This window comes from Monodelphis domestica, chromosome 1 (genome assembly GCF_027887165.1).
Source record: "Monodelphis domestica isolate mMonDom1 chromosome 1, mMonDom1.pri, whole genome shotgun sequence".
NCBI classification, from domain to species: domain Eukaryota; kingdom Metazoa; phylum Chordata; class Mammalia; order Didelphimorphia; family Didelphidae; genus Monodelphis; species Monodelphis domestica.
Window position 1 is genome coordinate 41,827,914 of NC_077227.1, and position 72,089 is coordinate 41,900,002.

Sequence of the window (72,089 nt, forward strand, 5' to 3'; positions counted from 1 at the left end):
TGTCAGAAACATTTACTATAACATTTTTTCTCAGCTTGTTTTCTTTCTAAACCTAGTTGCAATGTTTTTATTTATTAAAAAACCTTTTAATTTGACATAATCAAAATTACCCATTTCATTTTTTATAATGTTTTCTATATCTTGTTTGATTGTAAATTCTTCTCTTATCCATAAGTCTGACAGGTAAACTTTTTCCATCTTCATTAATTTGTTTATGATGTCACCCTTCATGTCTAGATTCAGTATCCCTTTTGACTTTACTTTGGTATATGGTGTGAGATGTTGTTCTATGGCTAGATTCTGCCATATTGTTTTCCATTTTCCTAGAAGTTTTTGTCAAATAGTGAGTTCTTCCCACAATAGCTTAGATCTCTGGGTTTATCCAACACTAGATTGCTATGGTTATTAACTACAGTAGGATGATTTCTATATAATTAGAACTTGCTCCCCAGGACTCTAAATCCTAGGTTCCCATGTTTCTTTTCACATTACATGCTAACACATGGAGGATATAAGTTTTGTGTAGCTCTGCCCTCTTGCTCTCTTTTCCTGGGAACTGGTTTGTGGAGGAGTGGTGAGTGCCAGGCAGGAGAATTTCATATATGTGGCTTTTACTCAGGCTTTTACTTTTGTTCTTTTATTTCTTCTACTTCAAGTGATTATTAATGAACTTTATAAAGTACTTGGAGTTATTGGATATTAATTTTAATCTTACATTTTTGTTGAGCCACTAAGAGATAGAATCCTTAATTTTTTTAAGATAGCCTTTGAGTAAAGAGAGTGAGTAGCTTAAAACTGCATTTCTCTCCTGCCCTGGCTTTTCATCGTCCCCTTCCAGGGGACTCTTTCTGATGGTGGGGATCTGCCCCAAAGAGGAGCTGAGCTATTGCCCACACATTACTTCTCTTGAACACACTAGCTAGGGGTCCTGCACAGAAGGGAAAGTATATATTTCCCTTATATTACTAACATATGAGTGGCCAGCACTGGCTCCCTGCCTCTTATAGGCCCCAATCCCATAGCCTATGAGTTTAGCACCACTTTATTCCTGTTGGCTTGGAGCAGAAGAACAGCCCCATGCTGCCCACCCCATGCTGCCCACCCCACCCCCCTCCTAACTTCCAAGTTGATTTTTAAGCTGACCCAGGGGGCTTCCATGCTCTTGGCTGTGGGGCTTTACCCCTGGAGGGGGAAGAGATGGAACTCTTCTCCCAAACATTCCTTGTGAGGCTTTTACTCCTAAGCCAGTGCATACTAGGCTTGTCATTTTTAGCTTTTTGGCTATTAGCTATATGTTCTGTTATATTATCTTTATTTGTACCCTTCCCCTATGACTGGACTGGAGAAAATACCATTATAAACAACTTGGACAAACCCTTTTCCATGGCAAAACCATAGGTCCTTATGGATGTTGGGTTTGCCACCACATGTGGCAAATTGAGATCACATGTTGCCTTTACAGCCTTTTGTTCCTTTTTGCCTTTGTTAATTGTCACATAGATGATGATGAATGGATTCCATCAAACTGGTTACAACCTGTATACAACCTTTGGAGAATTTAATGAACTAAATATCTCAAATGATTTTAACAGGTCTTCAGAAATGATTTTCAGATATGTAGTAGCACCACTATTTCTGACTGATCATTTGCCTACCTTTGAGTTGTTTGTAACAAGAGGTAAGGGTCCATTTAGTAGTTGAAAAAGTGCACTACTGTATTTCCCAACTACACATTTATAAAAATGTAATGGATGAGACTTCAGAAGTAATTTTCACTATTGTATTTCTCGCCTCCACATTGTAATGGATGAGACATAGAAATACATGCCTTTTATGACTGTTACAGTCTCATCCAGAGAAGAGTTTCCCAAGGGGCTTTGTTGCCTTGTGATGGGTTATAATTTCATCTAGGAGGTAGGAGGATTTCCCAAGAGGCTCAGTTACCCCTAGACAGGTTTTTATTTATTTGTAACTCTTCAGTTTACTCTACCCTTCCACCAGAATTATCTAGATTCTTGGTGACATTTTAGACCCAAAAAGGGCTTCATCAATAGTACAGAGGTTTTTCTGAGCTCTCCTGCCAAATTTTGGAATGATGACAGTAATAGACTTTGTTAGAAATATTTCAGCCAAGGTTGAAAGATTGGCTAGAACTGGAGAACTTGTGACAAATATCCAAAAGCTTCTAAGGTTTTAAAATGTCACACAGTAAATGGGTAAAGAGACTCATGTGAATCCTAATGATAGTAGGTTTGTTTGCTATTGTCATTAAATGGGCTCTTGTGATTTGGGGGATTTTGGTACTTCTTTGAATGTGTATTAGCTGTTGTATTACTGTTTTAAAAAGCTGTTACTTGGTGGAAATCATGTGCACTCACACTGTGAATTATGGCCAAGTTAAAAAGGAAATGGATCTAATTTTTTTTTATAAACCCTTACCTTCCATCTTGGAATCAATATAGTGTATTGGTTCAAAGGCAGAAGAGTGGTAAGGGTTAGGAAATGGGGGCCAAGTGACTTGCTCAGGGTCACACAGCTGGGAAGTGTCTGAGGCCAGATTTGAACCTAGGACCTCCTGTCTCTAAGCCTGGATTTCCATCCACTGAGCTACCCAGCTGCCCCCTAGATCTCATTTTTGAGTGAGAAACCTTTGTATTGTGCCTCTCCTTGACTAACACAGTGTGTCACTGATTGTGAACTATATATTTTTTATTTTTAAAAATTTTTATTATTGTTTTTCCTTGTATGTGCAATAGAGTATTTGAGTTTTCTTTTTTCTCTCATTTTTTTGTACTTGAAGCACATTACCAGTATTAATAGTTTTTTTTTTATTTTGCACTAGGATAAGTTTAGAATGTCCATTAGCCCTAATGTCAATGTATACCCAAAAACTTTAGACTATGGAAACTTACCTTTGATTGCTAATTATTATGGGACTTTGATTAATCATTGTGTCTGACTCTAGGAGAAGGAATCACAAAAGAGCCATTGCACAGTGCCAAGGAGCACAAAGTTAACCTGCATAGTGCCTAGGAGCACAAGATCAAGGAGACCAACCAATCCTGGTGGGATTAATGAGATTCTGTGCCAAGAAAGGGGACTTGAACTTATTTGGGGGTTTGGTGAAGCAGCTGTTTGACAATGTCAGGCTTGGGATCCCCTTGTGCCAGATCCAAACTTCTACCAAGTACCTCAGTTTGGTTACTATTTTGGCTCCCCTATCCCTGAGAGCAAAGGTAAAATCAGACCAAGGAATCATATTTCCCTTTTACTTCAAAATCTAGTCTGTTTTCTCTCCATAGTATGACAGTTTTCTGTAGTCCTGGCTGCTGATTGGGTAAGTGTATAATTGCTACTACAGGATTGTGGGACATCAATCACTTTAATTGGGCCCTGATTCAAAGACTTGCTATGGGTTTATTCTTCCTTATTTTAGAATTTTTACACGAGATATTGATATTTTATGTTTCATCCAGAAGTTACTTTTTTCTCTTTTATTTGTTTTTTTTTAATTTTCTTTTGACAATTGATTCATATACCTCATAACACAGCCATGTAGTGGGGTGATCCATGTGTTGGTCAACATCCTCCTCAGGGGGGATTGTATTATTGTCATAGAATTCTAGATTTATAAAAAAAATTCTTATTTGAGAATAATTTTAAGATAAGAAACCTGCTGCCTTCCTGAATCAAGAAAGTGAACTATTTGGAGAAAGCACCACAAATAAGTCTGCAGAAACCACACACTACAACCAAAAGATCCAGAATGAACTTGGGGATGTAGCGAATTAAACTTCAGAGCATTGAACACATTTATTTTGAATGTACACTCTTATGCCAAAGGGGATTGCCCCCAATTGACTTTGTTGTCAATGTGCCTAGCAATCTTTGGTTTTGTTCTCTTTCTCTTTTATTTCCCTCTTATCCCCAAATTATTATAATTTTCCCTTAGAAAGTGCAATATTCTATGTACCTCTAGTTGAAGATCTTTAAATCTGGTGATTTCTACATGCTCATTTCCCAGTGGAATCATAGAGGGGATTGTATAATTAGAACTTGCTCCCCAGGACTCTAAATCCTAGCTTCCTATGTTCCTTCTCATGTTGGGAGGATATAAATTTTGTGTAACTCTGCCCTCTTGCTATCTTTTCCAGGGAACCAGTTTGTGGAGGGGGCGGTGAGTGCCAGGCAGGAGAATTTCACTCATGTGGCTTTTACTCAGGCTTTTACTTTTGTTCTTTTATTTCTTCTACTTCAAGTGATTATTAATAAACTTTATAAAATATAATATTGGTGTTATTGGATATTAATTTTAATCTTACTTTCCTAACCTATTCCATTGATTCATTTCTCTGTTTCTTAACCAATGCCAGATTGCTTTGATGATTACTAATTTATAGTATAGATTGAGATCTGATATGACGAGGCTTCCTTCCTTCATATTTTTTTCATTAATTCCCTCTATATACTTGACCTTTTATTCTTCTAGATTAATTTGTTCTTATTTTTTCCAGTTTTAGGAAATACTTTTTGAGTAGTTTGGTATGGCACTGAATAGGTAAATTAATAATAATAATAATAATAATAATATTGTCATTCTTAATCCAATGGCTTGACTGATCCAGAAGCAAGTAATAGTTTTCCAGTTGTTTAGGTCTGATTTTATTCATATGACAAGTATTTTGTTATTGTGTTCACATAGTTGCTGGGTTTGTTTTGGTAAATCTGCCCCAAGATATTTCATATTGTCTGCAGTTATTTTAAACAGAATTTCCTTTTCTATCTCTTTTTTAATCTCTTGCTGTTGAACTTTGTGTTAAATAAAAATACTGATGATTTATGTAGGTTCATTTTAGATCTGCAACTTTGCTAAAGTTGTTAGTTTTTTATTAGTTTTTTGGTTGATTTTCTGGGGTTTTCTATGTATACCATCTGTGAAGGGGAACACATTGAATTTGATGAGCTTCTGTGACACATAGAAATTTCTATCAGGCACTTGTAGCTGTGAGACTAGAGTTCAGGAGAGAAATCAGAGCTTGATAGATGTATAGATTTGGGACTCCTGGTGATAATTGAATCCATTGAGATCACCAGGGTCAAGAGTTTAGAGAAATGAAAGAAAAGGACCTAATATACACCTGTGGGGGAACACACACATTTAAAGGATGGGAGGAAGACTTCAAATCAGTGAAAGAGATTAAGGAGTAGTTAGACTTGTTAACAACAGGATCAGGAATTGCAGTCACTGAAACTAAGGGAAAAGAGAGTGTCCCAGGCAGGGGGTGTTTGGTAGGACCATTGCTGCTGAAGAATACAGGAGAATGACTAAGAAAATAATTTTTTTTAACATTTCAGAAGCCACTGATTTGAATAACTTTAGTGGGGCGATTGATAGTCGATAGTAGATTTAGTAGAGTGATAAGAGTTGTTTTAGAAGAGTGATTGAATCACAGGGTCATAGAACATAAATTTAGAGCTAGAGAGGCCTCACAGATTATTAAGTCCAAGCCTTCATTTTATAGATGAAGAAATTGGGCAAGATAGGTTAAGTGACTTACTTAAGGTCACACAAGCAGTAAATGACAGATACACGATTTGACATGTTTTAAGGTATTTATCCTAACTCACTATAATGAGTTGGGTCCCCAGAGTATGACTATAATATCCTATCAGGGCTCTAGGGATACCCCTATGGGGTTAGAGAAGTCTTTTTGTAATGCTAGGCATTTGAGTCCCTATTTTGGTGTGCTTTCCCCAGTTAACCTCAGAGCTGAGCATCCAGATTCATTTAACCAATTAGCATCAATAAGCTGTAGTGAAGGTGAATGAATTATGGGTAAGACCAGGGCTAAGAATTAGCAAGATGTGAGAGGAAGAAGAACAAGAATGAAAGGGATTCAAGGCTAGATAAATTAGTGCCATTTTCTGGACCAAGTGAGTTTGAGGAATTTAAAAATGAAGAAAAGGCTTTGATCAGTAATTCCTACCCACTTCATTTCCTTTAGTTGTTGGCATATGTAGGTATCTCTAAATGAGTATTTAGGTAAAAATCAAGTGTCTATACTAGGGAAAGAAAAAGAAAGCCCACACATGAGACTTATAAGTCCAAAAGAAATTTAATAAAGATTTTTCTTCATAGTTATCAATACATGGGAATGGGATGTTGGGATCTCCAAATCTGTACCCAGACAGAGGCTAGGGTATCCATTTTGGGAGTACTGTTACAGCTTCACAGTTCTTCCATTTACATAGAAAAAATAATAGCTAGAATGTGGTAGGCACTGGACTAAGAACTTTTCAAAGATTATCTCATTTGATTTTATAACAATTCCAGGAGGTAGGTGCTATTATTATCTCCATTTTATAGATGAGGCAAACAGAGTTTAAGTGACTTACTCAAGATCACACAACTGGTGTCAGAGTCTGGAATTCAACTTTAGGATGAGGGCTAGGTGTCCTGAATCCAGGCCCAGGATTCTCATCCACCATACTGCCTGGCTGCCAAAAAAGCCCTATTTCTGCCATGTTTTAGAGATGATTCCTTTTTTTCAAGGATTTCAGGATGGCAACTGATGAGAAGCAATGTGTTATCTTCTTCCTCCACTTCTTCATTTGTGCTTTAGGATTTCTGAATTCTTTAACTGGTTGAGGAAAAGTGCAAGGGACTGGAAAATTCCCTGGTTTCCCCAAAGTTAGCTAACAAGAAAGATATGGAGGGTCTTGATGCCAGGTGTGATGGAGCCTTCTGAAGCTTCCTGAAAATTTATCTATGGAGTTTTGTTGGGAAAAGAAGGGGAGACCTTTTTTGGCGGATGCTGGGGTAAAAAAGCAAGAAGCAATGAACACTTGCAGAATACAAGCCAACTGCTAAGGGGGTGAATCTTCCCAGAGACATCAGGGGAGTGCTAGGAGGATTGTCTTGGGATATTCTATCAAGTGAGAAATCAAAGGCCTCAGGGAGATGCATATAGCTTTCTCCCTTGGGGTTCTAAAATATAAATGCTAACTCAAATTACATAGGGGAGAGGGGATAAATTTCCAATGAACAGATTATAATAAAGAAAGGGTTTAGTATTGCTACATGTGAATACATGTTGATTTGTTTATATTCTGTGGCAAGCAGTATCAATTCATTTACATTATCAAGACTGAAGAAAGATCGCACTTATAGTTACAAAATTTAAAAAATCACATGTATCCTTATATACATTGTTTTAAAAAATGTCACCTTTGTCTCTAAGTTAGACATGGAAAACATTGGACTTGGAGCCAGGAAGACTTGAATTCAAATCCTTCCTCAGACATTTACACTTAAACTCTATCACCCTTAGTTTCCTCATCTGTAAAATGCAGATAAAATAGCACCTACCTATTGTTGGAATCAAATAAGATGACAGGTAAAGCACATTGTAAACCCTAAGGTGCATATAAATATAGGGTTTTTTTCATTGCTTATCACAGTGCCTGGCTAAATGCTGAATAAATGTTTATTTGACTAACTGTTGGTCTTGTTCTTAGTGATGGTGAACCTTTTAGAGACAGAGTACCCAAACTGCACCTTCATGCCACATGTGAGCTGCCCCCTTACCCTAGACAGGAGAGGGAGGAAACCTCCCATTGGGCTGTAGGGCAGAGGGGTGGGTGATATGAAAAATGTCCTCAGGCATGGTGGAGAGAGGGAAGGGAGCAGCCCATGTGTCTGTGCCCTGTGTATGGTCAATTTTTCATGGAAGTATTAAATGGGTGTCCCTTTCCTTCTCTGTGCCTTTCTAGAGGATTGCCCCATGAGTATGGTCTCAGCACCACCTTTCCTCCTCTGGTACAGCTTCTGCTGTCATTCCTCAGCCTTGAATGGGCCTTCCTGGTGTAGCATTTCCTCCCCAGGAGTTATATCCTAGTCTGACTTGGTAGTTAGTGGTGGTGATGCCTCACTAGGGGACAATGGCCTTGAGCTGACCCATAGGCAGTCATCCTTCCCAGTGAATTGTCCAGCCTGAGACACAATCATAAGTTGAGACTAAGACCCAACCCCTAGAGCATTTTTATTATTTTCATAAAACCCTTACCTTCCATCTTAGAATCAATACTGTGTATTGGTTCCAAGGCAGAAGAGTGGTAAGGGCTAGGCAATGGAGGTTAAGTGACTTGCCCAGGGTCACACAGCTGGAAGTGTCTTCGACCAAATTTGAACCCAGGACCTCCCATCTCTAGGCCTGGTTCTCAATTCACTGAACCACCCAGCTGCCCCTGGAACATAGATTTGAGAAACCTTGGGGTTGTCTACACTATCGTGTATTCTATGAGTGTCCTGCCCCATCCCTGTCCTCTCCAGGGTAGCAGTGGACCTAGGGCTTCTCTTCTCTATTTTTGTGCCTCAAAACTGTATTCTCCCACTGTAACATCCCTGCATCCCTCCCCCCACCCCCCCCCCCCGCCCCCGGGGATATTTGAGCCATATAAGCATTCTAGTAGGGGAAACAAGCTGCAGTGATATGGCTTCCTGCAGTCAGTGATCTATTTTCCCTGGATGCTCTTGTTTACCTAATCCCCACTTCCTCCCCAAATGAGCAGGGCGCCAATTTTCTGCTCTGCTTTGTATCTCTGGGGTTTGGGATAGAGAAGCAGCCCATGTGGTGAGAATGGCCAGACAGGGGCTCAGCCTTGGGGCTCCCTCCCAAGAGCCCCAGAGCTCCAGTAGGATGGGCCCAGGGAAAGGCAAGGCAACCCCAATTCAGGCAGGCCCAGGCCCAGTCTGCAGGCAAGACGCGGGCCTGTTTGGTGGCATTGTGCTGCCAGGATTGGTTTGCAAAGCCATTGGCTCAGGGGTGGATAATACTGGCTCACTTCTTTTGAAGGCACCGTGTGAGCCCCCCAAAGAAAGTGCTTTCCCAAAGTGGCTTTGAAGCCAAGAGCCCATTGAAGGGAAGAAAGGCCCAGAGAGGGGATTAGTTTGTTCAGCAGCTGTGAATTTCAGTGGGAGGTTGATGAACTCCGGAGCCTTTGTTTAAATTAAAGGGGGGGAGAAAAAACCCCTGCTGGCGGGAGAGCTCCACTCGGGCTGCCGCTGACACAAGGAGGAGTGCGAGCCGAGCCCCGGGGAGCTGGGTCCGCCCTGAGAGGCCGGTTCCCAAACGCCCTGGGGAAAGGTGTCGGGAGCCAGGGAGGGGGCAGCCGCGGATTAGCATGTGAAATGAAGCGGCCTGGCGGCTGGAAGACTGGGGGGGCTGGGGACTGAAGGAGGCTGGGGGGAGGCGGATTTAATAGCATCCTGAGCTCCTCCGGGAGATTGTTTTGCCGGGCCAGCCTTTCTTCCCCCGCCTCCTCTCCCCAGCGGAGGCTCGCCCCTCTGGGAGCCAACGTAAATATTGCTCCTTCAGGAATGCGGGTTAATTAAAAGGAAACCTAGGAGGGGAAGCGTCCAATCCGAGCCCACAATGGCCAAGTGTCCCAGCCCCCTCCCCGGCCCTCCAGCTGCAGGGCTTCTCTGTCTAGCCCTATTCTGGCCGGCCTGAACTGGGAAAGGTCCCAGGGAGGAAGGCCCCATCTCAAACTGGTCTTATTACCCTTCACCCCGAACCCCCAAGTCCTTGATGGGAGGCAGAGTTCCCTTTCCACTCTGCCTGAGGCCCGGGAAGCAGAAAGGAGGAGGGAGATGGCTGGGACCCTCGAAGAGCGCTAAGAGTTCGAAACCTGCCTAGGTCAGTGACTTCCCGTGGGACACTGAACATGTTACTTAATCTCTCTGGGGACGTCTCCTCATCTGTGAGACAGAGAGGTTGTACCCGATGGGCTCCAAGGTCCTTGGCCTTCTCTATAGTTATTATGCTCTGACCTGGCTTCAAGGGCTCAGGTTTCACATCTGTAAGAGGAGGGGGTTGGCATAAAAGCTGACAAATGATGTTATATTGGGAGCCAACTCCCAACAGATGTGAGGGAATACTAAGGTGCCATAAGTAGTGAGGAAAGGAATGGTTTCAGAGAAAACTGGGAAGGCTCCTGTGATTGGAGGGGTGGGGGGTGGGCAGAACCAAATCGGTTTACAAAATAACTAGAACGTTAAAAAAAAAACAACCCAACCCTTATCTTACAATTGATGTGGGTTTCAAGGCAGAAGAGTAGTAAGGGCTAGGCAATGGGGTTAAGGGACTTGACTAGGGTCACAAAGCTAGAAAATGTCTGAGGCCAAATTTGAACCTGGGACTTCCCATCTAGACCTAACTCTCTATCCACAGAGCCTCATAAATGTCCCTAAAAATAACTCATATTGTAATGACAAAAGCCTCTAAAAGTCAAGAACTCTGATCACATCAGTGACCAACTATGACTCCTGAGGATCCATGATGAAGAATTTGAGCCAGCTCCAGAGCGAGAAGTGATTGATTGTCTCAGGGTGAAGATTGAGACATAGATTTTTGGACATGGCTGATGCAGGAATTGGTTTTGTTTGTCTGCTATGCATATTTGTTATGAGTATTTGTCCTTCTCCCTCCCTCCACAACCTCTCTGAGATTCAAATAGATTATCACTTGCAAACAGTTTCTATCTACCTTAAACTAAGATTAAATCACAGCTCTATGATGTAACATAGATGCTACCTCTTTGGACTGTTGTGAGAAAAAGACCTTCTAAATAATAAAAGTGCTACAAAAATGTGAGCTACTAATGAGATCATATGAAATAATATATGTAAAGCACATTGCAAGCCTTAAAGTACCATATAAATGCTATTGTTATTATAGACTGAAAACTGGAAGAAACTAAAGAGGCTGACTAATCTGAGCTCTTCAATTTTACAGATGAGAAAATTAAGGCCCAAGGTATTAAATGGGTTCTCTTAGATCATATAGCTAGTGAATGTTGGAGGTGAGATTTGAACCCAGATCCCTGGGCTCTAGGGCCAAAGCTTCCCCCCCCCCCCAGCATGTTCTGCATCTTTAATATAATTTTATAATAACCATGGAGTCCATTGTAGATGTAGGGGACAATGGATGTGAAATACTGTATATTTTGTCAAACACAATTAATAATTTTGCTGAACTGTGACTTTTTTCCTTCTTTTGAAATCTTTGCTAGAAGAGATGGTTTGTTTAGGAGAGCTACTTTTGGAAATTAATGTACTGTGAAAACAAAAGATATTAATAAAAATAATATTAAAAATTTAAAAACTATAATGGGAGATCCACATTGGGTGAGATCCAAGGGGCCCAGACAGTTACTCATGACAAAAAGAGCAAAGAGAAGTGTCTTAGAAGGGCTGGAGGTGAAGAATTAGAGGTTCTATTTTAGAGATTGGGCAAAGATGGAGAGTGGGAGGCAGCCCTTTGTTGATAGAGTTAAGAAAGGTTCTTATTCTTAATGGAAAGGAATATTAACATCAGAACAGATGGGAAGAGGGAAGGAATATAAAAGCCAATGTAGCTCATGTGACCCCCTTGGCTGGAGTGACTCTACTACCTGGATAATCTTGGTCTCAACAAATGTGGGGACAGAGGGAATCTATTCCCACTGGCCTGAGTCTTCAAGTTGTTGAAGTGGTGAGTTCAGAACCTCTCCTTACTACTTTAAAAGTAATTTCTTTTCCACAACTGGGACAGGTTTGGGCATGGCTGTTATCCACAGGAACTTATTCCTCTCCAAGAACTGTTCCCTGACCCCTTGCATAGAAAGGTGGCCCATCTGCTCTGGTCAGGACAGTCTTAGGATCATCCTTTGCCCTCTTTGACCTAGATTTAACAAATTCCCACCTCTGCCACATGGACTGACATCAGAGAGCCAACGCTGTCATTGGAAAAGCTCTTGGTTACTATTTTATTACATTAGCTAGAGGATTACAAACAGCTGGCAGCTTCAACCACAGCCTGGCTAAGTGGGCAGGGGGCTGAAGTTTGGGAAGGACAACTAGCATCCAGACTGTTTGGCCTAAGCAGGAAGCCTGGAAACCACCATTCTCCAGTTCTGGAGAGGGGGAAAAAAAGGCACATTCTCCAAAAGAAGGTAGCAAACAATTAGGATTGTTATAGACACAGATTCTAGTAAATAAAGTTCAAAGTGCTCAACTTCCTATTGACCTCAGTCTTTCAGAGAGCCTCGGTTTCATTCCCTCTCATGTTTTTGTGTGCTCAGTTTTCCGTCAAATCAGTTCATGATCTCTCTGCACTTAAGCTGACAGTTGTTTTAAGCAGCTGCTATAATTGATGAGATCCATCATTTGGTGAGAAGTGTCTCCAAACCTAGTTCTGCCTGTCCTTGGACAAAAGACATCCTTGGTTTTGTATTCAAAGCCTTTCCATTTTGGTAGGATTGTCCACAGCTTTGTACCAGAAAATGTCTTTTTTTATAATGCAATTAAATAGCCCCACCACCACATGAAGCTACCTTTTAGGAATAAAGCTCCATTCTTCCTGCCTGTATCCAGGTCAGATCTCTAGAATCAGTGTGGGTTTAGAGCAGATAGTCCCAAGTGGAGTCTCACCTCAAGTGAAATTGGGGAAGTAGGGAAATGGGATCAGGAAATAAGGGATCATGCTAATCCATCCCCAGTACATCTCCAAAGCCACTGGAGTCAGGAATCATGCTCATGGCTTCTCTGGCTATTTGCAGGGTGCCACTTCTAGGTGCCAGTAGGTTATATGACTATCCCATGGGATTGGCACCCTTCTTCTTTTTTCTGTTGAATACAAGCAGGGCTCTCCTCATTCAGCTGTTTCATTCATCCAAACTTGACTTCCCCAAGTTCCTCCAATTAATCTCCAAAGTCAATCTCTCCCCAGGAATTGAAGAGCAGGGGATGCAGGGAAGATCCCTCCCACCTGGCACCTTTGTTGAGGAAGAAAGGAGTTACTAGGGAAAGGGAACTAGTAATTAGAGCTGCCAGGAAGCAGCAGCTAGTAAAATGTTAAGAAAAGAGTCTAAGGTGAGAAAAGACCTTATCTGGGTCCCATCAGTCTCAAAGTATGTGTGTGTGTTTTCTTCCAGCTTTAAAGGTCACACAGTTAGGGCTGCTGCACATAAGAAAGAGGGACACTTTTGGACAGAGCCCACTTAAATTAAGAAGGGTCAGTAATTATAGGACAAAAGAAGGTACTCTCCCATTTGTGTGCTACCCCTTCCCCCCTTCCCCCATCTCTACGTGATTGAGGGGAGGAGTCAGGCTAAGGATTCTGAGATGAATTAGGCCTGGGACCCTTAGCTCATTCCCAGGGGGCCAGAGGCTGTCAGAGAGCATGCGATGAGATGGGGGGGACCGACACTAGGTTGCTGTGCTCCCGCCTCCCCAGCGCCTGGATCAGCCAGGAGGGGGCTGGGCTGGGAGCTGGGGGTCGGAGGGCTCGCCTGGGGCGCTTCCGGAGCTCTGGGATGCTGAGGGCTGCGCCCTGCCGGGTCCAAGTGCCCCCACAGTCCTGAAGTCGGGGGGTGATGCCCTAGGGCCGCCTCCGGGGCCGCAGCCGCTCTCCAGTAGCACGGCTGCAGAAGTATTTGGTGACACGGCGGCGGCACTGTTCGCAGCGCACTGCGCAGCACCAGTGAAACTTGCAGTTACAGCTGGTTACGGTCTCTGCTCGCCGCTGTTCCACTGCCAGTCCGCAGTCCCCGCACAGGCGGCGGCAGCTGCGGCGCTCCCAACGACCCAGGGCGCGGCCGCGCCGCAGGCACTCGCGGCCCTCGGTGCCCGGCAGGCCGAGCGTCTTGTTCTCCAGGCAGTAATCGGGCGAGTCCTCCAAGTGCACGAGCTCGCGCGTGGAAATGGCGCGGAAGGTATCGGCGATGGCTCCGCGGCCCGCCGCGCTGTTGCCCGCTCCCTGCAGCAGCTCCACCTTGAGCGCCGCGTGGTACTTCTCCTTGAGGTGCGCTCCCACTTCTCGGAACTCGGGCAGCTGCAGCCAGCACGTCTGGGTGGTACAGCTGCCCGACACGCCGTGACATTTACACGTACGCTTCATGGTGGCCTTCACCGCCTGATCGGGGAGGGCGAGGTGAGCGCGCCGGCCTGGAGGAGGCCTCCTACGAGCCTGAGAACCTTTCCTCCCAGTCCTCCGCTCAGGACCCTGGACACCTCCAGGCTACTGTCTCCTCTCCCTGTCTCAGCTTCGGGAGGTGCTTCCCCACACCCCACCAACCTTAAATACATCTCTGGTCCTCCCTCTGGACTCTCCGATACCTGCGTACCGCCTCAGCTGCCACCAGGGACAACCCTCCCTCCACGGGCCCCGTCCTGACCCTAAGAGGGAAACCGCAAATAGACTGGGAGTCGAAGTCCCGGAATTTTACCCATAGGACCTCAAACCAACTCTACTGGCTTAGTGCCTCCATCTCCCCATCTGTTAGATGGTTGGAAGAGCTGCCAGAGGGGGATGGCAGACTAAGTAAAGAAAGGAGAGCCCACCACCACACACTGCCTGGGCAGTTGCAGAGTAGCTGGAGCCTGTCCCCTGCCCCTCCCCCCCTCAGTCTTGTCAGGGCTCACCTTGCGTCCAGCTTCATTGTTGTGTAAATTCATAGCAGCCCGTGCATCCTGCCCAGTTTCTAGGGCATCCACGAATTGCTTGGAGATGGCCTCTCCAAAGCCCACGTTGTCACTGCAGCCACCCCATAGCCAGCCCTGGCCCCCTGGGAAGGAGCAGAGATGGAGAAAAGGGCTCTGAAGCTCTTGCCTTAGTCCTGAGGAAGGAGACCCATCCAGCTCTCGAGCCCTGGAGGCATGGTGTGTGACCTGAGGCTAAGACCTTGTGCCCAGGAACTTGGGATGACCCCCTACTGCCTCTGGACCAGGGAGAAGAAGGAGCAAAGATAGCTAGGACTGAGGATTCAGATTTCCTTGGTCATGCAACTGGGGACTTTGTGGTGGGAGAGGGTAGATTCAACTCAATAAGATTAGAGATTAAGGGCCAAACAAGTTTTCTCTATCACTTAAAACAAAAACAAAAAAATCCTTATCTTCTGTCTTAGAATTAATACTGTGTTTTGGTCCCAAGGCAGAAGAGTGATTGGTATAAGCTAGACAAGTGACTTGCCCAGGGTCACACAGCTAGGAAGTGTCTGAGGCCAAGACTTCCCATTTCTAGGCTTGGCTCTCCCACTGAACTAGCTACTTGCCCCACCTGTATTGCTTTTGAAGATATATATATATATATGAAAACGGGGAGGGGGGAAATAAAAAACAACACTGAAATAATCCCTTCCCTCACTGATCTTTCAGTCTTCGGGAGTGGGAATACATTAACACAGAGAAGTAAATCCAAAATATCTAGAAAGCAAATACAAAATAATTTCTGGGGAGATGACACCAACCATAGGGGTTCAGATAGACCTTTTGTAAGAGGTAGCCCTTGAGCTAAGTCTTGAAGGAAGCTAGGGATGCTAGGAACATCTAGAAGGGTCAGTTTCAACTCTGAGCATTAATTAACTCTTCCCCAACTTCCTCTGACTGTTATCTTCCACCAACCCTCTTTGTGGATTTAAGAAATAATAAATGGTTGTTCAGCTATAATCTTTAGCAGATATCAGCTGCCACCCTTTCAGCTGATGTCTGAGAGCGTGCAGGAGGTATGGAGGACCTGCTTGTCCTTGAACATGTTGAGAGGTGGCTTGGTAGGTCCTGGGATAACATGCCATATTTCCTTTCCCTTCACAATCTCTCTGGTCCAGCCAAACGAGCTTTCTTGCCATTCCTTATCCCTGACACGTTTCCTGTCTCTGGGACTATGGTATTGACTGGCTGTATTCTATGCCTGGAATGCCCTTCCTTTCCACCTGTCTCTCAGAATCTTTAGCTTTCTTCAAAGCTAAATTCCCCTACCCACCACTGTTTACTTATGACTTTCTTTTGTATATTGAGCATATATACAGAGAGGCAATATAGGGTATTAGCTAGAGAGCTAAGATTCAGAGCCAAGGAGACAGCATTTCAGGTCCTGACTTTGACATGCTGGCCATGCAACCTTGGAAAAATCATTTCATCTAATAGTGCTTTAAACATGTTAGCAGATAAGACGCCAGTCTGCATTGGTAGAAAGAATTTTCTCTCCTGGGAATTCCCTATAGCAATGACATTACAGGTCCAGTTTCTACTAGCTTTATTTTTATATGTTAAACACACACACATATATGAATAGTCTGGCCAAGTGGATTGAAAACTCCTTGAAAGGAAGGACTTTTTTATTTTTGTCTTTGTAGCTCCAGAGACTGGCACCATGGCTGGCACATAGTGAGTACTTAATAACTGTTTTTGAATTTGTTGATTGGCTGGCTACAACTTGTAAGGATCTAGGTAGATTCCTTCAGTTTTGGGAGAATCTGTGTGGCTGGAGTTTCTGGACCTGAGTATCAAAGAGGATGGAGTATTGGAACTGGACTCAGAAAGATCTGAATTGAAGTCCAGCTTTGAACACTTTGGACAGCTGTGTGACCCTATGCAAGTCACTTGACCTTTGCTTTAGTTTCTTCATATATGAAAAGGGGATAATAATAGTGCCTATCTCCCAAGATTGCGGTGAGGATCAAATGAGATGATATTTGTAAAGTACTTTGCAAACCTTAAAGTACCATATACATGTTAGCTATTAGTATTATAGCCTTTAAATTCAAGAATTCTCATTGAAGTGAAGAACTACTCACATCCACTGACTTGTTGTGTTTCTGAGTCTGGGAGGTATGGGTTGAAAGAGGGGGCTAGATTTCACTTGTGTAGTTAGCAGAGCACGTCCCCAGACCAGTTGCCATTTTGGTTATACAAATGTCCAGGGCACAAAGAGTCATGAGATCTGAGGACTTTGGGGTGGAGGTAGATCAAACTTAGCAAGAAGATCAGAGGGGCAGTTGGGTGACTCAGTGGATTGAAAGCTAGGCCTAGAGGTGGGAGGTTGTAGGTACAAATTTGGCTTCAGACACTTTCTAGCTGTGTGACCCTGGACAAGTCACTTAACCCCATTGCCTAGCCCTTTCTGCCACAATATTGATTCTAAAACAGAAGGTAAGGATTTTAAAAAATAAAAAAATAAAAAATAAAAACAATAAAAACATAAAGATCAGTAATCAGGGCTACCCGGATGAGTCGAGTTCTCTAGACCCTTCTGATTCTCTTTAGTTCCCTGTATCATTTCTGAATTTATATTTTCCTTTCTGGTATGAATAAACCCTGATGGAGCACCCTTGTTGTCCAGAGTACATGACTAAGAAACCCAAAGTGGAGTAAGGCAAGATGAATAAAACCAGCTCCGCCCCCCCCCCGCCCCCCCCAGGGAATAGTTAGGAAACTTGCTCTGTTTTAGCTATGGATGAGATTTAGATTACAGTAAGAGGAATCAGATCTTCAAAGTATCATTCCCTTTGAAACTAAAATGCCTACTTAAGGCAGCTCTGTGCAGGGCAGGATGGGGTGGGGAAGAAGAAGGGAGAAAGATAGGAGAGAATGGAGGGTGGAACTTTGGGGACAGGGAATACAAGGGCCCAAGATGAGGGGAAAAGAGGAATTCAGGACCCAAGGAGTTAGGACTGATTGACTGGTAGAGAGGGACTTGAGAAGTACTGGATATCGCTTCAGAGGGATGAATGAGTGTGTGGCCTGAGGGAGGAGAGGGAACCTGGGGAACATATTCCTAGGAGAGGGAGTCACAGAAAAAGAATGAGGGGAACCAGGGGAAAGAAGGGGAGCTGGGCTCCAGAAAGAGAAAAGTAGAGGAAAGGACAGGAAAGAGAATGTTAAAGGGAGTATCAACAGACATAGCAAAAGAAATCACCTTTAGTCTCAGAAAAGACAGGAAAACTCATGTGATCCAAGGAGTTGCTTCCATTCTCTTTTCCTAATGAGAATAATTTGTGGGAAAATGTGTTCTAGACTAGTCTCAGTGCCATCCATGGTCTGAGCTCTCCCAGGTCTATCACTATAGGAAGGTCTGGGTTCAGCCTCATCCATCCCTTGAGAATGAGTTTCATTGGCTTCTCTCTTTTTCGTTTAGTGAAAGGGTCTTGCTCTCTGTAAAACCTCTGCCTGATGCCCACAGAGTTCTCTGCCCCCTTCATGTTTTTTACTTATTTCTGTCACTGACTCCCACCCCCACCCACCTTCCCCACTGGGTACTTACCAAGCTGCCCATTTCGGGAGTCATCACATCCACAGTTGTCAAAATCTCCAAGGCTGCAGTTTCGAGTCAATGTGTACATGACCCCAGCAGAGCTGATAGCATGCACAAAGGCTGTCTCTCGATTGGCTGTCAGGAATCAGAATGAGGACATCTAGAGGGGAATGTAGGCTGCTTCCCCTTTGATGTCCCTCATGGCAGCCTCAGAAGCCATGCAACTGAACCCACACAGGGAAGCAGGAATCCTCAATGGACAACTCCAACCTCAGAGAGGAAGCGCATCCCATTTTTAGACACCTCCAACTGAGATGAGCTCCCTGAAACTTCCCAGAGTGATACTAGTTCTTCCCTCTGGGGTCAAGCAAAATATATTGGATCCCTCTTGCCTATGATAATCAATCAATCAATAAACATTTATTGAGTGCCTACTATGTGCCAGGTTCTGTGCTAAGGGCTACAGAAACTTGAAGATAGCTATCACGTCCCTTCTAAGAATACTTGGGCTTGCTTGGAAGCCTGGTTACATGCTTGTATTTATTAAGCACCTACTATATTCTAGGCCCTGTTTTAACCTTCTGCAGGTTAAACATTTCAGGTTCATTAACAGATTCTTAGTATATGGATTATAGAATAGGATAGTACATCACACATGATATATAATAGAATACTATAGCATATCACTCCCCTGCTTTGATCTGCTCTATGCTCCATTCCCCAAGCTTTCTCACCTCCTTTCCTTTTGTTCCCTCTGGCCCTAGAACAGCTTGTCTGTTCTCTGCTTTCCTCTGACATTTTGCCAGTGGTGCCTTCTGGGAACCCAAGGAAAGATGCCTAGCTAAAGTGGGAACTGGGAATGGGTCTGGGAGGAGACAAAGCCTGGAGGCAATTGAAGAAGATGAGTGTGAGGAGCCTGCTGTGTGAGCCTGAGACAGGTTTGTTCCAGGATAGCTGTAGCCTGAGGGAAACAAAGCTCTGGCCTTCAAGAATGATCCATCTCACCTGGTCCTTCTAGCCTCTTACTGAACCTTTGAGCAAGTGCTATGGATGTGTCTATGTGTATACATGTGTGCTTGCATGCATAGGTTACTTGGAAGGATGATTCCTATTCAAGCTTGATGCCCATCACCAAGCAAACTAGATTCAATTAAAAAAACATTTATTAAGTGCTTATTTGAGCATGACACTGAGAATACAAACATTAACCCCACATCCATCGGCCATCTTCTCCCCTGATAATATAGGACATTGTGGGTGCAGAGAATGGGACAGAATAAGGATGAACCAGTCCTGGAAATCAAGGTCCACAGGGTTGTAGGAAGGCTGTAGGAAGAGTAGGGAACAACTTTTCTAGGTAGACGAGATCTCAAAGAAGGAGCTGAATGGAGGAAAGAGGCCAGGGCCAGTACAAAGGAGAATGTGGCTGTGTTCAGGGCTGGGCCAGGATATGGGGCTCTAACCTGTGGCCAAGGGGTCCCAGGAGCTGCGGCTGAGGCTTTCCTTACCACTGCGTAGCCCGCCATGACTGGACAGCTGGAGTGCTCTCTCAGGACAGTTCCATCGATCCCAGGCAAACTGGTATTTGCATTCTTCAATACCACTCTGAGCACCAGCGGCCACACTGCTAGAATAGATCAGATAGGCCTGCAGGAAAGATAGTGTTGGTGTGCACAATGACCTGGGTTAGTCAGTCAGTTACCTGGTATTTATTAAGCACCTACTATGTGCTAGGCACTGTTTTAATCACCAAGGAAACAGAGAAAGGCAAAGATAGTCCCTATTCTCAAGGAGTTCACAGTCAGGCAGGAGACAACATGTAAACAGCTATAATCAAACAAGAATATATACAGGTAAGACAGGGACAGGACTCTGAAGAGTCAGACTGTTCCCATGCCTGTCAAAAATAACTCTTTTCCCCACTCCACCAGCCTCTCCTAACACATGAACACAGGGCTGCTGCCTTCATCATTACTGGCTCATATTTCCCCTCACCATGTGTTAGCAGAGCAGGGAGATCAGGACAGCTGACCCTGGAGGACTGAGGAGGGGGAGGTAAAGGCAGCAGGAAAGGAAGAGGAAAGGGGTTAGTAGCCCTTGGATCTTGGAGCTGCCCATAACCTGCACATATCACCAAGAAGACGCAGAGCTCTTACTGTTGCTTTCCCAAACTAATAAGATTAGACTTATTTTGAAAATCTATATTATATTAAAGGAAGAAATTAGATTATGATAGGATTTCATCCCAACAGGGCAGCACCACAATGGATGAGCCATTTTCTGATCCCTCCAGTTTCTAATGCTTCCTTCTCTCCTTTACTTGCCTATTATTTTCCACTTATTGTTTATGCACATATGTGTACATGTCCTCCCCTATAGACTACTGTAAGCTCTTTGAGGGTGGAGAGTATTTAATTTTGAAATTTCTGTATCCTTAGTGCCTAGCCAAGGACCTGACCCAGAGATGCTTACTAGGTGTCTGTTGATTGACTAGTTCCTGATTATCTCTCTGTGTATGGATGTAGATCTTCCTCAGAGGAGTCACATGTGGGGCCCATTCCATCCAAGAATTGGTTGTGATAAATCTGTGTCGTGAGCCTAGTAACAACTATAACCTTGACAGAACTTTTTGGCCTTGGAGAGAGTTCTCTAGTGGGCTGCCCCAAAGATTGGTCCTCTTTCTTATTGTGTCAGGGTTAGGAGTTTTCAGGTTCCAATAATCTACAAACCCTACCCCTTCGTGGCATTGTGGGAAGAGCACTGAGTTGGAGTCTGATTAGGAATCCCAGTTCTGCTCTCTGTTGCCTATATGACTTTGGAAAAATGATTTAAATTCTCTGGGTCTTGGCTTCCTTATTTACCAAATGAGAGGGTTGGACTAGATGATCTCTAAGGATTCCTCTATCTCAAAATCTATTTGAGCATAAGAAGAAAGGGAGGAGTATCTTGTCCTGGAAGATAAAGTAACATGAGAGTCAGGACTCCATATGGATCTCCTAGCTTGCCATTCTGCCTTTAGTCAATCATTTTGTCTGTGTTTTAGTTTTTCTATCCAAAATGGACATTCCTGGTGGCTGCCCCATCCTTTAACACATGGCTAAGTATCATAGGTAATATTGTTCTAATTTGAATTATTATATCTCCCCATTCCAAACAACAAGTTTCCTGCCCCAGCATCAGCTTTGCTCCACCCCCTCCCCATCAACACTAAATCTATGTATAAATAGACCTCTGGGAGGAGCCATGACTCTCCAGAGATGTGGTCTGTGTGATGAACACTGCACAGGGCAAGGACGGGCCAACATCAATCTTCCTTGATTATCCTGCCATTAATAATGCTACCAATTATAGCAGTCAAGGACTGTGAACCAACACCTCTTTAATATAGTTGCTCTCTTTTATTTCAACATTGCAACAAGGATTTGCTGAGCATCTACTGTATGGGTAGAGTACCACTGTGGATGCTGAGAGAGAAAGACAAACAAATAAAACACAGAGTTAAATGATGGTTTGCAAGCTGGATCTATGATGTTCAGAGCTAAGCAACAGTTTATAGAAGCCTTATCAGAATGTTCTGGTGGGCTGAAAGTTTAATATGAGCCAATAGTGTGGTACGCTCTCCCCTTCCCCCAAAAGGGGTAATGATATCTCCAACAAAGGAGGGGACCATTTTGCCAGACTGTCTTGGTTTAGCTAGGAGAATGGAAGACTTAAGTTGTATGTGATAGCTTCTTCCTATGATATGGTAGAATATAAGTGGCTGAGGGGCAATCTCCTCTCTTGAAGGATCTTATGCCTGTGCAGGGACATTGATGTGGGGACAGATTATTAATATAAGAGAGTAGAATTTCATAGAAAAGGTTCAAACTAGATTCCTAAGAGAGGTATGAGGAAGAAAGAACCGTTCCCATTGGCTGGACTAGAGGTAGGGGGCAGAGGGTCAGAGAAGGCTTCCTGTGGAAAGGGGCATCTGAGTTGGTCCTGAAAGGAAAGGCAGGATTTGGAAATGGAGAAGTAGGGAAGACATTATAGGTAGAGGGATAGTGTGAACAAGGACAGGAGAGTTTGTCCCCACCCCCACCTCTGGGAAAAGGTGACAGCCAATGGAAAAATTGATGGGGTATCAAAAAGTGGCCAAAAATTAAAGGTAGAAGACTAAAGGGGATAATCAGAAGTTTCTCTTACCTTGGGACCAGTCATCAGGAAATTATTGACTGACCTAAAATAGACAGAGACCAGAATGTAAAAAGAGACACCAACTATCCCCTCCCCCAAGTAGCTGCTTCTTTCCTATCTACCATCTCACTACCCTCCTCTGATTTCCACATTCAGGTTCTGCTCCATCAAACACTTTGGATACCTGCTTGACACATTCCTCTCCCATGTCTCATCTCACTCAGCTGAACCCCCTGTCCAGGCCATCTAAGATCACTTTCTAACTCCCAATTGTTTTTCCAATTTGATTCTGCAGACCTTAGCCTGCAGAGCCCCATCTTGCTGTTCATCCAATAAGAAGTATTTATTAAGCTCCTACTATGTGCTGAGCACTGTGCTTGGTTCTGGGGATATAAAAATAAGGAATACAAAACCCCTCCACAAAAAAAGCACAAAATTCTCAGCAATCTCAAGATGTTCCCTGCCACAAAAGCCCATTAGAAGCATATACACACAATATGGCAGCAAACAATGAATGTTTTCCCTTAGAAGAATCAAAATTGTTGATGACCCAAAGGCTAATAAAAAAAAAAAAACACTATGGTGGATATTGTCCCCAGAATGCCTTGCTTGCTGGAAGTTGTGTAAAAGATATCATCTAGGCTAGTGATGGTGAACATTTTAGAGACCAAGTGCCATGTCTTGCCCCCACCCAGAGATCCAGTCCTCCCCCAGACAGAGGAGGGAGAAAAGGAGAGAATAAACAGTTCCATTGGGCTGCTGTGCAGAGGGGCAGGGAGACATGGTGGAGCTTTTATAGACACACATCATTTAGTATGCTCCAGTCTCTAAGCTAAGCATCTTACAAATGTTATTTCATTTTGACCCTCACAACAACTCTAGAAGGTGAGTGCTATTATTTTAAAGATGAGGAAATTGAGGCAAAAAGAGATTAAGTGATACAACCTAGTTGCCTCAGAGATAAGAAGACAGGGGTTCCAGTCCCACCTCTGAAACAGGATTCACCTTTGTGACCCTGATGTCTCTCAGTGCCTTAGGTTCCTCTCGAAGATTTTAACTCACAGGGCAGTTGTTTGCTGACATTGGTGGGGGAAATTTGCTCACCAAGAGTTCCCTACACCAATGAAATTACAGATCTGGGGGAAAAGAGGAATATGCAGACCATTGTAAGAGGTGCTGTGAAAAGGGAGCAAAAAGATGAAAGAGCATCATAGATCTAGAAGAGTCACCTGGCTCAAGACTTTAATTTCACAGAGAAGGAAACTGAGGCCCAGAGAGGTTCAGTAAATTGTCCAAGATCAGGCAGGCAGGAAATAGTGGAATTCAAACCCACTCATTTCAAATGCAGCACCCCTTCCAATAGACCACATTGCTTGCCATTAAGGGAGTTGAGTATTTGGGGACAGAGTGTGACAATGGGCATGAACAATGCATACAGCTGTTTTGTACAAATGAGAATATGATTAAATGAATAGGAAAGATTGAACTAGGCTGATTTACTTCAAACTGGGACATTGGAAGGCTTCCTTGCAGAAACAAAATTTGAACTGTGCCTTGAAGAAAAGAATTCCATCAGGCAGAGATATGGAGAGAGTCTGTCTGATCATGCAACCCTAGAAGCTCTGAACTGGAAGAGTCTCAAAGTTTGGAGCAAAATCCCTTTCCATACATCCCTGACAGGTGGACGGACATTCAGCCTCTACTGGAAGAATTTTGTCAAGGATAATCTACACATGACCTCTGGAGATAACCCATTCCACTCTTGGACTAATCATTAGGAAGTTTTCCCTTATTTCAAGCTGAAATATCCCTCTCTGATTTTTACTGTTGCTTCTAGTTCTGCTTCTGGGACCAAGCAGAATAAATCTAATCTCTCTTCCTCATTATAGCCCTTTAAATTTAATAATAATAACAATGTAATAATGCCTAACAATTTTATAATCCCTAATATGTGCCAGTTCTGTGCTAAGGTTCTGTTCTAAGCACTTAACAAATATGATCTCATTTGATCCTCACAATAGCCCTAGGAGGTAGGTGCTATTATTATGCCATTGTATAATTGAGGAAATGGAGGTAAACAGATGTGAAATGATCTGCCCAGGTTCACACCGGAAATGACTGAAGCTTGATTTGAACTCAGATCTTCTTGATTCCAGCTTGCTGGTGACTTTAACTGTGCCACATAGCTGCCTCAATCAAATTAAATTAACCAAACATTTGTTAAGCAACTAAGTACCAGTAACCGTACTGGGAATCTAAAGATCACAACGAATCATGCCATTTCTTTAACTAAATCAGTCTCCTAGAGGTGATCTGTTCAGGAAAGTGTAGGGTGAGACTGTCCCTTCTTGTGTTTGTAAGATCATAGATTTAAAGCAGGAAGGGACCTTGCACATCATCAAGTCCAACCCCCTCATTTTACAGGGAAAAAAACCAAAGCCCAGAGAAATAAGTGACTTGCCCAGAATCACACAGAAGTCAGTGTCAGAGATGGGACTCAAATCCAGATCTCCTCCACTCTAAAACTAGAATCCTCTTCATTATGCCACCTTGTTCTAAATGCCATTCCTATTTTTTTTTTAGCTCTCATCACATATTAAGCTTTCAGTCCACTAAAACCCCTGGATATTTACCCATAAATTGTTGCCTGAATTTCAATATGCACTCGTGCAACAGTTCATTTTGGACTCCAGTGTAGGATTTCATATTCGTTGCTCTAAAATTCCCTCCTTTTTGGTTCAGCCCAGTGCTCTAAAGTGTTCATCTATTTTTGATCGTAGCTGTCACTGTCCTACTCTACATTATGCCACTGATAGATGCTTAAACTATGCTTTCATCCAAGTAATTGATCAACATTTTGAAAAGCCCAGGGCTGCTGTGGTAGGGCATCCCACTAAGGACCTTCTTCCAACGTCAGAATATCATTTAGATGTCCCTGTGGTACATCACATTGTGGTACTCCACATTGGCATAGGTATATTAACACAAATTCTTTTTTTTTAAAATATATTTTATTTGATCATTTCCAAGCATTATTCGTTAAAGACATAGATCATTTTCTTTTCCTCCCCCCCACCCCCCATAGCCGACGCGTAAGTCCACTGGGCATTACATGTTTTCTTGATTTGAACCCATTGCTTTGTTGATAATATTTGCATTAGAGTGCATTAACACAAATTCTGTTTGCGTCTTCCAATCAGTTCTAAATCTAGTCAATGCTTTTCCATGTTGTGCACAAGGATTTTGTGAAATGTTGTGCTAAAATCCAGAGATGGCATCTACCAGCCTGGTAGTTCTCTTGTACAAAATGGGGAGAAGTAGCTGTCCAAAGAGGCCATGCACACCATTCTCTGCCTGCTTCCTATCTGTGAGTAGTATGCTTATGGAAATTCATGATAATGTGCAATGGAGGAGCCCTGATCCCATTCAGTGTGCAGATATTCTGTGACTATTTACTGCCTTCTTACTTAGTGATTAAGAAAAAGCTTTTTAGTTGGCTGCTGAGCCAGAACTGAAACGTGCATTTAAGAGCCGTGAACAGTTACCCATAAAAGGATATCAGCTAATTCTGGCATTATCTGTTCTCCATGATCCCATGCTGGCTCTTGATGATTACCATTTCCCTTTCTCACAAACCATCCCTTTAATCAGGCATTCTAGAATTTTGTCAGCAATCCAAGTCAATTTAGCCCGATTAGAGTTTAGAAACTCTACCCTCTTTTCCTTTTTGAAAATCAGGACAAAATTTGTACTTGTCTAATTCTTCCCCTCCTCTCCCACGCTCCATGAAATCTCAAAGTTCACCAGCAGCAATTTGACAATCATATATCTGCAGGTTCTCTCAGTTCCCTGGGACTTAGCTTGTTCATGCCTGGTGACTTGAGCATCAAGGTGCTCATTTTTTCTTGGATTTCAACTCTGAGTTAATCATTTTTCTTTTATTCTTTCAAGCCCAAAGATCATTTTCCTCGGTAGAGAAACAATTGCGAAATGAGTTGAAGAATTCTATTTTATTTCTGTTATCATTATCCTACTTTGGTAGAGAAATAGATGCAACGTACGTTGAATAATTCTTCCTTATTTCTGTGGTCTGTTATCATTATGCACTGCCCTCTACCCCATATAGAGGATCTATCCCCCTTTTAAAAAAACCACAAAATCCTTCCTCATGCTCCCTAATGTAGTAAAAAAAAGGCCCTTTTTGTGATTGTTATTTTTATATAACAAGATAGCTTTCTAGCAAGAGCCTATCTATTCCCTTTCTTGAACCCTGAAATCAACTCTCCAGAAATCTAGTGTTTGGAGGGAGGACTTGGTTATTGGATTAGTAGAGTGAAGCAGGGAGAGGCATCAAAGATAACTCCAAGTTTTAAACCCTTTAAGAACTACTGGCTGGACCTTGTTGAAGAATCCCTCTTAAAGATCTAGGGTGAAAAGCAAGAATGTACAGAGAATATGCCCCCTAACTTATAGCTAGTGAAACTTCACAGCTCCCCCTGAGGTGTTCCAACACCTTTCCTAGAAAGGAAAGGACAAGCTCTTTTGATGGTGGCAAAGTGCTGGAAACAAAGGGGACACTCATCAATTGGGAAATGGCTGAACAAATTATGGTAAATAGATATAAAAGAATGATTTTATAGATAAAATATTTTATCTATATATATATTATATATTATAAAAAATTTTTATAGATAAAAAAGAATAAAAGATACAAAATGAAAAAAGAAACCGTTTCAGAGAAACCTGAGAAGGCCTTATGAACTGATACAGAATGAAGTTAGTAGGATCAGAAGAATAATGTCTCCCATGACGTTTGCATTGTATGAGCAATTCTGAAAGACAAGAAATATGATCAATGCAGAGTACTGATGATGAAGACTACTCTTTGTCTCTTGACTGAGAGATACTGGACTCAAAAATGTAGAGTGAGGGGCATATTTTTGGACTTGACCAATGTGGGAAGTTGTATTACTTTAACTAAGCTTATTTATTATGAGGGTTGCCATTTTCATTTTCCCCCCAGTGGGTGGTCGGAATTTGAGAGGGGGAAATGCTTGATAATTGTTAAATTTTAATAAAAAAAAAAAGAAAGGAGAGAGCTATCTCAGATACAACCAAATTTGGTGACTCAGAGATAGAATTAAGAAAAGAAGTCAAGGTACTGAGGTACATCTTTACTTCTTTTAATTAAATATAGTAGAAAGAACAATGGGTTTGGAATATTAGGAACTGAGTTCAAATCCCACATCTGTCACTTATTTCCTTGGAAAATCTATCTGACCCTATTTTCCTATTCTGTAAAATAAAGGGGATGGTTTTCAAGGTTCCTTCTTGGCCTGAATATATGGGTTTTTTGATTCTTGAATCTGTTTTTATCAAGTGTCATTTATTAGTGGAATATCCAAGACATCTTCATTTTATAGTTGAGAAAAGAGGTTAATTGACTCGCCCAGGGTCACATAGCTCATAAATGTTAGAGACAGGATTTGAATTCAGTTTTCCTAACTTCAGGTCTAGGACCATATCCTCTGCATAAACTAGCTGCCTACTCCCTATATGACTTCGGATAAGCCACTCATATACTCTGGGCTTCAGTTTCTACATCTATAAAATGAGGGAGGTGGGTAGCCTTCCAACTCTAAATCTGTTATTCTATAACACCCCCTTTTCCCCTATGGAAATACCAATTCTTAGAGTTGGAAGTTAATCCAGATATCATTAAGTCCATCTTCCAATCAAAGCAGGAATTCTGTTTACATCCTACCCAACAAGAGGCAAAAACACAAATGGATACTCAATAATTGTCACCAGAAGACTTTACCTAAAATGTTTCCCTCCCCCAGGACTAGTCTATCACACTGCATACAGCAGGTAGTTAATAAATGTTTATTATTTGTTGATGGGTGGGAAGAGAATAAGAGTATAAGTATTTATTAAGCACCCACTGTTTGCGAGACACTGCTAAGTGCTTTACAAGTATTATCTTGTTTGACTCTGATAAATCTGTAGAGAACAGTAAGCAAGGGGATCTCCCATGAATCTAGTCTCATTTAAAATTATGATACATGATCAGGAACAAGAAGTCATCAGTGAAATCTGTTTGTGGGGAAATGCCATAGAAGTCCAGGGGGACAGACTCTAGGAGAGGTTAGAGAAGGTAGACAAGTAGTAGTTACATGGATGTCATTGAGGGGGAGTATAAGTCAACTATAAGTCTTTATTGAATGATAGTTATGGAATAATGGACTTCTACCCATCCCTTAGAGGGCAAGAAGGAGATGGTGGAGTTGCTGTAGGCTGTTTCTAGATGATAGTGACTTAGTGTGGCTCTCCCCTCCCAGGAAGCCTTCATCCAGTCTGTGTATATCATAGAGGACATTCTAGTTGGACCAGATGGCTATTAGAGCCTTCTAACTCTGAGATGTTTCTGTGTCTTGCTCTGGCCCGAGACTGGGAAGCAAAAAGAGACTTATCCTCCCTTTTCACAAACAAACCTTGGGGTCCCAGCATCCCAGGTCCTAGGTGCAGTGCTGGTGTTATGCTGGCAGTGTTTCAGAGAAGGTCAACTAAATGGTAGTGGGATGACTTTTTTGGGGGAAGGAGGAGGCAAAATGCCACCATATGAAGATAGACTCAAGATGGTAGTGATATTTTTAAAGATAACAAAAAAGATCTTAGAGGCAGGGTGGTATAGTATTTTAGAGTGCCAGACTTGGAGACCTGAATTCGAATCCCACCACTGAATCTCCCTAACTATGTGACTCCCTAACTCTGAGACTCTGTTTCCTCATCTGTAAGATGAAGCTATGGATAGATAAGTGGTAAATAGAGCACTAGTCCTATGATCAGGAAGACCTCCCTCATCCAGCCTCAGACATTTATTAGCTATGTGATCCTGGACAAGTCACTTAATCCTATTTACCTCAGTTTCCTCATCTTTAAAATGAGCTGATGAAGGAAATGGCAAACCACTCCAGCATCTTTGCCAAGAAAATCTCAAATAGAGTCATGAAGGGTTGAGCACAACTAGAAATGACTAAACAAAAACAATAACAACAAAATGAAGATAATCCTTGTAGCTCTACCTTGGAAGTTTGTGGTGAAGTTCAAATGAAAGACAGGATGTGCAGCTGTTTGCAAACTTTAAAGATTTTGTGAAGGCCATACAGTATCTTCAAAGGGAAAAAGTCTTTTTGGTTTTATAAGATTATTTCTTTGCAAAAATGAATACTATGGAAATGTTTTACATCATAATGCATGTATAACCCAGACTGAATTGCCCATCACCTCTGGGAGGGGGAAGGAAAAAGGGGAGAGGCAATTTGGATCATACAACTTTGGAAAACTTATGTGTAACTTTGTTATTAAAATAAAAAATTAAAGCTGAAAAATAAAAGAGAGGAAGTCTATGGAGCAAAGAAATTCCAGCATGATCTAAAGTAAAGCCCAGGGAACATCTCTAGGAACCAGAAGAATAAATTGATTTAGAATAAAGTTGCATTAGCATGCATTTATTAAGCACCTACTGCTTCAAATGCTTTAACATCTTAGAAAGCAACAAGAGCTTGAAACTCTGGTTAAGAGATGTATTTCTGGTCCTGGGTCCATTATTCCAGCCAGGTTTGGGGAATGAATGACGTTACCCAGGTTACCTTTCTCTGGCCTCAAGCTTTACCCTTCATTGGTCAGAAGGAATTGGGCAAGTTGGGGATGGTGGCACCCTGAATAGAGAGTCAGAACTAGGCAGGAAGTCTCAAATATTTCCTATCTGTGTGACCTTGGGCAAGTCACTTCACCCCCATTGCCTAGACCTTACTGCTCTTCTGCCTTGCAACCAAAACACAATATTGATTCTAAGTTGGAAGGTAATGGGTTTTTTTAAAAAATGAAGGAGTTGAGTGGAACTGCTTGTTAGCTCCCAGAGTGGGGATGGAAGAGGGAAGGGAAAGAACATAAACCATGTAACCATAGAAAAATATTTTTAAAAAATAAAATTAAAATTATATTTAAAAAATTTTTAAACAAAGGAGTTGGATTCTGATAAGCCAGCTTGAAGATACTTTTTTTTTCAGCTCTGACCCAGGGAGGGAAAAAGGAAGCTCCATTTTATTCAGGAGAGGCAGCCAAGTCTACTCTCCCTTTTCCACCATGGTACTGTGGGTATCTTCTCTCCATCCTGCTCACTCCCAGTTTCTCAGAACCGTGTAGGTGGTCTCTTCCTCTTTTGGAATAGAAGCCCCTTGAGGGAAGCAACAATCTTCCTTTCCTTGGGCAGTTTTATTCTCTGAACTTAGCCCAGTGCCCAGGACATAATAAGAGCTTAATCAATACTCATTGGCTTGACTTAAATGACTTTTTTTAGAAAGGAGGAATTCACCTGGAAAGGAAGGCAACAAATGTAGCCTCAGCCACGTCCTAGCTTTGTGATCCTGGGCAAGTCCACCAATTGCCTAGCCCTTACCACTCTTCTGTCTTAGAACGGATACTTACTATCTTTGTAGAAGGTAAGGATTTAAAAAAAAGAAATGAAGTCAAAATATTGAAATAGAAGCAAGATTTTTGTGAAACCCAGCCATGGTTCTTTATATAGAACATAGGAGGTAGTAGTAATAATAATTAACATTTATATAGCACTTCAAGGTTTGCAAAGCATCGCACATGACATTTCATTTCATCTTTATAACAATACCATAAAATAGGGGTCAACTACTACCCCCATTTTACAGATGAAACAGCTGAGGCTAAGAGCAGTTAAATATCTTGTCTAGACTCTAGAAGTCAGATTTGAACTTGGGTCTTCTTGACCCCCAAGTCTATCCACTGTGTCACCTAGCTGCCTCATAGGTAGTGTGATGGGGCATTGGATTTTAGGTAGGTTTGAATCCTGTCTCTGTTGCTACCTATCTGTAGGACCTTGGGCAAGTCACTTTGCCTCCGTGGGTTTTAGTTTCCTCATTTATACAATCAAAAGGTTGGACTCAGTGACAACCTTCTAGCATAGCTTCTGGTCCTAAGCTTTAGGACGCTATGTATCGATAACAAAAATGGGATTGCAGGATCCACTCCCAAGCATTGGCAGGAAGGTCTGGCACATCTTTTGGTGTTATTGTCAGAGACAGATGGATGGATTAACATTTGGGCCAGGACTGCCCCAGGGTGTTGAGTCTTCCTTCCAAGCATTTTCCCAAGATGCCTTGGTCAGAGAAGTCAGGGAAAATTCCTGTCCCTGAGAATGAGAGGAAGTGAGACTGATGGCCTCAGACAGGGAGGTAACAAGAGAGAGCTGAGGTCTGGAACTCTAGGGTTAGCCAGAGATGTTAGAGAACACCCATTTCCTTCAGAGAGCTTTCTTAGCATAGGCTACATTTCCTTCTTGCTCAATCAGGGATTTAATGTGTGTTTAATCTGTACCTGGCCTGGTTCCCAGTGTTGGGCAACTACTCTCTTTACAAATGACCCTAAGGCACTTCCTTTCCCTCTGTTTCAATTTCTCTCTTTAATGTCAGGGAATTAGAGATATAATGGTCAATATTTAACCACCAGCTTTTTGGGAAAAGGATAGAAGTAAGATACATTTTAAAGTCTACTCTGTATGAAGAACATTTTCTCTATTGCTTTCTTAAGTCTAGACAATCAACAAAACAACAAATTAAGACCTGATTTGTAGCATTTGTCAATTTTCATGGTATGATAAATACTCACCAGCCCTGGCACCTCCCCGATGCAGTTCAACTCCCTTTTTCACTCCTCCATTCATTACCTCAATAAATATTTCTTTTTAAAAACCCTTTACATACATTCTAACTAAAAAGCTAGTGGAAATAATCAACGACTTTAGCAAAGTTGCAGGATACAAAATAAACCCACATAAATCACCAGCATTTCTATATATCTCCAACCCAGTTCAGCAGCAAGAATTAGAAAGAGACATTCCATTTAAAATCACCCTAGACAATATAAAATACTTGGGAATCTATCTGCCGAGACAAACACAGGAAATATATGAACACAACTACAAAACACTCTCCACACAATTAAAACTGGATCTAAACAATTGGAAAAACATTAATTGCTCATGGGTGGGACAAGCTAACATAATAAATATGACAATCCTACCCAAACTTATTTACTTATTTAGTGCCATACCCATCGAACTACCAAAACACTTATTTACTGAATTAGAGAAAACAATAACAGGGGGCAGCTGGGTAGTTCAGTGGATTGAAAGCCAGGCCTAGAGATGGGAGGTCCTAGGTTCAAATCTGGCCTCAGACATTTCCCAGCTGTGTGACCCTGGGCAAGTCACTTGACCCCCATTGCCTAACCCCTACCACTCTTCTGCCTTGGAGCCAATACACAGTATTGATTCCAAGATGGAAGATAAGGGTTTAGAAACAAAAAAAAAAACAAAAGAAAAAAGAAAAACAATAACAAAGTTCATTTGGAAGAACAAAAGATCAAGGATATCCAGGGAAATAATGAAAAAAAAAATGCAAAGGAAGGTGACCTCGTAGAACCAGATCTCAAACTATACTATAAAGCAGTGGTCATCAAAGCAATATGGTACTGGCTAAGAGACAGAAAGGAGGATCAGTGGAATAGACTTAGGATAAGTGAACTTAGCAAGACAGCCTATGATAAACCCAAAGATCCCAGTTTTGGGGGCAAAAATCCACTATTTGATAAAAACTGCTGGGAAAATTGGAAGGCAGTATGGGAGAGATTGAGTTTGAATCAACATCTCACACCCTACACCAAGATAAACTCAGAATGGGTAAATGACTTGAACATAAAGAAGGAAACTATAAGTAAATTAGGCGAACACAGAATAGTATACTTGTCAGATCTTTGGGAAAGGAAAGATTTTAAGACCAAGCAAGAGTTAGAAAAAATTACAAAATGTAAAATAAATAATTTTGATTACATTAAATTAAGAAGGTTTTGTACAAACAAAACCAATGCAACCAAAATTAGAAGGGAAGCAACAAATTGGGGGAAAATTTTTCATAATGAAAACTTCTGACAAAGATTTAATTATTCAAATTTATAAAGAGCTAAATCAATTGTACAAAAAATCAAACCATTCCCCAATTGATAAATGGGCAAGGGACATGAATAGGCAATTTTCAGATAAAGAAATCAAAACTATTAATAAGCACATAAAAAAGTGCTCTAAATCTCTAATAATCAGAGAGATGCAAATCAAAACAACTCTGAGGGATCACCTCACACCTAGCAGATTATCTAACATGACAGCTATGGAAAGTAATGAATGCTGGAGGGGATGTGGCAAAGTTGGGACATTAATTCATTGCTGGTAGAGTTGTGAATTGATCCAACCATTCTGGAGTGCAATTTGGAACTATGCCCAAAGGGTGCTAAAAGACTGTCTGTCTGCCCTTTGATCCAGCCATAGCAATACTGGGTTTGTACCCCAAAGAGACAATAAGGAAAAAGACTTGTACAAGAATATTCATAGCTGCACTCTTTGTGGTGGCCAAAAATTGGAAAACGAGGAGAAGCCCTTCAATTGGGGAATGGCTGAACAAATTGTGGTGTATGTTGGTGATGGAATACTATTGTGCTAAAAGGAATAATAAAGTGGAGGAGTTCCATGGAGACTGGAACAACCTCTAGGAAGTGATGTAGAGTGAAAGGAGCAGAACCAGGAGAACATTACACACAGAGCCCAATACACTGGTACAATCGAATGTAATGGACTTCTCCATTAGTAGCAATGGAATGATCCAGAATAACTTGGAAGGATCTATGAGAAAGAACACTGTCCATATTCAGAGGAAAAACTGTGGGAGTAAAAACATCGATGAAAAGCAACTGCTTGACTACAGGGGTTGAGGGGAAATGACTGAGGAGAGACTCTAAATGAACACTCTAATGCAAATACCAACAACATGGAAATGGGTTTGAATCAAGAACACATGTGATACCCAGTGGAATTTCATGTCGGCTATGGGAGAAGTGGGGGGGAGAGGAAAATAAAATGATTTTTTGTTTCCAATGAATAATGTTTGGAAATGATCAAATAAAATAATATTTAAAAAAAAAAGAAAGAAACACAGAAGAAAAGGAACTGCTTGATTAGTTGATTCGATGGGGATATGGCTGGGGAGGTAGACTCTAAATGATCATCCTAATGCAAATACCAACAACATGGAAATAGGTTTTGATCAAGGACACATGTGATACCCAGTGGAATTGCTCGTCGGCTATAGGAGGGGTTGGGGGCAGGGGAATGATTAGTACATGATTCTTGTAACCAAGGAAAAATGTTCTAAATTGACCAATTAAATAAAATTTTCAAAAAATAAAAAAATAAACCCCCTTACATTCTATTTTAGAATCTATATTGATTCCAAGGCAGAAGAGTGGTAAGAACTAGTCAATGGGGTTGAATGACCTGTCCAGGTTCACTCAGCTAAGAAGGGTCTGAGAACAGATTTGAGCCCAGGTCTTCCCATCTCTGGGCCTGACTCTCTATCCATTGAGCAACCTAACTGCCTCAATAAATATTTCTTAAGGACCTGCTGTGTGCTCTGCACTGTTCAAGGTGCTAGGAGGCAGTTGGATGGAAGTGGAGAGATAACCATGATTCCATCAAGGTGTGGAGCTGTCTGTCTGTAACATTGTTCTATCAATGCAGCTTGGCCATGTTTTAGTTTCTCCAAGAACATAGATATTTTGACATTATGCCAGATTTGCACGGGCTTATAGAGCTAGACTATGTGTCTGAGGAAGAACTTGAACTCAGATCTTCCTGAATCTACAGTTAGCCCCATATCCACTATACCTTACCACCTCTCAATTTAGGGTCAGAGAGGCAGAAAGTGGAGAAAATGCAGATTAAATGTCCCTGGGTTGGGTATTGGGAGGCAACTCAGGCACTGTGACTTGGGGGCTGGGAAAGAGGGAGTTACTTATTATGGCCACATACTTAACCTTTCTGGGTCACTTCATCTTCGATGCTTAAGCTAAAGCGCAGAATAAAAGGGTCAGATTAGCTGACCTCAATGGTCTGATGTCTAGTTCTATGGCCTGGGTTCTGAAGAAATGGAGTCCCCACTCAGCTGCTCAGCTGCAAGTGGTCTTTCCCACTGACCCCTCCAGTGGACCTAATCATATTCCCACTTCAGCAGACTTATCTCTATTCATGTCCTGTCCCTCCCTGCCCCTTAAAAACAAAACAAACAAACAAACTTGGGAGTGCCCTCTTTAAGGACAAGAGAATGTGTTCTTTGTCTTTGTATTCCCATCAGAAGCCTTAAAATCAGAAGGATCTGGGTTCATATTCTAGCTTCTGATACCTGAGCAAATCAGGTAACCTCCTTGTCTGTTTCCCAGGCAGTTCTTTGTGCCTTTAAGTTACAGAGGAGTCCGGAGACTTGAAGATGAAGCAGGCCATCTTCCACTTCCAGCCAGAGGGGCAAATAGACTTAAATTTAGAATGTGACATGCATATTTGGACATTGGTCAATGGGGGATAAATATATATTATATTATCTTATATTATATATATATGTATATTTTTTTGCTGGACTGAGTATTGTGAAGAATTTTTAAAAAATTCTTCTGTTGAAGGGAAGATGGGTGGCTCAGTGGATTGAGACATGAGGTCTTGAGTTCAAATCTGGACTCAGACAGCTGTATGACCCTGGACAAGTCACTTAACCCCCACTGCCCAGCCCATACCACTCTTCTGTCTTGGAACCAATGCACAATACTGATTCTAAGATGGAAGGTAAGGGTTTTATAATTATTTAAAAGTTGTTCTATAAGGGGCAGCAGGAGGAAGAGGTAATACATGTGTATAAACTAAACTAAACTTTAAAACTATGTCACAGAAAGGGAGAGAGAGCACCTCATCGGGAGGTTCTTAGATAATTGAAATCACAGGTCTTGTTCAAACCCTTTCTGAAGACAAAACAAACAAACAAACAAACCCAACAACAACAACAAATGACCCAAGCAAAAGACCAAAAAAAATACCCACCAGCCCTGAGCACATTGTAGGTCCTTAATGTTTATTGTATTAAGCTGAATATATAAGCAAATGCTTAAGATCATATGCCATTTCTGAACTCATAAGACTTTTTCATAATTAAAAGTAGGAAGGAAATAAGCATTTATTAAAGACTTACTATGTGCCAGGCACTACACTAAGTACTTTAAAAACATTTCATTAAAAAAAGACAACTTCTTATTTTTGGTCGTAGTAAAAATTCCAAGACAGAAGGGCAAGGGCTAAGCAAACAGGGTTAAGTGATTTAGTCAGGGTCATGCATTTAGGAAGTATCTGAGGTTAGATTTGAACCCAGTTCCTCCCAACTCCAGGTTGGGTGCTTTATCCACTGTGCCAACTAGCTGCCCCATAAATATATTTCACTTAATCTTCATAATAACCCTAGTGAAGTAGATGCTGTTATTCTCCCCATTTTACAGTTGAAAAAACCAAGGCAGCAGAAGTTAAGTGGCTTGCTCAGTGTAACTCAAATCTGAGGCCAGATTTGAATTTAGGTCCTCCTAACCCCAAGCCCATTTCTCTACCCATTGTGCCACCTTGCTAGATGTCCCCAGAAGAGTTTTGGAGATAGTATCAGAATAGAAGGGCACATGCAAGGGTTTTTGTTAAGAAGGAAGGATAGGAGGAATTGAGAAAAGGCATGAACTAGATAAAGTAGATGAGATATATCTGATCAAAACAGTGAGAAAAGTGCTAGAATGGTAATTTGGAGACCTGAGTTCAAGCAGAAGTTCTGCCAATGAAATGCCCTGAGCAAATAATTAATGATTGAAGAAGGTAGATGAGTCAGCAGGTGGAAGACACTGGATTTAGGCTGAGATATTTAGACTTGATCCTATAGGCACAAGGCTGAGTATATTCCAAGCCCTTAGTGCTCTAGCCCCCATCTTCAGAATGAAGTTCAGACTCCTTAGACTGACATTCAAAGCCCTTCTCTCTCTGCTGTGCTATTTCTCAAACAGGACATGCCATCTCCCAACTCTGGACACTTGCAGTGGCTGTCTCCCATTCCTGAAACTCTCTCCTTTCTCATTTCCACCTCCTGGTTTCCCTGGCTTCCTTCAAGTCGCAACTAAATTCCCACCTTCTAGAAGAAGTCTTTCCTGATTCCCCTTAATAATAGTGCCTTCCCTCTGCTAATTATCTATGACTGATCTTGTATCTATCTTGTTTGGATGTAGATTTTTGGCATGCCATTCCTCCTCCTTAGACAGGGAGCTCCTTGAGAGCAGGGACTATCTTTTGCTTTTCTTTTTATCCCTAGCCTTTAGCACAGCTCCTGGCATATAATAATAGATGCCTAATAAATGTTTGTTGATTGACCTCACACTCTTAGGTTCTCACCTAACCTGGCATTTTTATATAATATGTGCTGATCTATTAATATAATAATAATGTAATATAGAAAAATATATTATTCTCTCTTACAATCTCATATTGGACTGATGTGATCCAAATGAACTGTCCCCTAGACACAATTCATTTTCTCCATATATTGTACCTTCATCATGAAAGTTTATCTTGTTTCATGTTTGACATTTTCCTTCCAATCTCACATAATTAAGTAATTATTTTATAATTCTGACGCCTGCATTCCTTATTGTGTATGACACGCCAGCTTTAGCAATAAGAAAAGAAAAAAGAGATGGGAGGAATTAACGTAGGTAACAAGGAAACTAAACGGTCACTCTTTGCAGACAATTTGATGGTATACTTAGAGAATCATGGAGAATCTTTTACTGTTAACTAGATTTACTGTAAAAACAACAACAACAACAAAAGGCACTCTCATTAACGACAATTGACAACTTTCCGGGACCTTGGTACGGTTTTGAATATCCTGGAGAATCAATTCAAAAACTGGTTGAAAGAATTAATAACTTTAGTAAAGTTGCAGGATACAAAATAAATCCACACAAATCATCAGCATTTCTATCCATTGCCAACAAAGTTCAGCTACCAGAGATCGAAAGAGAAATTCCACTTCAAATCACTCTAGACGATATAAAATGTCTGAGAATCTATTTGCCAAGGCAATCCCAGAAATTGGATGAACATAATTACAAAACACTTTTCAGACAAATAAAGTCAGATCTAAACAACTGGAAAAATATTAATTGCTCATGGGCAGGTCGAGCTAATAGAATAAAAATGACGATCCTATCTACTCTGTATGGTAATGTTGTGAAAAGCAACTTGGTGTGGTGACTTCTTGGACTGAGGAAGACTTAGGTTAAAATTCTACCCCAGATACTGATTGCATGATGCTGGGCAAGTTACCTAATCTCTCTTGCCTCAATTTCCTCATATGCAAAATGAGGGATTGGATTCAATGGCCTTTAAGGTCCCTCGTACCTCTAAATCTATGCTCTAGTGATCTGTGTTTGTGACAATCCACCAATGTATTGTGTGTGAGGGCAGGGACCATGTTATAAGAAATTGATGAGAGTCCAATCTACTTTAATAACAGTCTTTAATTTTAAAAAATCCCATAGTGCCTCAGACTCAACCCTGGCATCCTGGCCAGAGCTATCAGGAAACAAGGCAGCAGGATGCCTTCATCAGGACTGCAGATATTTCTTTATGTGCCAGGAGCTGCATTAAGTCCTGGACATACAAAGACAAAAGGAAAACCAGCCTTCAAGGACCTTTCTCCTGAGCCCTCATCTCGGACCCAAGGCATGTTCTAGCTTTAAGGGGCTGCCTTCTCACCGGGCTGCTGGATTTTGCTCAGCTCTGCTAAGTGCTAAGCTCTAAGAGAGCCTGGACACTTAGCATTTAAATGACAATATTGGGGGTGGTGGAGCATTTGCCCTCCCTTCCTTCCTTTGTTGGCCTCTGTGGGAGAGGAGGGGTGGGACACAGAGGAACAGCTTGAGCCACCTTCCCAGAGGATCCAGGAAAACATTGGGCAAGACTCTGAATAGGTCAGGACGTTCTGTCCTCCCTCACTGCTCTTGTCATCTGAGCTCCATGAGACCCTGAGCCAAGGCACTTAATCTCCCAGGTTCTATCTTCTCATCTGTAAAATGGGGCCACGGAGTTTGGAACAGATAATCTCCCAAGTCCTTTCTAGGGAAGATCCTTGGCACATTCAGGGTCTCGTTTGTAGAAGGACCATCATGGTGCCACTTTCTACTAGATTGGCAGAAAGATGTTAACACAATAAATGCCTCCATGAAGGCTGCTCAGTTGTTACTCAGTTCAGCAAATCCATTGTTCTTCACACACAGGACTGCATCTCCCATCTCCCTGCCTTTGTATTGCCTGTGATCCATCCCCAAGACTGGCATGTTGTCTTTCTTTCCTCCCTTCCTTCTTTCAAGATTCAATTCATATTTCATCTATATGTAGCCTTTCCTAGTCTCCCAAGTGTGAATGTCTCTTACACACACACACACACACACACACACACACACACACAAATTCAATCACCAGCTAGTTGGCACATTAGATAGTGGCAGCTCTGCAGTTGGGAGGACCTGAGTTCAAACCTAGCCTCAGACACTAGTTGTGTGACCCTGGGCAAGTCACTTAACCCTGTGAGCCTCAGTTTCCTTATCTGTAAAATGAGCTGGAGAAGGAAATGGCAAAACACTCTAGTATCTTTGCCAAGAAAACACCAAATGGAGTCATGAAGAGTAAGACATAAAAACATTTCCTGTTGCATAGTAGGAACTTAATAAATATTTATTGATGAACAGAAAAATAAACACAGTCCCTGCTCTTAAGGAATTAAGGAAAAGGGAGGAGACACAAGTACACAAGTTAGTAAGCATAAAGTATAGAAAAATAACTTCTGTTCTAATAACTGTATTTTGTCCCCAAAGCTGGGGGGAGCTATTGAAGGTTTTTTTGAGGGGAGTAACATGGCCAGATCTATAAATGGGGAGATTCTTTGGTTAGCTGTGTGGAAGATGGAGCAGAGGAGAATGAAGGCACAGATATAGGTTCGGAAGCTATCCTACTGAGACACAAGTGTCTTAGTGAATGCCTGGCCTAGGGTAGTTGCAATGTAAATGGAAAGGAAGGGATAGATGTAAGAGGCATTGGAGAGGTAACGTTTTTTAAAAATGAAATGAAATTATTTTAAATTGACAAAAATCTATTTTATCAACCTCTTACCCAGAGCTTCATTGGAAAAAAAGAAAAACCAAAACTTTGTTACAAATAAGTTGAGTCAAGCAAAATATATCCCATATCGTCCATATGAAAAAAAGAGAGACAAGAAAGAAAGAAAGAAAGAAAGAAAGAAAGAAAGGAAAGAAGGAAGGAAGGAAGGAGAGAAGGAAGGAAGGGAGGAAGGGAGGAAGGAGGAAAGAAAGAAGAAAGGGAGGAAGAGAAAGAGAGAAAGAACAAAAGAAATAAAGAAAGGGAGGAAGAAAGAAGGAAAGAAAGAAGGAAAGAAAGAAAGAAAGAAAGGAAGGAAGGAAGGAAGAAAGGAAGGAAGGAAGGAAGGAAGGAAGAAAGAAAGAAAGAAAGAAAGAAAGAAAGAAAGAAAGAAAGAAAGAAAGAAAGAAAGAAAGAAAGAAAGAAAGAAAGAAAGAAAGAAAGAAAGAAAGAAAGAAAGAAAGAAAGAAAGAAAGAAAGAAAGAAAGAAAGAAAGAAAGAAAGAAAGGAAGGAAGGAAGGAAGGAAGGAAGGAAGGAAGGAAGGAAGGAAGGAAGGAAGAAAGAAAGAAAGAAAGAAAGAAAGAAAGAAAGAAAGAAAGAAAGAAAGAAAGAAAGAAAGAAAGAAAGAAAGAAAGAAAGAAAGAAAGAAAGAAAGAAAGAAAGAAAGAAAGGAAAGAAAGAAAGGAAGGAAGAAAGGAAGGAAGAAAGAAAGGAAGGAAGGAAGGAAGGAAGGAAGGAAGAAGAAAGAAGGAAGGAAAGAAAGGAAGGAAGGGAGGGAGGGAGGGAGGAAGAGAAAGAAAGGACAAAAGAAAGAAAGGAAGGAAGGAAGGGAAAAAGAAAGAAAGAAAGAAAGGAAGGAAGAAAGAAAGAAAGAAAGAAAGAAAGAAAGAAAGAAAGAAAGAAAGAAAGAAAGAAAGAAAGAAAGAAAGAAAGAAAGAAAGAAAGAAAGAAAGAAAAGCAAAAGGAAGGAAGGAAGAAAATAAGGAAGAAAGAAAATGAAGAAAAAGGAAGGAAGGAAGGAAGAGAAAAGCAAAAGGAAGGAAGAAAATAAGGAAGAAAGAAAATGAAGAAAAAAGAAGAAAAAAGGAAGGAAGGAAAGAAAGGAAGGGAGGGAGGGGGGAAAGGAGGAAGAAAGGAAGGAAAAGAAGAATGAAAGTTCTCATTTTGTACCCTGATCCTATCATTTCTCTGTCTGAAAGTGGGTACTATGTCCTCACTGGAAGGTCAAATTGATTAGACTTGGTGACTAAGCAAATGGAGAGGGTAAGATGGGGAAAGAACCTTTTTTAAAAACTCATTTTAAATTCTGAGAAAGCGAGAGAGCCAAAACTCATTACAAATACATTAAACAAAACAAAATTTTGCGTTAGTCATATACCGCCCCCCAAATTACTCTTCAATCTGCATTCTGAGTCCCTCGAGGTGAGAGATGTGACAAACCTGTTTTTCTGCCAGTCCCGTGAGCTGTGGGAAAACCCCAATGTTAATTTTTTTTCTCTTTTCATCTTGGCCTGGTTTAACTCCCAGATTCCCTCTGCCCTGCAGTCCTGGTGCCCTGTCTGAGCTAGGTGACCCGGATGATGCCCTTGAATTCAATGCCCTTGACTTGTGGTCTGAGAATTTAAAATATCCCTTTAAGTTCTGGGTCTGGCTTCCCTTGGCAGAAAACAAACCAGCCCCAGAGTTTCCTATTACAATGACAGGGAATTCAGATCATCTACTCTACCTACCTACACTTCCTGCTAGGCCTTCGCTCTAGGGCCTGGCACCCCCTGACGGGTAGATAATAGAAAGTATTATTAGCTGTGTGGATCAGGTGCAAAGATTTCTCCAGCCACTGGTTCAGCTTCCTTCCTGGAACTAGCAAAAAAGTAATCTTCTATATGAATAAACTGAGTCTATAATGGGGAATTGGAGGAGGATTACTTCTTTCATTCTGTACTTCATGGGAACCAATCAGCCATTTGGATGAGAAAGAGAGGAGTGTAGGGAGCATGCCCTGCCATCCTGGCACTCAGAAAGGAGTAACCAAGGTGGTAGACTCCATGAACATCTTACTAGAGCTCTGGGCAAGGCTCAAAATTTCTGGATTAAAAAGTGCCTCCGACTGACATTTCATCTTTATAAGAAGCTTGAAGGGAGATTCCAAAGCAGCATAGCATTGTGGAAAGAGCTATAGAGTTGGGCCTGGGTTCGAATGCCTAGCTACTCTTGTAACCTTGTATAAGTCACTTGACTTCTGTGAGTCTTAGCCTTTTCATCTGTAAAATGGGATGACTTCTAAGGTCTCTTCCATGTCTAAATCCTACCATCTTAAGTGTCCAGATGAATAAAATGAGGATGAGAAGAGTTAAAGGACTTCCCAGGGTCACACAGTTAATAAGTATCAGAGCTGAGACTTGAACTCTAGTCTTCTGACATCACAATCCCATAACCAGCTTCTTTGTAAGAGTCCTCAAGAGGTGTCTGGAGGTACTGAAAGATCCAATGACTTGCCAATGGCTATAGAGCTGGCATGCATCTGATCTGAATGCCAGAGATAGCATTCTCTTTCCTTTATATCATATTTCCTTTTTATGTGGCAAATCCCATGTTATGCACAGTCTTTCCCATTGTCCTGGGGCTGAGGGAGCTGTCAGAGTCTTTGTGTTGGTAGGTATGGGGAAGGAAATCTCTGATGACTCTTGGAAAAGAAAGAATGAAAATAGATTGGAATGGAAAATCCTTTGCCCTTCAAACCATTTCATTAAGAGTGTCCTTCTTTAAGCCATGTAAGGAGTTAACAAGGATTCCCCGGCTTCTCTCCCTCCTTTTCCCCTTTCCTCCAGGAATTGAGACTTTCTGAATTCATAACAAAACAAATGAAAATTGTAAGAGGAAAGAGCCCAGGTCTGGAGGGCACTGAGCAAATAATAAAGATGAAGAAATCATAGCTTCCCATTTGCTACCAGTGTTGGACAAGAACTTGCAGTCATCTGGAGATCTGAGGGAAAGTCCCTAGGAATAAGATGGAATCGTAGAAGGTGGAATCCTGGAATTTAGAATTGGAGATCACCAAGGAGGAATGGTGCAATGAATAGAGTTCTAAACATGCTTCAGGAAGATTTGAGTTCAAATCTTGCCTCTGGTACTTTTTAAAAATTATTCATTAACTATCTCTGAGCCTTAATTTCCTCCTCTATATAAGGAAGAATAAGAATAATATACCTGATACCTAATAATTGCTCACAGTAGTAGTATGAGGCTCAAATGAATTAATGGATGGAAAGTGCTTTGCAAACTTGAAATCATTCTAAATGTCAGCTATGATGATCTAATACATTTCTTTCATTATATATGGGGAAATGGAGGACTAAAAAAGCAAGATGACTTCCCTAGAGCCAGGACTGGTACTCCTGTCTCCTGAATTCCAATCCCACCACTGCCCTTTGCTCTAAATCCTTCAAGCCCTGGTCACTTCTCTGGGCATCCCAGAGAAGTTACTGCATGGGCAGTGGAAGCTCACCTTCAAGGCCAATACTAGGATTCTCAAGAGAAAAAACTTCAAGCCCAAGAGATGGAAGAGAAGTTTTTAATGGCCACTGGAGGGGCTGTCGGACAGTGGAGGAAATTTTCCATGAGCCCGGCAGTCCATGCTTGCTAAAACGGCTCGCTGGTGCTGTCCAGCCTCCTAGCTCTCCCCCTAGGCATCTGCCCCCATCCCTTCCCTCAGTCTTTCAGCAGGGCTAGAAGTCAGGCAGAAATTGGAGTTGCCAGTTTACTCCCGGGTTGCATTGATAAAAGGAACAGACAGTGCCTTCATTAAGATGTCCACCGAGGCTGGAGTTGGTCAAGCCTCTCTCCCTAGCACGAGAGGAGACCTCCCACAATGGTTCCCTGTTTTGCTTTATAAGAAGAGCTAACAGACTGAGCCAAGTAATCAAAACCAAGAGGCTTTCCACAATGGAGAATAATTTAAAGGAAAACAACCTTGAAAGCCATCCAACTCTGATTGTGGCAGTGACTCCTGTTGGCTTCAGAGAGGGAGGATGGGGAAACAGACCTCCCTCCTTCCAGCAGAAAGGTGCCAAAGATGCCGTGTATGTGGTCAGATGGGGCCAATACCTTAGTAACTATGCTTTATGGGACAGAGATCCTTTGGGGCAGTTGGGGAGAGCCTGAACAGTGATGTAAAACTACGCTATTTCTTTGGCTAGCAGATTTCAGGCTAAATTCACTTTGGAGAGCCACAAGGATCCCTTGCCTGTTGCCCCAAATTGCAGAATGTAATTCAGATCGCAGCTTGTGGCAAAGCACAATTAAAACACAGTCAGCAGAAGGCATCTGCGTGCTGTTCTCTCAAAATCAGGCCAGGAGAGTGGGGGGAAGGGTTCTTTCCCCCTACAAAACATCGTCTAATGAGCACTTGCTTTCCCATCTCTTTCTTTTCCCCTTCTTTTTGAATACAAACATTTGGATTGGGACAGAGGAGCCTCCTGGTCACCTTTCTGTCTGGCTGTGTCAGTGTCAAAGGGAGAGCAGTGTGTCTCCCTCCCCAGCAGGGCAGGGGCCAGGAGCTCGCAGCCAGGGTCCTTCTCAAACAGTCATTCTTCCCAGCCTGTTGGAGGAGGAGAGAAACCTGGGGTCGTTCCCTGCAGGGGAACTGAAGGCATCTGCACGCAGGGGGATTCCTGCCGCCTGTCACTCGGAATGCTCCCAGAGGACAGGCTTGGGGCAATCCTGCTGTCCCCCTGGGTTTTGTGTGTGTGCAGGAGGGGGGAAAGAAAGAAAAGCCCAGTGAAGTTGGAAGGGTTTAATTAAGTGCCCTCCACTGGCTTTCTATTTGAGCAATTACTTGGTGGGCCACCTTGTAATCCCAAGCACTCACACTGCCAGGCTCCATGTCCAGCTGACAGTATTGGGGCCTCTTTCTAATCTGATTGAGATGGAAATGATCTCCTGGGAGGGGGGAGACAGAGAGTGGGAACTACACCTACTTAGCCCAGGAGAGTGACCTCAGGAAGTGTCCTGGACAAGAAGGTCCCCTTTCCTTCTGCTTGAAAAAGTGGCAGAGGCTGCTGACAGTGGGAGGTCAGACTGGGGTCTGGGAGGAAAGAGGGTTCACACTAAGCTAACCTCAAGATGGAGAAAGCCCCAGCATCACCCAGTTCCCAAGTGTCTGAACTTCCCTTTCCTTCCCTTCCCTTCCCTTCTTTATTCTCTTCAAGGAGGGGCATGGGGTGGATGCAGGGCATAGTGCCGGGGTTCTGAAACCTTCTTTGTGACCCAGAACCCTTTGCCATCTCACCTGAAACAAATGGACTCATCAGATTGCTTTTAAAGCCACAGAATAAAATACTTAGGATTCTTTTTTAAAATCAATTGAGTTGAAATACAGTTTTCAAAAATATTAAAAACAAACAAGTTCAAGGACCCAAGGCTAGGAAACTCTGGGATAGAGGGCTAGTCCCAGAGTTAGGAAGATTGGGTTCAAGTCTTCCATTTGACATATGGCTCTGGAGTCAGAGGACCTGGGTTCAAATCTTTCCTCTAATGCTTTCCATCTGGGTGACCTTGGGCAAATCACAATCCCTCCGGGCTTCAATTCTCTCATCTGTACTATGACAGGGTAGGGATAGTCTCAAGTTCTCTTCCAGTTCTAGAACTATGAGTATGAGCTAACGTCTTGGCTGTGTGATCACAGGTAAGCTACCGCCTCAGTGCCTTTGATAACTCTTTAAGACTTTAAATCACCCCCAAAGTTCGCTATCTGTGTCTGTGAAGGAAACTGCCCACACCAGGAGATCCCCTCCTCCTAAAGGCAATGAAATCATATACCCAGACCAAATTACCCTCCCTGCAAATATGGAAAGGACAGCAGAGCATCTCCCATAGATTATTTTCCCAAAGGAAAATGCTCAAAAGTGGTTGAGAAAGATATCTACAATAGTCACTTAAATGAGGTCTTGCTAAAGAGTTCAGACTTTTCATAGCTATATTTCATTTCAATCAAGCTGGTAAATTCCAGACCCGAACCCAGGAGCCAGGAGAAACTCTTGACCTCTAGGGAGAAGTAATCTGCGTAGTTCCTTGGAGGGGTCCCATGAAATTTAAAGGCAGGGAAGGAAGTGGGCTAAGATTAAGATTTTCCCATCCAAGCACAATCACACCTTTTCCAGTGCTTACTGCTAACCCTAGATTGAGTAAAAAAGACATTTCCTGACTAGTTTATTGGGAGTCGGTGGGAAGATTACTATAGACAAAAACAATCCGAGCTTCAACATTTCTTTCCCTTGTATATGCAATGAAAATGAGGCTGTCATTTCGGTTGATGAGTCCTAGCCGAGCAGAATGGAAAAGTCTATCCACCAAGTGGGATCCAAGGTTAGAAAGGGAGGAGACGGAGACCTCTACCTGTCCAAAGTCTTAAGCAGATGACCAGGTCACTTACCAGGTGTGGCTCAGCGGGAGGATACAAGTGAAAAGGAAGATACAGGCTGGGGGCTCCATGAGAAACATTCCCAGGATGAAGACTTGTGATCCAGGGAGCAGAGATGGGCTCCTCAGTGGGAGTGGGATGGAATTTTCCCCCAACCCCAACTTTCTTGGTGGGTAAATGAACCCAAGGAGAGAGCTAAAGGGAAATGAAATGGAGTGGTCAAACTTCCTAAGAAGAGATTATCTACTTAATTAAAGTTTTTTTTTTTCTCTAAGCCCTTCAGCCAATCAGAATTCAAGTGCCAGAGAGAGATTGGGTTGATCAAAAGAACACCCCAGGATCCTCCCAGACAAATGCAGAAGGGGACATGGAACAAGAGGACAAAGAAGGACATGGGGGGAAAAAAAGACAAAGAGAGAAAGGGGAGAAAGAGAGACACAGCAAATCCCCTCCACATAATCGGGGCATGTACCCCCCACTCCACCCCTGAGGGCCTCAGCCTCCCCTCACATACACCCCCCCAACAGGTCCCCAGAGGGGATTTAGATGAAGTTGTATTTTCTGATCCTTTCTCCTCTAGGCTTTGAGTTTTCATTCCACCCAGGGCATCTTTCTTTAGAGGAAATGCACCATTCTGCCAAGAGCCAGATCTAGGAGGGAGGGATGGAGAAAGGGGGCCAGAGGACACCACCTCTGACCCAATTTCCTTCCAACCTTCCCAGCTGACTTCTTCCCCTTATCTTTCTGGTCAAGCAAATACTGATGATGAAGCATCCACTTATTCCCAGACTAGGCACTGTGGGGGGATTACAAAAGACATGCGTTTTAATTCAGGTCAAACTAACAAGCACTCAGTACATATCTGCCATGGGCCAAACATTGTGCTTATGCTCGGGATGTAAAGAAAAAAACGTGACCTCAACGAGTGTCCCCAGAAGAATCCTCAAGGAGCTCCCATTCCTCTGGAGGTGAGGGCTCTGTGCTCAAGGCCATTACTATGGTTATTTCTAACATATTATAGTTTATAACAACATTGTAAAATAGAAAAGAACAAATCAGATGAAATGACCTCTAATTCAGTGCTACTGCAACTGGCAGCCCACTCTTGGATTGCCATAGAAGCTAGGTCCTATCTTGGGGTAACAGTAACAGTGATGGGCAAATCTAGGTTTTCTGCTCTCCCACGTCATGGCTTAGGTGTTTTTTGCTATTCCTCTGACTACAAGGTCATACATTTTATCTTCTCTTTCCCTAAGAGGCTGGTGGTTTCTAGGAATTTTCTTCCTCTCTGGAGTTAGTCAAGTCAATACGTATTTGTTAAGTGCCTACTATGTGTCAAATGCTGTATGGCCCTGGGCAAGTCACTCAACTCTGTCTCATTTTCTTCTCTGTAAAATGAGCTGGAGAAAGAAATGGCAAACTGCACCAGTATCTTTGCCAAGAAAACCTCAAATGGGGTCACGAAGAGTCAGACATGATTGAACAACAGCAGAAATATGCCAAGCAAGGAAGGAAAAAAATCATTCCATGCTCTTAGAGAACTCAGCAGAGTTTAAGAGGAACAGCAAGCGAGACAACATCCATACAACTTTGAACAAACGAAATAGAGACAGGAGAAATGAAAGACAGACTCCAAGAGAAGGCACTGATATTAAGAGGAACCGGGAAAGGCTATGAAAAGGTGGGATTTTAGCTGGAACTAGAAGGAAGCCAGGGAAGCCAAAAGATGAGAAGGCCTGGGAGCAAGCCAATGAAAATGCCTAGAGTCAGGAGGAGAGAGGAGGCCTGTATTACTGCATCACAGAGCACACAGGGAAAGGGAGTTTGTAGAACACTGGCAAGGTAGGAGGGGACCAAGTTGGAAACAGCTAGAAAAGCCAAACACAAGATTTTAAATTTCTATCCTAGATGGAATAGAGAGCCAGTGGAGCTGATTAATGGAACATGCCCAGACTTTCATTTTAGGAATATCAGTTTGACAATTGAGTGGAGAGAAAACTGAGGCAGGGAGGACAGCCCAAAGTCTATTACAGTAATCCAGACACAAGGTGTTAAGGGCCTGTACCAAGATGGTGGCAGTGTCAGGGGAGAAAAAGAACATATACTAGAACTGTTGCAAAGGTAGAAAAGTGAGAACTTGGCAACATATTAAATATGAAGGGGCGAGTGAGATGGAATGAGGAGCAGAGGATGACATCTGATGACTGCTCTGGGGCAAAGGCACATGGGAATTGTATGTGGTTATACAATTGGGTTAGGAGCCATGGTGACTGGGAGAATGGTGGTACCTTTAATAGAGAAGTCAGGAAGAGAGCTGGATTTGGGAGGAAAGGTAATGCATCAGTTTGGGACATGCTGTGTTTATGTTGTTTGGAACATTTGGTCTGAGATATCCAATAGGCAGTTGGAAATGCATGATGCCTGGTGGTCTTCGGAGAGGTTAGATGGAGATAAATAAATCTGAGAATGAGCTTAGAGATGAAAATTGGATCCATGGGAATTGGCAAGCTCACCGAGTGAAATCCAACAGAAGGTTAAAAAGAAATGGGCTCAGGACAGAGACCTGTGGGACACCCATAGCTAGCAAAAATGACTTCAGTGAAGATCAAAAAAAGGAAGCTGAGAGGAATGGTCAGATAGATAGGAGAAGAACCAAGTCAGTGTTATGGAAACCTCAAAGAAGAGGCTATCAAGGAGAAGAAGGTGATAGTGTCAAAATCTTCAAAGAGGTCAAGAAGGATGAGGACTGAAAAAAAAGACAGATCTGGCAATAAAGAGATCATTAGTAACTTTGGAATGATGAGACTGGAAGCCAAACTTCAGAGAGAGTTAAGAAGAGAGTGAAAAGAAAGGAAGTAGAGCCATCTTTTGTTGATGGTCTTCTCAAGGGATTTGGCAATGAAATGGAGAAGAGATATAGGACTAGAGATAGTGAGTATAGTGATGAGGGTTTTTTGAAGATGGATAAGGGCTGGGCATGTTGGTAGGCAACAGGAAGCAGTCAGTAGATAGGAAGAGATTGTAGATTAATGAGAAAGGAGGAATAATAGAGGGAACTATCTCCTGGAAAAGACTGGATGGATGGGATCCCTTGGGCATAGAAGTGCTTTGGCAAGAAGGGCCACATTCTCTAAGAGGCTAGATTCTCTCCTATCCCCCACAACTCTAATGTACCTCTGTCATTCTCTCCTACCCCCCACAATTCTTATGTACCTCTGTCCTTGAGCAGCTATTGGTTCCTGGGACTATGAGCATGAATAGGTTTCCCCACCCCCTTTGTCTATTCTCAATTCTACTCTTCTCTGTCTAAAGAAGGCCAAAGGTCAAAATAGTTGGCTCTGCAACAGTCCTTCCTTTTTTTTTTTTAATTATAAAAACCCTTACCTTCCATCTTGGAGTCAATACTGTGTATTGGCTCCAAGGCAGAAGAGTGGTAAGGGCAAGGCAATGGGGGTCAAGTGACTTGTCCAGGGTCACACAGCTAGGAAGTGGCCGAGGCGAGATTTGAACCTAGAACCTCCCGTCTCTAGGCCTGGTTCTCAATCCACTGAGCTACCCAGCTGCCCCCCCCCTCCTTTTTATAGGCACAGATCCAGGCTGATCAATTTATTCCCAATCATCACTGAGACTCAGTCACTCATCCTCAGTAAAATATGTCTACCAGTGTCTACAAGCACATCCCTACTCTTGATGGAGAAATTCCATGGACACCACTCACCCTATCCCTAAACAAAGGGTCACCTTCCTCAAGCCTTATTAAGTTATGGGAATCATAACTGATTCATAGGTTAGACCCTAATCAATCATTGCATCACATGCTTATAAGTGGTTGTAGGAGTTCAGGGAGGGTAGGGAAAAGCCTGAAGAGATCATGGACACCAACAATGATTTACCTGATAGTCTTTAGGTTGGCCCCCTTTTCTTTTTGCCTTCCATATCTGGGGTTAGGTTTATAGAATATATTTCACTTTTTCCTAGCATTTTCACATGGTTATCTTTCCCCTCCGACCCACTAATTTTCCCAATTTCCCTGCTATCTGATTACCTAGGTTTTCAGTCTTGGAATTATTCTTCAATATTTAACTATATGTTATCTGCTGCCCATTTTATTGATTCTATTTATAATTTTGTACAAGTATTCTCCATCCCTCACACATTCTCTTTCCTTATCTTTGCTTCTTATCCTTTCAAGGGTTGGCTAAAGGATTACCACTTTCAAGAATCCATTTCTGATTTACTCAATTATTAGAGTCCTCCATCCCATCCCTTGCCAAATCCCTTATTATTTATTTTCTTGTCTGATAACTTGTGGAATACTGTTCCTGTTGCTCAAAAGGATATAGGATACTTGAAGGCAAGGACTATTACTTTTGACTTTGTATCCTCAGTGACTGGCACATAGTAAGTGCTTAAAAAATGCTTGTAGACTGTGGAGAAGTGTGTGGCATCAGTGACCAATATGGAAGTATGCTTTGTATTGTAATTCATGTACAACCCCTATCAAATTGCTTACCAACTCAGAGAGTGGGGAGGGAAGAGAAGCGGGCACATAATGTGGATCTTATAATTTTGGAAAGGAATGTTGAAAATTATTATTACAGGTAATTGGGAAAATGAAGTATTTTTTAATAAAAAAAGAGAGAAGTGTGTTGCCTTATGGACCCACCTGACTCAGTCCATTCCTGCTGCTCCTATCATGAAGGCACAGGGATCCACCTCCTCTCCTGACCATCAGGACTTCTCTAGCAAACACTGAGACTAAGGAACTGGGAGCCGAGGACAAGGGGGTGAGTCTGGATGGCATGACCAGACAGAGAACATTCTATTCACTTGCCTTCACCAAAGAAAGTTCTTCCAACCACTGTTACTCTGACTAGACTCATTGCCCAATAGTTAGAAAAGTTATATGCCTTACTCTTTCTTTCCCTATGATATTGTATCCCAGGCTATAGAAACAACCTTTCTCTAATCCGTCATGATCTTTGCTTTCTCATTTCCATCCACCTTAACCCTATCCCATCTCCATGTTGCATTTCATATCTGCCTGTCTTTGCCATTGTTCCCTCTGTAATTCCCATTCTTTAAATATATATGTATATAGTTTATTTGTTTTAATCACTCAAGAGTTGCCTTCTAACTCTCCCAACCCTAACCCTAAGCCCAAAATGAGAATTCAAGAAAAACAAAACCCATTATAGAAGTGTTTATTAAAGAAAAACAAATTTCCATATTGGCCATGTCCAAAAAAAATTGGTCTCATTCTACACCCTGCGTCCTTCAACTCTTTATTATGAAATGGATAGCATGTTTTATCATTAGTCTTCTGGTATTGTGGTTGGTCTTCATACTGCTAAGAGATCAGAACAATAGTATTCCATCACATTTATATCCCATAACTTGTTTGCCCATTCTCCAGTTCATGAGTGCCCTCTCAGATTCCCATTCTTTGCCACCTAAAAAATAGTTCTGTGCATTTTTAGAGTTTGTTTTGCTTAGTATTATTCCTTCCCTTAATTTACCCTCCCTCAGATTCCCCTCCTCTCTTCCTCTCCCTTTTTCCTATTAATTGAAATGTATTTCTGGTTCTAGCTCTGTGTATGTGTGTGTGCCATCTTTTGACCAGTTCATAGGAGAGTAAGATTCAAAGTGTTAATTGTTTCCTTTTTGTTTGTATACATATATACTTATGCATCTTCAATATTTGACATAGTTCTCCTTAACCTCTCCTTCCTTTTCCCTCCATTCAATGTATTCTTCTTCCCTTCTTTTTTCACTTTTTAAAACAATCATCAAGACTTAACAGAACACACGGGTCTTGTTTAATTGGATTCTCTCTATGAATCCTAATGCCAGGGCTTAGAGAACATATATGTTTCATCTCCTTATATTTGAATGTAAGCTGTTTATCCTTGTTTAGTCTTTTATCATTATTCACATTTGCTGTTTTATATTTCTTTTCTCTCCTGTATTTGAACTTCAGATTTTCTCTACTGTTCTGATCTTTTCATTGGGAATATTTGGAAGTCCTCTATTTTATTAAAGATCCATTTTTTTCTGATTTATTGCTATATTTCACTTTTTCTAGGTAAGATATTCTTGGCTGTAAGCCTAAATCTTTCCCCTTATGAAATATCATACTCTAAGTTCTCTGCTCCTATAAAGTAGTGACTGCTAAATTGTGTGATTCTTACTGTAGATCCTTGACTTCCTTTTCTGGATGCTTGCAGCATTTTTTCTTTGACCTAGAAGCTCTGGATTTTGGCTGCAATATTTCTGGGAGTTTTCATTTTGGGGTTTCTTTTAGAAGGTGACTGGTGAATTCTTTCTATTTCTACTTTGCCTTCTATTTCTAATAGACCTAGATAATTTTTTCTTTAAAAAAAAAGATATAGAAACTTCAAAGTTTATTGTATTTCTTTTTTTAAAATATATTTTATGCTTTATATGTATTTTTCTAATAATTTTGCTGTGAAATCCATTTGTCATATGTACTCTCATTTGGCCCATGTTTATATTATCTGTTTGATAGTTGGGTTTTTATTGAAATGTATTTTGTTCTGATGACTTTCCAGACTCTGAAGGTTGTGAATTTGAGCCACTTGTGATAGAATGAATAATTTTAAATGTAAGGCAATTTAGAAATGCACTTGACTAAATTAATGCCATCCAATTACTAATGAGTTTTTTTCATGTTTTAAAATTCATGATATTGTGAATGTTATGATTGTGTTTCTAATTTTTTTTGTAGTGAGAAGCCATCATTTTTTAAATGTCATTAAAAGAATGATAAATATTAAAAAAAATAAAATATATTTTATTTCTTTTGTTAAATGTTTCCCAACTTCCTGTAAAATTTTTTAAACATTCATTTAAAATTTTTTTTGAGATCCGAATTATTTCCCTTCTTCTTCCTTGAAAGGGAAAACAATTTGATATCAATTATACATGTGAAATCATGCAAAACATATTTCCATGTTGACCACAGTGCAAAAGAAAACAGAGACAAAAAAACAAGAAAAGTAAAGAAAAAATGTAAAAGTATTCTTCAATCTGTAATTCAGAATTCATTAGCCCTCTTTCTAGAGAGGAATAACATTTTTTGTCAGGAGTCCTTTGGAATTGTCTTTCACAGTATTGCAGTCACTATGTACAAAGTTCTCCTGGTTCTGCTCACTTTGCTTTGTGTGACTTCCTGATTTTCTGAAAACATCCTGTTCATTTCTTATAGTTATCCATCACAATCCTATACCACAATTTATTCAGCCATTCTCCATGGATGTCCCTCAGTTTCCAATTATTTGCCATCACCAAAAGAGTTATGAGAAATTGATTATTGATTTATAGTTGAGTTTTCTTCATCATAATAGTAATTATTATAACCAAAGTTACAATAATTGTTATAATCAGACTTTATCATTATAATCAAATTTTAAAGTTTTTAGGCTTAAAGTTAATAATTACTGTGGGGGCAGCTAGGTGGCTCAGCATATTGAGATTCAGAACTAGACATGAGAGGTCCTGGGTTCAGACATTTCCTGGCTTTATGACTCTGGGCAAGTCACTTAACTCCCATTGCCTAGGTCGTACTACTCCTCTGCCTTGAAATAAGTACTTATAATTGATTCTAAGATGGAAGATAAAGGTTTTTTTTTTAATGTATTATTGTGCAGGTCTAATGCCCAACCCTTATTTAGTGAGCAAAGTTAAAAGCCAGTTGAGGAATATAAGAAAGATAAATGGAGGATGAGTTAACCTGATCTCAAGATATTTGCCTAGTATTGGGCTCCATTTGTACAGGGAGTGGTAGAAAGGAACCTTCTGGAGAATATTACCAAAGATTGACTAAATCCATGCCCTGAACTTTGGAAAATCCCTGGTCTAGGAGGACATTGTGGGATTGGTTCTTACAAGAGGACGTTGGCTTAATTTGGGTTTCCTGGTCACAATGATGTCAAGAAGATGCTAGTCCAATTCATGGTTTTCTTGGCATCATGATGAGTGAAGGCTCATAGTCAAATAGTCTGATAGCATAATTAAGAACCAAACAAAGTCCTAGTTTGGGGGGCATATTTGGACCCTATATAACAACTAAACTGTATAAAAGAGCTAATTCTGATTGCATCATGGGTTTTTGATTACTGGGGAAATATTAACTTCTGTTATTGATAAACACTAGTCTTACCAATAAATAGACAAACGAATCATTTGTGCATTAGTCTCTCATCATCACCAACTTATTGTGACAGGTGCTAGAAATCTTTTTTTGTACAGAGAGGGCCTTTTCTCTTTAAAAAAATCTCTTTGAGGTACAGATTAAGTAATGGTATTGCTAGCTCAAAGGATACATACAGTTGTATAAACCTTTGGGTCTAGTTCCAAATTGTTCTCCAGAATGGCTAGACTAATTCACAGCTCCACTAACAGTGCATTAATGTCTCCATTTTTCTCCAGCACTTGTCATTTTCCTTTTCTATCTCATAAATGTGAGGTGGTACCTCAGAGTTATTATAATTTATACTTCTCTAATCAATAGTGATTTCGAGCATGTTTTCATGTGATTATCCATAGCTTTGATTTCTTTTTCTGATATCTACCTGTTCATATCCTTTGACCATTTGTCACTTGGAGAATGGCTCTTATTTTTTATAAATTCCCCAGTTCCTTATATATTTTAGAGATGAGGCCTTTTTTCAAAGAAACTTGCTACAAAAATTTCACCCTCAGTTTCCTGTTTTCCTTCTAATTTTTGCTATATTTGTTTTGTTTATCCAAAAGCTTTTTAATTTTATGTAATCAAAATTATTCCTTCCCGTGATCTTCTCCATCCCTTGTTTGGTCCTAAACTCATTCTTCATCCATAGATATAACAGGAAGATTTTCCAAGCTGCCTTAATTTATTTATGTTATCATCCTTTGTATGTAAATATGTATCCATTTGACCATATGCTGGTATACAGTATGAAATGTTGGACTATGTCTATTTTCTTCCAAATTGCTTTACACTTTTCCCAGTGATTTTTGTCAAATGGTGAGTTTTTACTCCAAAAGCTTGGATCTTTGGGTTTATTGAATGCTATATTACTATTTTTGTCATTCTCTTAAATGAAATTATTGTGTGATTTGTTCTTTGATTTACTCAGTCATTGGGATCAGATTACTTAGATTACAATGAAATGTCAGTTTATGTTTCCATGGCCTTTTATTGAATGTAATTTTTATTTCATATGATCTGAAGAGAATGTATATAATGTTTCTGCTTTTCTGTATTTGATTGTGAGATATTTATGCCTTAATATATAGTCAATTTTTGTTAAGGTAATATCTATAGCTAAGTAAAAGATATATTCTTTTCTATTCCCTCCATTCATTTTTCCTCAAAAGTCCATCATATCTATTTTTTTCTAAGATTCTATTTACCTCCTTAACTTTTTTCTTATTTGTTTCATTGTTAGATTTATCTAGCTCTGAGAGGGGAAAGTGGAAGTCCCCCACTACTATAGTTTTCCTGTCTATTTCCTCTTGTAATTCCTTTAACCTTTCCTTTAAGAATTTGAATGCTATGCTATTTGGTGCATACATATTTAGTTTTGATATTACTTCCGTGTCTATGGTACCTTTTATGGAGATGTAGTTTTCCTGTTTATTCCTTTTAAATAAGTCTATTTTCACTTTTGCCTTGTCTGAGATCATGATTACTACCCCTACCCTTTTTATGTCAGATGAAGCATAATAGATTCTGCTCCAGCCCCTTATTTTAACTCTGCACGTATCTCTGTTTCAAATGTATTTCTGGTAAACAATATATTATTGGATTCTGGTTTCTAATCCATTCTGCTATCCATTTCCATTTTATGGGTGAGTTCATTCCATTCACATTCGTAGTTATGATTACTAATCATGAATTTCCCTTAATCCTGTTTTTTTGGTTCATCCTTCTTTTTCTTTCTATTTATCCTGTTCATTCTCCAGTCTGTTTTGAGTCTGACCACTGCCTTCTTTTTTCTGTACTCCCTTTTATTACCACCTCCTTTGTGAACCTCCCCCCTTCCCCTTCCATTTCCCTATTGGGTAAGATAGGTTTTTATTAACTATTGAATATTTATATGTACTTTTCTCTTTTGAACCAATTTAGATATGAATGAGGTTTAAGAATTCCCTACCCCGCAGCCCACCATCTTCCTCTCCACTGTAAAAGCTCTTCTTTACATACCTCTTTCACATGAGATAACTTCCATTCTTTTTTCTACCTTCCCCCTTCTCCCAGGGCATCCCTCTTTCTTGTCTATTAACTATTTTTATACCATCCCAATTTAATTGAGTCTCTTGTATACTCTCTTTCTATGTAGAATTCTCTTAACTACCCTAATAATAATAAAGTTCTTAGAAGTTACATATATCATCCTCTCACAAAGAAATGTAAACAATTTAACTTTATTGGATCCCTTATGATTTCTCTTTCATGTTTATCTTTTTATGCTTCTCTTGAGTCTTGCACTTGAAAGTGAAATTTTTTATTCAACTCAGGCCTTTTCTTCAGGAATGCTTGAAAGTTCTCCATTTCATTAAATATCCACTTTTTCCTTTGAAGGTTTATATTCATTTTTGTTGGGTAAATTATTCTTTTTTTTTAAACCCTTACCTTCCATCTGGGAGTCAATGCTGTGTATTGGCTCCAAGGCAGAAGAGTGATAAGGGCTAGGCATTGGGGGTTAAGTGACTTGCCCAGGGTCACACAGCTGGGAAGTATCTGAGGCCAGATTTGAACCCAGGACCTCCAGTCTCTAGGCCTGACTCTCAATCCACTGAGCAACCCAGCTGCCCCAGGTAAATTATTCTTGAATGTAATTCTAGCCTTTTTGCCTGTTGGAATATCATAGTCCAACCCCTCTATTCCTTTAATGTGGTAACAGCTAAATCTTTTGTGTGATCATGACTATGATTTGACAGTATTTGAATGGTTACATTTTTTTCTTTCTGATTACTTAAAGTATTTTCTCTTTGACCTGAGAACTTTTTGGTTCCCAGGCAGAAGAGTGGTAAGGGCTAGGCAATGGGGGTCAAGTGACTTGCCCAGGGTCACACAACTGGGAAGTGTCTGAGGCCAGATTTGAACCCAGGATGTCCTGTCTCTAGGCCTGGCTCTCAATCCACTGAGCCACCCAGCTGCCCCCAATTTGGGCAAATTATTAAACCTCAATGGAGATAATTTTCTTCATCTGTAAAATGAAGAGAAGAAGTTGGATTAGATGATCTCTAAGGTCCTTTTCAATTCTAAATCCTTTTTTCTTAGACTATATAATAAAGGCAGAATAAAACATGAAGGTATATTGTGATGCCTTAGGTGGCCCCACCTGAAGGGTTGTTCCCACTGTCATCTGTCCTTAACCAAAACAATTTCTAACTGAAGCCTGCAGCTTCTCTGGTTCTTTGCCACTTCAAAGAGAGTTGCTATAATATTTTAGAACATATAAGTTTGTTTCCTTTTTCCTGATCATCTTAGGAAATAGACTCATCAGCTTCTCTGTTCTGAAGAGTACAATGGGAAAGAGTAGAGGTCTTTTCAGAGAGGAGTGACTATCTCCCAGCCTGTCAGGAGCCTGGTAGTGTCTACAGCAGCTCTGGGAGTCACTTCGTCCCATTTTGTTTTGTTGTCTCTCCTTCCTTACACCCTCTGTGAGTCCTTCATCCTGTACCTAACTTGAAGCAATAAAAAGGAAACAGTTGCTCTAAATGTGCATGGAAAACTAAAAAAGAATCAGAACTGAAAAAACTGGAGAACCCTAGGACCTAGCTCCAGGCAATTTATTAGAAGAGAAGCAGCCCCTAAAATGATGCTAAATGTGAGCAATTTGCTAACTGGACACTAAAAGGGAATTACAAGGACTTTGTAAGCCCAAGTTAGATAAAGTCTTGGGACAGAAACGTAGCCCATAGTAGCTACGTGGCTGATGAACTGCTCTGTGATTCAAGAGTTTGGCTCCTGGAGGTCAGGCTCTTCTGAAGAGGACAAAACCCAACAATCACAGTCAAGATTCTAAGAACTGAAAGATTCTCCCATAGAGAGGAAAAGAGTTAAGGCTGCTTCCATAGTCTTACCGAGTAAATGGCAGTCTTGCCATTCTTATTTTTTAAACTAAATGTTTTCAATGATTAATCATCTATATATATTTTTAATCTTCCGCCTTCCCTTAACACTGAAAAAAAATAGTAAAATAAAGACAAAACCCTTTATAACACATGAACATAGTCAAGAAAACCAATTCTTACATTGGCCATATCCAAAAAATATGTTTCTCCTTCAAGTGAGTTAGTCCATTAGCTCTGTGTAAAGGGGTGAGCAACATTCTTCACCATTGGTCATCTGGAATCACTGATCTGGACATTTCATTGGTCAGGATTCTTAAGTCTTAAAACTGCTTGTTTTTCGATCAGCCTAGGGCAAATATCAATAATATGGAAATAGGTCTTGATCAATGACACCTGTAAAACCCAGTGGAATTGCCTGTCGGCTGTGGGAGGGGGGTGGGGGAAGGGAGGGAAAGAACATGAATCATGTAACCATGAAAAATATTAATTAATTAATTAAATTTTTCCTGGTTAAAAAAAACTGCTTGTTTTTTGCAGTGTTGATGTTAAACTATACAATGTGCTCCTGGTTCTACTTAGTTCACTCTACATCAGTTCATACAAGTCTTCCCATATTTCTCTTTGAGGTGTAGGCTTAGTAGAGGTACTGCTAGCTTAAAGTATATGTACAATTTAGTGCATATTGCCTATGAATAGTTTTCTCATTGACGATGTATGTATTTGTAGGAGTTGTGTTTGGGGAGGAATGTTCTAGAGCTAGTTGTCTAAGTTTACCATTCATTAAATGTCGTTGGTTTAAATTGTTTCCTCTAACTGGATAGTACAAACAAACCTCTTTTGAGGAGCATGTAACTGTGAATGGACACAAACCCACAGAGTACCCTGAACCTGGAGTCATTTGTCTGCAGGGGATACATATATGACCTAGAATATGGGTGCTATCCATGATCAGGAGTGTGCTGGTAAATGTTAAATAGCTAACAGTTTTTCCTCTGAATGTGAATATGGGGTTTTTCTCATAGATCCCTCCAAGGTTCAGGATTACTGCATTGTCACTAATGGAGAAGTCCATTACATTCAATTATACCACAGTGTATTAGTCTCTGTGTACAATGTTCTCCTGGTTCTGCTCCTCTCGCTCTGCATCACTTCCTGGAGGTTGTTCCAGTCTCCATGGAACTTCTCCACTTTATTATTCCTTTTAGCACAATAGTATTCCATCACCAACATATACCACAATTTGTTCAGCCATTCCCCAATTGAAGGGCATCCCCTCATTTCCAATTTTTGGCCACCACAAAGAGTGCAGCTATGAATATTCTTGTACAAGTCTTTTTCCTTGTTATCTCTTTGGGGTACAAACCCAGCAGTGCTATGGCTGGGTCAAAGGGCAGACAGTCTTTCAGCACCTTTGGGCATAGTTCCAAATTGCCCTCCAGAATGGTTGGATCAATTCACAACTCCACCAGCAATGAATTAGCGTCCCCACTTTGCCACATCCCCTCCAGCATTCATTACTTTCCATTGTTGTCATGTTAGCCAATCTGCTAGGTATGAGGTGATACTTCAGAAATGCAAAGGAAGGAGGACTTGCAGTCCCAGATCTCAAACTGTACTATAAAGCAGTGGTTATCAAAACAATTTGGTACTGGCTAAGAGACAGAAAGGAGGATCAGTGGAATAGACTTGGGGTAAATGACCTCAGCACGACAGTCTATGATAAGCCCAAAGATCCCAGTTTTGGGGACCAAAACCCACTTTTTGATAAAAACTGCTGGGAAAATTGGAAGACAGCGTGGGAGAGATTAGGTTTGGATCAACACCTCATACCCTACACCAAGATAAACTCAGAATGGGTGAATGACCTGAATACAAAGAAGGAGGCTATAAGCAAATTAGGTGAACACAGAATAGTATACTTGTCAAATCTTTGGGAAAGGAAAGACTTTAAAACTAAGCAAGAGCTAGAAAAAAACCACAAAATGTAAAATCAATAATTTTGATTACATCAAATTAAAAAGGTTTTGCACAAACAAAACTAATGCATCCAAAATTAGAAGGGAAGCAACAAATTGGGAAACAATCTTCATTACAAAAACCTCTGGCAAAGGTCTAATTACTCAAATTTATAAAGAGCTAAACCAATTGTACAAAAAAATCAAGGCATTCTCCAATTGAAAAATGGGCAAGGAACATGAATAGGCAATTTTCAGTTAAAGAAATCAAAACTATTAATAAGCACATGAAAAAGTGTTCTAAATCTCTTATAATCTGAAATTTTTAAAAGCTTTTTTTTTTAAAGCTCCAAATGCATTAAAATTTTCTCCCTCGCCTTTAAAAGTCTAGACCAGTAATGGTGAACCTATGGCAAAGGTGCCAAAGATGGCACTCAGAGTGCCTCCTGCCAGAGTTCATTACTAGAAAGGCAGAGGGTCTTGGGTGGAGTTGGTCCCCTTTACCTCTCCATCGTGCCTGATCACATCATTTCACATCACCCACCCCTTTGCCCAGCAGCCCAATGGAAGTGCTTTCTCCCTCCCCTGGCACTCGATGGAGGGAAAGTGCATGGCATACAGTGGGGGGGGGGGAGGGCATGGCCCAGCACTCTTTCACTCTTTCTCTAAAAGGTTCACCATCACTGGTCTAGACAATCAACAAAACAAGAAATGAAATCCTGATGTATAGCTTGACAATTTTCCAGGAATAAGTATTCACACTGAAAATTTAACAATTGACTCTGAAGCTGGCTCTAGCATACCCCTGATATGATTGTAAGAGAAAAAGAAGGAATTCCCTGTTTTAGAAAAGAGACCTTTGGCTATAGCATTGGCTGAATATGGAGGTTCAGAATCACACATTTAAAAGATAAAAGTGTTTATGAGTGTTTTAGCAGAACTCCTGAAAGGAAGAGAAACAACTATATAACCAAGAAGAAATCCCTGATAAACATAAAGAGCCAGCTGAGCCCAGAACAGTCATTTCTTATTTTCCCTTGCAGGCAGAAAGCAACAGCCTTAAAAGAAAAGGAAACCACCACCAAGTCTGTTTCTGGGGAAACTCTGGAACACAGTGTGGGGCAGTGAATTTTCCAGATCTAGATTATTGGAGTTCTAAGCACCCCATTTTAGAAAAACTAGTTGCTGAGTGTCTAAAAGAGAGTGATCAGAGGCAGCTAGCTGGCTCAGTGGAATAAGAGCCAAGGCTAGGAGGTCCTGGGTTCAATTCTGGACTCAGATACTCAGACACCACGACCCTGGGCAAGTCACTTGACTCTCATTGCCTAACCCTTACTGCTTTTCTATCTTGGAATGGATACATAGTATTGATTTGAAGATGAAGGTTAAAAAATAAAAATAAAAGTGATCGGATTTGGTTGAGAGGTTAAGACAGCTTGGTTTTTCCTTGCTCTCTAGTGCCACCTGGTGCGTAAAAAGAAATTCTTGTTGGAGTCATGGACAGTATTCCAGATATATTCTTGGTAGAACAGAGCACAAGAGAACTCTATTACTCCTCTTATTCTCAACACTATACCTCTCCTAATGCAGTGGGTAAGGGATTTAGTACTAAATTCTTGTTTCCTTTCCTTTCCTTTCCTTTTTCCTTTCCTTTCCTTTCCTTTCCTTTCCTTTCCTTTCCTTTCCTTTCCTTTCCTTTCCTTTCCTTTCCTTTCCTTTCCTTTCCTTTCCTTTCCTTTCCTTTCCTTTCCTTTCCTTTCCTTTCCTTTCCTTTCCTTTCTTTTCTTTTCTTTTCTTTATTCTTAACACTATACCTCTCCTAATGCAGTGGGGAAGGGATTTAGTACTAAATTCTTCTTCCCTTCCCTTCCCTTCCCTTCCCTTCCCTTCCCTTCCCTTCCCTTCCCTTCCCTTCCCTTCCCTTCCCTTCCCTTCCCTTCCCTTCCCTTCCCTTCCCTTTCCCTTCCCTTCCCTTCCCTTCCCTTCCCTTCCTTCCCTTCCCTTCCCTTCCCTTCCCTTCCCTTCCCTTCCCTTCCCTTCCCTTCCCTTCCCTTCCCTTCCCTTCCCTTCCCTTCCCTTCCCTTCCCTTCCCTTCCCTTCCCTTCCCTTCCCTTCCCTTCCCTTCCCTTCCCTTCCCTTCCCTTCCCTTCCCTTCCCTTCCCTTCCCTTCCCTTCCCTTCCCTTCCCTTCCCTTCCCTTCCCTTCCCTTCCCTTCCCTTCCCTTCCCTTCCCTTCCCTTCCCTTCCCTTCCCTTCCCTTCCCTTCCCTTCCCTTCCCTTCCCTTCCCTTCCCTTCCCTTCCCTTCCCTTCCCTTCCCTTCCCTTCCCTTCCCTTCCCTTCCCTTCCCTTCCCTTCCCTTCCCTTCCCTTCCCTTCCCTTCCCTTCCCTTCCCTTCCCTTCCCTTCCCTTCCCTTCCCTTCCCTTCCCTTCCCTTCCCTTCCCTTTTTTCTTTTCTTTTCTTTCCTTTTCTTTCCTTTTCTTTTCTTTTCCTTTCTTTTCTTTTCTTTTCTCTTTTCTTTTCTTTTCTTTTCTCTTTTCTTTTCTTTTCTTTTCTTTTCTTTTCCTTTCTTTTCTTTTCTTTTCTTTTCTTTTCTTTTCTTTTCTTTTCTTTTCAAAAGCAATTACTCCAGATTGTTGACATATTAAGTTTAATTATGACTGGTCCACTAAGAGCCCTAGGTCTTTATCAAATGAACTGCTAGAATATGAATAAGTACTCAGACATTTCCTAGCTGTGTGACCCTGGGCAAGTCACTTAACCCCCATTGCCTAGCTCTTACCACTCTTCTGCCTTGGAACCAATATATAGTATTGATTCTAAGATGAAAGGGAAAGGTTTAAAAAAAAAGGATATGAACAAGTAGTTTTCAAAGGAAGAAATCTGTGCTATCAACAAATATATGAAAAAATTCTCCAAATCACTAATAATTAGAGCAATGCAAATTAGAACAATTTGGGTTTCATCTCATACCCATAAAATTGGCAAAAAGGAAAAACAAGTGTTGGAAGAGGTGTGGGAAACATATACTGTTGGTGGCGTTGTGAAATGGTACAGACATTCTGGAAAGCAATTTGGAATTATGTCTCCCAAGACCCAGAAATATCATGAATAGGTGTGTATGCCCTAATGAATCAAGAAAAGAAGAAAAGGAGCTATTTGTACTAAAAATCTACAGTAGTCCTCTTCATTATAGCAAAGAACTGGAAGCTAAGAGGGCATCCATTAACTGGGGCATGGCTGAACAAATTATGGCACCCAAATATTATGAAACTATTGTACTGCAAAAAATAACAAAAAGAATAGTTCCGAAGAGCCTGGGAAAATGTATATGAACTGCTGCAGAGTGGAATAATTATAATTAGAAGAATATATGTAATAACAGCAATATTATAAAGACCAACAACTCTGGAACACTTAAGGATTTTGATTTATGCAATGACCAACCATATTCCCAGAGGACCGATGATGAAACACCCACCTCCGGATGGAGCAGATATGGTCTCAAGATGAAGAATGAGACAGATGTTTTTGGTTACAGTCAAAAGGGGAATCTGTTTTGTTTGACTATGCATGTTTGTTACAAAGATTTTGTTTGTCTTTTTCTCAAGGGAAGGAGGGAGAGGAGAAGGAGAGGAGAGTTAGAGGTAGGGCTGCCAAGAAAAAAAAAGAAAAAGAGGAAAAGAGAGTTTTTGAAATGCGCGGAAGAGAATAGAAGGCAAGTCAGAAGCAACACAGACAAGCAGGACAGTTTTTAAAAGTAGCATGTTGGATGTATTACATACTTAAAAAGAAAAACAGCTGTGCCCAACAGAGATTTTTTTTCAATTTCACATACAATTAATTTTTTTCTGATTTATGTATATGAAAGGGGTAATTTTAAGGTGATATTTGTTAAATTCAGTTTTTTTTTTAATGTGGGAAAACCCTAAATCCTGTTTTTTGTTGTTGTTTTGGCCACTTGCTTCATGGGTAATCTTGGTTAAGTTTTGTAACCTTTCAAGGCCACATTTTCTTCATTTGTAAAATAAGGGAGTTGGACTAGATGACCTCTAATCTCTGATCCTATGTCTAGATGATCTCTGAAATCCCTTCCAGATTTAACTCGCTATAATCCTGTCCCCTGCCTTCTTCACTTCCACCTAGAATATGCTGCTTTCTCAGAGAAGTCCTCCCTTGCTTTCAGTCCACTGCTATTTGTAACTCTGTAACATAGAACTCAGATTATACTTCTCCCACTTGTAGCGAGACACCAGAATTCTGAGCAGGAGGTAGAAGTTGCAAAGAAACAAATTTCATCATGATATCAGGGGGACTTTCCTAACAATCAGGGTTGTTCAAAGCAGGATCAGCTACCCCAGGAATTACTACTCATCACTAGACATCATCAGGCAGAAGCTGGGTGAGAGGCTAAGATGTTATAAAAGGGCTTTCTACCTCACACCTTTCAGATTGGCCAATATGGCAGTAAAGGAATAAATGTTGGAGGGGATGTGGCAAAATTGGGACACTAATACACTGCTGGTGGAGTTGTGAACTGATCCAACCACTCTGGAAGGCAATTTGGAACTATACTCAAAGGGCTATAAAACTATCCTTTGATCCTGTAATACCACTACTGGGTCTGTATCCCAAAGCAATAATAAAAAAGGGGGAAAGATCTACTTGCACAAAAATATTTACAGCAAAGAATTGGGAACTGAGGGGAAGCCCATTAGTTGGGGAATTACTGAACAAATCGTAGTACATAGTGATGGAATACTATTGTGCTATAAGAAGCGATAAGCAAGATGATTTCAGAAAAAGCGGGAAAGATCTGCAGGAATTGATGAAAAATGAAAGAAACAGACCTGGGAGAACACTGAATACAGTAACGGCAATATTGTATAATGATCATCTGTGAAAACTTGGCTACTATAAGCACTGCAATTGTCTTGGACAGTCCTGAAAGATGATGGGGAATGCTATCCATCTCTAGAGAAAGAACTGTTGGACTCAAATGGATGTGGATCAAAGCAGACCATCTTTCACATCAGTGTATCTGAGGTTTTATTTTGGGTTTTGGTTATGTATGAGTGTGCTCTAACAACATTGACCAAGAGGCAAGTGTGTTTTACATGATAATAAAAATATTTTTAAAGGGGATTTCTATTTATGTATTTTAAAAAATATTTTCCATGTTTATGATTCATTTCCTTTCTCTCCTTCTTCCTCCCCCCCTCCCAGAACCAACAAGCAATTCTACTAGGTTGTACAAATGTTATCACTTGATACCTTTTTCTATATTATTTAATTTTGCTGTACAGCAATCTTTTAAAGCCTAAACCCCAAATCATATACCGATATATACATGTGATAAGTGATGTTATGTGTTCTTTTGCATTTCTACTCTCTCAGTGTGGTTAGCATTCTTTCCCATAAGTCCTTCAGGACTGTCCTGGCTTGTTGCATTGAAAGTTCATTAAATTGGATTTTTCCACAATGTTTCACTTTCTGTGTACAATGTTCTCCTGGTTCTGCTCATTTCACTCTGCATCAGTTCATGGAGGTTCTAACAGTTCATATGGAAAAACTCCAGATCATCATTACTTACAGCATAATAATATTCCATCAGCATCAGTTACCACAATTTGTTCAGCCATTTTCCAATCAAGAGAAACCCTCTCATTTTCCTTTTTTTTTATGCTACCACAAAGCACAGTTATGAATATTTTTGTACAAATATTTTATTATCTCTTGGGGTATTTTATTATCTCTTTGGGGTACAAACCCAGCAGTGCTATGGCTGGATCAAAGGGCAGTCTTTTAGCGCCCTTTGGGCATAGTTCCAAATTGCCTTCCAGAATTGCTGGATTAATTCACAATTCCACCAGCAATGCATTAGTGTCCCAATTTCACAGTAAAAAAAATGGGATTTATACATGAGTATGGATTGTTGAGGTCTTCCAACTGTGATTCTGGCTTGGATGCTCAAGGCTCAGCCAAGCAATTGTATCTTTTTTTATTTTTTATTTTTATTCATTCATTTATTTATTTATTTTAGTCGATTTAGAACATTATTCCTTGGTTACAAGAATCATATTCTTCCCCTCCCTTCCCTCCCCCACCCTTCCCGTAGCTGGCATGCAATTCCACTGGGTATGACATGCAAGCACTTATGTCTTAAGGGACCAAGTCCCAAGAGAGCAGAAAATTTGTGACAGCAGAGGAGCTTATCAGAGAGGACTTTCAGGGGCTGGAGAGCTCCAGGGTGAAGCTGGACTGAGGGAGTTGTCAGAAGGGAACCTCAGAGGCTTATCTGTCCTAGAATAAATCCATACAGAATACCAACAGAGCAGAGAGGTGGGCATGAAAGACTAGGGCTTTGGAGTCTTTTCCTTCTTGGGCTCAGATAAGGGAATGAATGACCCCAGAAACCACAGCAGACACTGGGTCCTGCAGTAGAGGGAGGCTGTTCCTTTCTTCAAAAGTTTAGGTAGTGGCAGTTAGAAAGCATTATAGACAGAATGCCAGGTCTGGAGTTGGGAGGACTCGGGTTCAAATGTGATCTTGGATACTTCCCAGTTGTGTAATCATGGGTGAGTCACTTAACCTCCATTGCCTAGCCCTTACTACTCTTCTTCTACCTTGGAACCAATACACACTACTGATTCTAAGATGGAAGATAAAGGTGTTTGTTTTTTTTTAATTGATGCTAAGACAGAAGATAAAGGTGTTTTTTTGGTTTTTTGTTTGTTTGTTTTTAAGTTTAAATAGCTGGGGGCAGCTGGATAGCTCAGTGGATTGAGAGTCAAACCTAGAGATTGGAGATCCTGGGTTCAAGTCTGGCCTCAGATACTTCTTAGCTGTATTGCCTAGCCCTTACCATTCTTCTGCCTTGGAGCCAATACACAGTATTGATTCCAAGATGGAAGGTAAGGGTTAAAAAAATTTTATATAGCCCCATGCTATAGGTAAGGATGGAAGGAGAGGAGTGGGTGTGTATGCCAGAATTACCTTACACACACACACACACACACACACACACACACACACACACACACACACATATACACACACCTCTACATACACAGGTATTTTTACACACAAGACATTTCCTATATACACACACAGGTGCATGCAAATAGGGACATCCTGATCCATGCAAGCATACACACAGGCATGTATGTATGCACATGGGCATTCCATACACACAGGCACAGGCACACATATGACACACAAACCTATCTATAGTCAGATGTCTGGGTGTGAGTGGGGTGCAGTTCTCATTCTTGTCTGCAGAGGGAGCCTCCTCCCCACCATTGACAACACCACTGGTCATGAGCAGAAGAGAGCTTCTACGCTTTGGCAAGTCAGGCTGGGCCAGCAGAGAGGGCCAGCCTCCTATAGGAGGGAGGACAGGCTACTGCTCTTAGTCTCTGTCCCTCTCCTGGATCCTCACAGGAGGCTTCTTCCCTTATGACCCCCCTCACCTCCCAAGTCTCCAAGAGTTGATCAGTCTGGGGGAGTTTTCATCTTGGGTGGCTATTATCAGAGATAATAATTGGCTAAAAATTATCCTGAGGCTGCTGTGAGAATCACTCCAGAACAGCGGAAAGAACTCCAGATTTGGAGTCTGGACTTCCCAGAATCACAGCATTTGAGAATTGGAAGAGACCTTAGAGGCCACCCAACTCAACACATACCCCGCTCTACCCAACACGTGGGCATCCTGTCTTGGTTAAAGACCTCCAAGGAAAGGAGAGCCCCACCCCCACCCCCCACCCCCAGCATCCCAGGCAGCCCATTCCTTTTAGGGCAACTCAGACTGGGTAGTTCTTCCTCACATCCGACCCAAATTGGTCTCTTTGCATTTCTACCTGTTGCTGACAGTACTGACATCTGGGGCCAAACAGAACAAGTCTCATCCCTCCTCCCACCTGACTACTCTTCAAATACATGAAGTTGCCTATACTGCCACCCCTGGGTGACACAGCTCCCTTCCAGGCTAAGCATGCTGGGCTCCTTCATGTGACAGATCCCTGGCTTTGATTCCTGACCAGGACATTGGTTAGTTTAAAAAGTTTCTGATCCTCTATTTCTTCATCCATAAAGTACAGCCCTTACCTCTTACTACCAAGAACACTTTCCCTTCAACCTTCCTTGAACACGTGCATGAGTCTCATTTTTGTCCCCATCATTTTACACCTGGCATTCCTCTATCTGTGCTCCTCGTGTTGTATCAGTTCTCAAACCTAGTAGGATGTAAGCTCCTTGAGGGAAGGCACTGTGCTGTTTTTATACTGGTGTCCCCAATTCCCCCTCCAATGTCTTTCTGTAACAAACACTTACTATGGGTAGGAATGGTGGTCAACCGCAAAGTCCTTCTGCTCTGTGGGCAGAAGACATGGGTTCAAATCTCACCTCTTATACCTCCTTCCTGTATGACCTTTGGCAAGTTCCTTTGTCATCTTACTACAGAGAAGGGTTGGCTTCTGGATCCCTTCCACCTCTGATTCTGCTAAGTTTTTATAATAAAATATTATTATATTTTTATATGTTAAGAACAACTCATGTAGAATATAAATTGCTAATAATAACTTGTACATGTTATTTCTATAGAGAAAGGGAGGTTTAATATTCTTCAATCATACGTTTCTATAGAGGAAGGGGGTTTAATATTCTTCTTCATTCATATGTTTCTATAGAGGACGGGAGGTTTACGGGAGGTTTAATATTCTTCAGTCGTATGTTTCTATAGAGGAAGGGAGGTTTAATATTCTTCTTCAATCTTATGTTTCTATAGAGAAAGGGAGGTTTAATACTCTTCAGTCATACATTTCTATAGAGGAAGGGAGGTTTAATATTCTTCAGTCGTATGTTTCTATAGAGGAAGGGAGGTTTAATATTCTTCTTCAATTGTATGTTTCTATAGAGAAAGGGAGGTTTAATATTCCTCTTCATTTGTATGTTTCTATAGAGGAAGGGAGGTTTAATATTCTTCTTCAATCGTATGTTTCTATAGAGAAAGGAAGGTTTAATACTCTTCAGTCATATATTTCTATAGAGGAAGGGAGGTTTAATATTCTTCAGTCGTATGTTTCTATAGAGGAAGGGAGGTTTAATATTCTTCTTCAATCATATGTTTCTATAGAGAAAGGGAGGTTTAATACTCTTCAGTCATACATTTCTATAGAGGAAGGAAGGTTTAATACTCTTCAATCATACGTTTCTATAGAGGAAGGGAGGCTTTTAATCCCTCTCTATAAAGGAAAGTGGAGTGGGGAACACCTACCTGTGAGAGAGAAGGTTGTTCCCAGAGGATAGATCAAGCCATGGGAAAAGCCCAGGGAGCATATCCCACATGGGGATCACCTTCCCCAACTAGGGGCGGATGGCAACTCCACAGATACCTTCTTGCCACTTAGAATCAAAGATTATCCCCCTCCTTGGCAGTTCCTGGGCTGCTGCCCCTATGGATGGTCTGAGTTCATAATTCTTGCACCAGAAAGTAAAAATCTCCGAGAGAAAGAGGACAGAATCTTCTTAGCAATGTCCAGAAGGAGGGAGAGGTTAATCCTGCCATCCTTGGTCCTGGCCAAGTTCCAAGTGGATTAACGAGTTTATTTCTGGCTTCCACATTTTAGAAAGGACCCTCAAAAGCTAGGTCTTGCCCAGAAGAGAGCAACTGCAATCATAAGGGGTCTTGAGAGGAAGTACAGCATGGTGGATAGAGGGCTAACAGCGGAGTCAGGAGAACTTGCTTTGGAATCCTACCTTAGACACTGGCTGGGTGACTTTGGGCCAGAGCACTAACCCTTTCTGAGACTCGTTTTCCTAAACTGTAAGGTGAGAGGGTTAGACTAGGTGACTTCTAAGGCCTCTTCTAGTTGTAAATCTATGATGCGAGGCTCCACTCTGGCTTCCATGTGCCGGGACCAGTGAACTCACAATGTAGGCATATTGTGCCTTCTGTGCCCCAAGCAAAGCATGCCCATCAAAGTAGCCATTGTGTTTTCCTCAACAATTGGTCCTAGGCTGTCAGCTCTGGCCCGTGGATGTGCAGGAAAATGAAGCAGAAGGGGAGATTGGGGGTCCCCTACCCAAAGGCTTCATTACTCTTTCATTCTGTCTCTCTCTTTGTCTCTGTCTCTCCTTCCAAATCACAAATTAATTCTCTGTTTTATTGATTGTCTAGACTTAAGAACGTGAAGGAAAAAAATATCATTAATGCAGACTAAACTTTAAAATGTGTTCTTTCTTTTCAGAGAGCCATTTGTTAAATCTCTACCAGCAGGCCCCTGGACATTGGTCCCCGAGGGACTTGAACTGCTTCAGTTGAAGGGCCAATTCTCTAGGAGCCCTATTACTTCTTAGTTCCAGGACCTTCCTTTTCGAACCCCTGATCTCCAGTGGGTGTAGGTAGAAACCAGGAAAATGCAAAGGAAAAGTTGGTATTATGAAAGTTTAGAAAGCACTTTCCTGACAACAGCCCTGTGAAATATAGACTATATACTCTCTCTTATATATATTTATTATTATCAATTATATAATTATCAATTAATATTATCAAATATATATCAATCTGTGTTATCATATTTTATTTATTTATATTTATATTTATTTATTTATATTTCTATATAAATAAAATGGTCATCCCAACCATTTTAGAGATGTGCAAACTGAAGCTTAGAAGAATAAAGTGACTTGCCAAAAATATCTCATAGAAAGTTGAAGGCAGAGACAGAATTGGAATTCGTAACATCATAACACCCATGTATTTGTTAAACAAATGATTGGAAACTTCAGACCTTGAGACAGCCACCCCTTGTTCAACAACTCACATGCTCTGCTACCTCCAGAGCCATAAATGCTGCCTCCATCCTGGAGTCAATCGAATGCAGGGATGATCTATGACTTTGGGTGGCATCATTTCTGGAGAAGTGGGCTGGAGAAGCCACCTCTGTGCTCTTCAGTTTTAGTATCTCCCAATTAATTCCCCTCCCACCAAATAAGACATAAGACCTGACTTCATCAGGTCTTCGCCTTCCCTTTGGCTCCCCCAAAGCTTGACTAGTTAATTCCTGTCTTCTGTCTTCTATCGCTGCCTCCCCCTCTACCGTATGCCGCCATTTGTTTACCTGGGAGTCAGATTTGGATTCTAACCTTTAACTTGCTATGTGGCCTTCAGCATGTTCCTTCCTGTCTGGGCCTTGGTCATATCAACATGCTACATAAGCCGCCCACTGCTCCTTG

General features: G+C 41.2%; 1 protein-coding gene across 1 annotated transcript; it reads right to left on the minus strand.

The window, feature by feature from the left end:
• Positions 1 to 11,779: 11,779 nt before the first annotated feature.
• Positions 11,780 to 22,298, minus strand: WNT8B (Wnt family member 8B). The gene is made up of 5 exons (XM_007478081.3): positions 22,257 to 22,298; positions 19,580 to 19,718; positions 18,081 to 18,206; positions 14,465 to 14,607; positions 11,780 to 13,955 (listed from the first exon to the last, which is right to left on the minus strand). Exons 1-5 carry the CDS (start codon positions 22,269 to 22,271, stop codon positions 13,422 to 13,424), a joined length of 957 nt encoding a protein of 318 aa, XP_007478143.2. The 5' UTR covers positions 22,272 to 22,298; the 3' UTR covers positions 11,780 to 13,421.
• Between the last annotated feature and the right edge of the window lie 49,791 nt (positions 22,299 to 72,089).

Coding starts and splice junctions, on each gene's coding strand:
- WNT8B (XM_007478081.3), bottom strand. Junction 18,207..19,579: donor TCATGGCGGGCTACGCAGTG/GTAAGGAAAGCC, acceptor GATTCCTGACAG/CCAATCGAGAGACAGCCTTT. Junction 14,608..18,080: donor CTCCCGAAATGGGCAGCTTG/GTAAGTACCCAG, acceptor GCTCCTTCCCAG/GGGGCCAGGGCTGGCTATGG.